The 72,089-nt window shown below is 44.2% G+C and overlaps 1 long non-coding RNA gene across 1 annotated transcript; it reads left to right on the plus strand.

Moving 5' to 3' along the window:
* The first annotated feature begins 26,563 nt into the window (after positions 1–26,563).
* On the plus strand, positions 26,564–49,141 carry LOC115460628. The gene is made up of 3 exons (XR_003940529.1): positions 26,564–26,635; positions 29,633–29,635; positions 49,125–49,141. It is a non-coding gene; the product is annotated as an uncharacterized LOC115460628 (long non-coding RNA).
* The last annotated feature ends 22,948 nt before the right edge of the window (positions 49,142–72,089 follow it).

Here is a 72,089-nt window from a genome sequence, read left to right on the forward strand (position 1 = left end):
TTCAAAATAAAACACTTTTTTTCTACCTTTGTTGTCTAGACATTTTGTTTTTCCATCATCTTGGTCACAGCTTCTCTTTTCTGCTTTCTTGTCTGTCTTCTGCTAATTCTCTTTCCAGTGTTTGCTGTCCATTTTTCTTTTCTCCTTTCTTCTCTCTTGTTCCATTCCCTCATTAGGTCTCTAACAAATTGAATTTTCCCTTTCACACAGCACTTTCCTCCCTTTTTTCTTTTCTGCCTCTGTCCAGTCAAATATTACACTCTTTCTCATCTTCTCCTTCTGTTTAATTTCCAGCTACCTATCAATTTTTTCATCTCCCCTCAGTCCCTAGTTCTCCCATTTCCCATCTCACTCCTTCCCCAGCCTCCTATTTATTTCCACCTACTCCCTATTACCACATTTCTACCTCTGTACTCGCTATTCTCCTCTCATTCATCTTCTTGCCACCCCCTTTTGAACTCTCCTACCTGGTTCTACCATTTCCAAAATTCCCTCTCCCTCTATCCATTCTTGTAGCCCACCCCACTCTCATTGCCTGACATCTCCCTGTCCCACCTCTCTTCCCTCCTGCCCCCCCCCCCCCATGGGTCCATCTCTCTCTTTTGCAGGGGGTCACCGGCATGATAGTAATTCTGATCTGCTGCCTATGGCCTCCTCAATGCTTTCCCTCTGCCATGGTCTGTGCCCCTCTGATACAACTTCTTGGACCTGGCAGAGGAAAAGCGCCAAGGAGGCCGCAGGCAGCATATCAGAATTGCTGCCACACCAGCAACCCCCTGTGAAGAAAAATGCATTTTAAAAGGTGATGGAGATGTCAGATAAGGATGGAGAGAAGGGGAAGACATGCCGGTCTACGGTAGGCCCCCTGAAGCTAAGGGGCCCTGCCCCCCCAACATTGGCCCTGTCCATTCCTGGCTGCTATCCTATGCTACCACTGTAGATTTCAGAAATTTGTGCTATTTTCTTCTGAGTTTCTGTTAGAAGCTAGCTCTTTACTAATTTTTGTTTCCAAATAGATCATTGTTAGAAGCCTACTTCTGGAGAATGAGCTAGTGAAAGTATTTCTTTCACTAGCTCATTCTCCAGGAGTAGGTGCTTTAAATCTTTTATGATTTTTTTTTCAGGTTTTCCACCTCTGGAATTTATGTCACTACAAGAAGGGAGGGCACTATCTACATGGGTTTCCTTTCTTTCTATTGCAGTAACACCAGGTGTTTTATGCGAAGGAGTGATCTTCTCAGAGATGGTTTTAGGAGGTCTGAAGGATAAGTTAGAGGGCTTTGAGGTGTTTGTCCATGGTTTTTTAGGCCAGAACATATACAGTGATACTATATGATTTGTCTGTGTACAATGGAGCTTTTTGTGTGGAAGAGCAGAAGCTGAAACTGTGAAAGGAGGATCTGTCAATCTGATTTCTGTATAGAGACACTTGTAGATGGCCATATTTGCCTTGAGACAGAGTACCAAAGTTAACTCTTTCTGTGCTATAGTCAGTGTGATTAAGAAGATAATGGCTGTAAGAAAAGTCGTGCTGAATCAGACCATGGTCCATCAAACCCAACACCCTGTCTCTGACACTGGCTTGTCCAGGTCACAGGTACCCATCAGATCTTACAAAGTAGATCTGATCCTGAAAGATAATTTCCATTGATAAGTAGTGTCTCTCCTAAATCTATTTGGCTAATGACATTTTTATAGACGTTTCCTCCAGGAACATGTCTAAACCTCTTCTGAAGGATGGAATATTTTAAAGGAGTCGAGAAATTGTTTGAGAGCCTTTATCACTACTTCAGACAGAAGGCTGAAATGTTCTTTTGAATCTGTAGTTAAATGAACAAACTGCATACTGTACATGTATTATCTAAGCACAGAGTCCTCCCTTGGGAATAGGAAATTGTCACTTTGGCAGAACTGGGATACTATCCTACTGTAGAGTGTTACAATGTATAGCAACGCTGAGCTGCTTGATTGAGCTGTTTTTGCTTCTGCTGAATTATGCATCTCTGTTCAGAGATCACCTCCTCTGTACTTTGTCTGAAGTTTACTGAGAAATAAAATGAAAGCAGAGCATATATTATTGTTTCCCTTTGTTAATGACATTAGTTTTTGCTGATGGGATTGAGGTCCATGTATTACAGATTACAGCACCTCACCATGATATGCCATGATGCTTTTGGGACCATCATAAAAAATGTGGAGCTGTTACAGAAATTATGGGCAGGAGCAAATCTCCTTGAGACACCGAAGCTGAATGTCCTCAGAACGAGTTAAAAGATTTTGCAATTCTCAGCAGCAGACATTCTAAATTTTCATATTAGGCATCATTACATTTTTATTCCTAGAGTGCCAGCTTCTCTCTTAGGAAAGAGATGAGACTTTTCAAAACCTTAAAAATTGTAGAATCATATTGTAAGGTTATCCTGGGCTGTGAATTGATACTGAAGATGGTAATGCAGGGTATTATGTTTTAATTATAAGGGGGGTTTTCTTATTGTTTTCCGAGGATTCAAGCAGGGTCTTTCTAATCTATTTTTCTATTATTTTCCTTTCCTCACTTTATATTATATTCTGATGCTGGTCTTCACGTTTGTACAGATATTTTTTGTGGGGATAGGATCAGATTTTTCCACGCGCCCAGCTTAAATCAAGAGTAGAGGTTTGCTTTTTACATATTGTACAGTGCTGGAGATATTCTGCCACAGATAAACACAATGGCGGCAATTCTATAACAAGGCAGTCTGATGCAAAATGGGGAACACCTAGTCTATAATGCCAGCTGGGTGCCAAGATGTCATTAAAGACTACTAGCGTAAACTGTATTGATGTTCCTAAATTAATATCCTAGCTGAATGACAAGCACAAATGGGTGCTCCTAAGTATATTATGCATGGAGAGTAACTTGTGGTGTTCTATAAGGTCTGTGTGTAAGTTGTAGACACGCCCATGCTCTACCCATGCTTTGCCATACGTATGCCCCCTTGCAGTTCTACACTTGTAGAATAGTATGCCGTGCATTAACACATGCAAGTGGTGCTTTTCTGTGCATTTATGTGTGCAAGGCATGTTCTATGTGTAAGTTGTAGACAGGCCCATGCTTCTCCCACACATATATGTCCTGTATAGAATAGTATGTAGTGCACTAACACATGTTAAGTGGCTATTTTCTATGCATTTATGTGTGCAAGATGTGTTCTATTAAGTTACACATGTAAGTTGTAGACACTCCAATACTCTGCCTAGGATTCACCCACATGTATGCCCCCTGTAGAATATTATGCAGTACAATAACACGCATGCATTTATGTGTGCAAGGCATGTTCTATAGGTTGCACGTGTAGGTTGTATACATGGCAGCTTCACCCACATGTATACCCCCTGTAGATTAGTATGCAGTACAATAACACACGTGCATTTATGTGTGCAAGGCGTGTTCTATAGGTTGCACGTGTAAGTTGTACACATGGCAGCTTCACCCACACATATGCCCCCTGTAGAATAGTATGCAGTACAATAACACACGTGCATTTATGTGTGCAAGGCGTGTTCTATAGATTGCACGTGTAAATTGTACACATGGCAGCTTCACCCACACGTATGCCTCCTTGCAGTTACACACCAGTATGCAGTGCACTAACACAAGTTAGTGGCACTTTTCTGTGCATTTATATGTGCAAAGTGTGTTTTATAAGTTGCAAGTATGTTGTAGATATGCCCATGCTTCGCCCACACATATGCCACCATAGAATAGTATGTAGTGCACTAACACATGTAAGTGGTTCTTTTCTGTGCATTTATGTGTGCAAGGCGTGTTCTGTAAGTTGCATGTGTAAGTTTTTGCCCTGGACCCCAACATGTTTAACACTGGCTCCAAACATCACCTCCATATCTCCACAGGTTCTAGTATACACAGTGAGAACTTTTAGCCTAAATATTCACATATTTACCAGCATAAGAACTTTCGAGAATTGCCTTCTAGATGACTTTTAACAACAGACTTGCTTTTGCTTATCTAGATTGTGGTGTGTTCAAAAGGTAGCTATTAGTGACTCCAAAATGGCAGGAGGCAAATATATATCCTTCTCTGAAGCAGCAGGTGGCGCCATCCTCAATAGAGGTAAGAGAAAGAATGCATTACATAAGATGCCTTTCCTCAAGACAAGTACTTGGTAATAGGGGCTGATATGCTATAGATTTACAGGGCCTGAATAAGCAGCCAGGTATGTAAAATGGGAGATACAGAGATTTTTGGAAAACCAGTGCAGCTATTGTTCATCTGTAAATTATAAAAATTGCTAGAACAGAGTTTTAAAAAGTTGAATTATATTTTTGAGCTCCAGTGGCTGACAGATGTTATAGTTTTGCTTGGGGACTTTTTCACAATGTGGATTAATCAATGTTATGAACTGAGTCCATGGGGTTTTAGGGAAGTAATTGGTTTCAGATGACACTTTGCTAGTCAATCTGTGAAACAGTCGAATGTTGACACAGTTGAACAATTCCAGCTGTTTCCACTCGCCCCTTCCTCTCTCCCTGGACATTACGTCATTCTCCTTATTTCTTGTTTGCTCTTTCTCATTGTGACTTTGTTAAATGATTTAGTGCCTTTATCCTTTTTCTCTCACTATTAAGTCAGAAAATATTTTAGCTCAACAAAAAATGCCCTTCCCAGAGCATCTATCATTAAGAGAGATACGCGGACAAGATAATAAAAATTCTTTCTTTAAATGTTATGTGTCTTTGACTTCAACAAATATATCTAGGTCAGTTTTCAAAGGGCCTAGGATCCTAACATTGGGAGATAGCCTGAGGTAGTAATCTTACAACTGTGCACATCTCTATAAAACATGTGCATAGCTTTCTCTGTGGACATTATCAGATTTCCAAAGCAAAAGAAGCATTTCCCTTAATCTCAGACAGTTGCAATCAATCAGGACTTTTTTGTTATTTCACGAAGACCATTTCATGATGCTGGTCCAAGCTTTAATAATTCCACAATTGAATTACTGTAATTCTTTATACTCAAGGGTTTCTATTAAATTGCTTGTTAAAAAAAAATTCCAGTTATTTCAAACCACCACTGCCAAATTAATGTTTAGTTTTTGTAAATATGATAGGGCCTCCCCTTTGCTGATCTGGCTACACTGGTTGCCAGTTCAAGCATGTATAACATTTAAAGTTGTCGGTTTTGTTTTCAAGATTTGAATGGCCCTTCCCATTTTTTGACTCTTGGGGCCCTGTTTACTAAGCCACGCTATAGGCACGCTAGCATTTCCATAGGAATATATGGGTGTCTGTAGCGTTTAGTGCATGCTAATTTTAGTGTACGCTAAAACCGCTAGTGTGACTTAGTAAACAGGGCCCTTAGTCTTTCAGTAGCAAAAGGTATTTGCTACAAGTGTATTTTTAATGGTTCTTTCTCTTTTCAAGCGAGTAGTCTGGAATAGTTTGCCTCTCCTGATTACATTGCAGACCTCTTATGACTCCTTTCAGAGGCATTTAAAGAGTTTTCTAGTATGAGAATCTAACTGAACTTGAGGAAACATAGGGGTCCTTTTACTAAACTGCAGTAAAAGGGTCCTGCGCTAGCAGCGATAGCTGTTTTTGCAATGTGCTAGGGCCCCTTTTACCGCAGTGGGTAAAAGGCCGAAAAAATAGATGGCCATGTGGTAAGTTCGCATTTGCTGTGCAGCCATTTAAGGGGGGGGGGGGAACTTACCACCACTCATTGAGGTGGTAGTAAGGGCTCCCGCGCTAACCCAGCGAAAACCGGAGGTAACCCTCTGCGGAAATATTTTTTGAATATTTCCGCTAGCACCAGAACACGGCATGCACTGGTGATGGAACTACCACTGGCACCTGCATTGGGCCAGTGGTAGTTCTGGATTGCTGCATAGCGGCCCTTTAGTAAAAAGCTTTTTTTTTTTTAATTAATAGCTGTCTTGGACCAGTTGGGATTAAATGAGTTATAAGAGAACAGAATAGAACATACTTTCTTCCTCCCAAGCCTTGCCCCAGAACTCCTGCATTCAGGACTCAATTATATAAATGGTTCTCAAATTTGGGCGCTGATAAAAATTAGTGCTAAATGCTACTCTATAAATGGTGCTCAGAGTTGGGCAGTGTTTAAAGAATAACGTTTGGTGCTGGGATCTGCGCCCAGTTTTGGGTGCGAGGATTTACAACAACTAAAACCTGGTGTAACATCTTGTGCCTAAATTAGGCTCAGATCTCCTTTGTAAGGGGACACAGACCAGAAACACAGTATACTTGGAATCCAAACTGTAAATGTTGCTGTTGTGTGAATGCCAAGGTATCTATTCCTCCCCCACTCCCACCCCCCAGCACTGTCTCTGTAACACCCCAGCCCCTGTCAGCCTAAAGACAAGGATCATGGTTCATGAATCAACTTGAGGTATCCAGCCTGATTGTATACAGCAGTCCGACTTGTCAACTGAGCTGGCTCACAATTGTATTCTAAAAGATGACTGCCATTAACCAGTTACAGTTATCTGTGTGGAAAAAACGATGACAACAAAAGTGTGCATTTAAATGTATAACCACTTAGGGCTCTTTTTACTAAGCGGTGGTAAGCTCAATGCGGGATTACCGCTGATATACAGCAGCCCAGTGGTACTTCCCACCCCTAGCACACCATCATTTCTGGCACTAGGGTGGTGGTAAGTGCTCCCCCCTGCACGGCCATTTCCTGTAGGAAAGCGAGACTTCCCTTTTACCAGCTGTGGTAAAAGGGGGCCTCAGCGCATGAGTAAAACACACACCGACGCCAGCGCTGGCAAGGGGCTCTTAATTTGTAAAACTTGCCAACAATTGCACATGCAAATTTGGAAGTGCACCCAATTTGCATGATCAATTTAATTAAATAACAAGCTAATTAATGCCAATAATTGGCTTTTTAACAAGCAATTATTGGCATTAATTAAAAATGTAATTGAACTTTATGTGTGTAAACTTAGGTGCAGGATCCATGCCTAAAATTTATGTGTGGTTTGAAAAAGAGGGTGTAGAAATGGGAGGGTTATGGGCGTAATGGGAGTGTTCCTAAAATTAATGCACATTGTTATCGAATAACGGGGATATGCGCCTAATTTTGGTGCGTACATTTGCACCTCTTTTCAGAGGGTGCAAATGGCTGTGCCTAAATTTAGCACGACATACAAAAAGAAGCAAATCACCAGGAAAATAAAGTTTCAAAAATGTACAATTTATTCACCACTAAACCCATAAGTAAATAAATAGTTAAAAGCCATGTTTCACCTCTATATCAAGCAAGCTGTAGATTCACTCTGACTCACCACCTACTGCTTTTGCTGCTGCTTTTCAGGAGAGGAGGTATGTGTGTACTAAGCTCTTTCTCTGCTTTTTGCTGAGTGGATATTTTGAATGGCTTATGGTACATTTAAGACTATTAGGGATACTATTGCTTGTATTCTATTTGTTGTCATTACTAATTTTTAATATAAAACAACTAGGAAGTGCATTTGAAGAATCTCAAGCAGTACTTTTACAACAAAATTATTACTATGTTAATTATTATTTTTCTTATATTAACAAAATATTAACATTCAAAGGTAAAATTCCATTCACTCTCACTCATACCAGATCATGTATGCCATGACATTAAAATAACCAAAACCCGGGTTTACTCCTATGCTATGCTATTAAAATTATGAAATGTCACCAAAATATACTTAATATCAATAGGGCCATGCCAATGGTTCCTTATGTAAATCTTAATGTCCCAGAACAAAGTCCTGCTGTAGCTTCCTCCAGTCATGCTGAATGTAGATATGATTCCTCTTTATCTTTATATGGTGACATAAAACAAGATTTTACACATAGGATGAACCCCCTTTTTTATAATTCTTCTCCTGAAGACCATGCTGTTCCCTTAGTGTTCTCATGCAATTTTCAGCGAAACATGGAACCATGTCGGGCGTATTGTTAAATATGCCCGACATGGTTCCATGTTTCACTGAAAACTGCATTATTAGGGGCTGAACTAAAATAAGATATTCCATATAATGATCGTGACATCCCTATAACACTACACATAATTTTATTTTTTATTCATTTAATCAAACTTTACAAGAAACATCTTGCTTAGGAAAGTGTCAATCAAATAGAAATCTTTTACACAGGAAAATAAAGAAAAGAAAGAGCAATTAAATCATTACACTTTCAAAATTCTAAGACACTCAAGTCCATAAATGGAGATCCAAGATTTTAGGAAATCTAGGGGAGAAATATAACAAAGGAAAAAATTAAGGAAATTATTCTCTGCTAAGAAATTGTGCACCTTCTAGTGTTGCCTCTCCAATTTAACTGAAGCTAAAAACGATGATACATGAGCAGGTTCAGTAAACATATACTTCTTGCCTCCCAGCCTTATTATGCACTTGCAGGGGTATCTAAGAAAAAAGGTACCCCCCAAGTGCAAAACTTCGGGCTTGAGGAGCAAAAATTGTTTCCTCCGTCGTCTTGTCTCTTTCGAGACATCAGGAAATAGCATAATTTTAAATCCCATAAAGAGTTTCTCCTTGTTGCGGAAAAAAAGACGGAAGATCCAATTCTTATCAGGAATCAATGCGACTGTCGCCCCCAATGTAGCAGCAGCCGCCAACTGGGAGTCAGATGTCTCAAGCAAAAGAGAAATATCCAACGGTTTTTCATTATCTGGATTAATGTTCCTCTCTGGGGCATAGTATACTTGGGAAAAGGGTGGAATATCCTTTTCCAAAATGTTCAGAACTTCACAAAAATATCGTTTCAGCATTTCCAGAGGGAGAACTGTTTGTATCCTTGGAAAATTGACAAATCTCAGATTATGATTCTTAGTAAAGTTATCAAAAACCTCCCTTTTTGTCTGAGATTTGTCACATCTTTTATAATTGTAGTTTGTATCGTTTCCACTTTCATAATCCTTTGGTCAATTTTTTCATTTAAGACTTTAATCTCTTCTCCCTCTTTTTGTAAATCAGTTTCAACACGTTTTACCCTAGGTAAAAGCTCATTAGTTTGTTTAAGGAAAATTTGTCCCAAATTAGACATCAGATCCCACAATACTTCTAAGGTTACTTCCTTTGGCTTGGCCACTAGCTCCTTAGGCAATTCAAACCTTACTGAAATCTGCTCATTCTCTTCACTCCGTCTCTCAGTCTCTCTCCCCTCATTTTGCTGCGGTTCTATGGGCAGAATGCCCTCCATTCCTTCGTCAGTTAGAAGTGACGCTTCACCCCGACGCTTTTCTGGGCTTGTGCCTTCTTCCAAGGGGGACCCTGTAGGGTCAGAAAGGAAGGAGCTTGCGCCGAGCGGTTGGGGAGGTGGAGTTCGCGCTGCGGGACTCAACGTTGTTTCCAAGCCGGGGGAAGCCAAAGTCTCCCGTTCGCTGGCGTTCCCAATCGGCGGAGTTCCACTATTCTGCACAATTGTTCGCAGCCTCATGAAACGGTCAATAGGACCAGCAAAGGAGACGGGAGCGGGGAATCTCTGCCCGCTACTTTTCCTCTTCACTTCGGCATCACAGGAACGAGGTATGGGACGTCTTAGCAGGTCGCGGCCATCTTGGATCCAGCTGTAATCACACTACACATAAATTTAATAAAATATTTCCACTCTTACCTAACAATCAGCATACATACAAATACTGGACCACAAAACCAAGCTGGTCTTCCAACCAGACCGCTGCTCCAAAATGGCATCTTGCAAACCTGAAACGCTGGGCATGCACAATTAAATGTTAGCGGAACTGTACTGAAGCTGTCAGTGATTGGATCCTTGACCAATCAATTTCTTTATTTAACTCACTGGGATGTACTGTTTTTCATTCAAAAATAATTCTCTGCTCCATGCTTTCCAAAATTACAGAAATATCACCTCCTCTGGTATTATTCAATTGAATTAATGCAACAAACCTTAAATCTCCAATGGCATGGCCTTTATTTTGCCAGTGTTCTACACACGTGTGCTTCTACACAATTCACACTTAGATTACTTAAATGTTGGGCTATGCATTGTTTAATTTTTCTCTTTGTTTCGCCCACATACCATAAATTACAGGGACATTTGACTCCATATATCACTGCCATTGAGTTACAATCTGTATGTTCCTTTAAATAGAAAACCTTATTTGTTGCATTGGGAATATGTATAACTTGAGTCTCCGTTGCATATTGTTAGTATGTACATCCATCACACCATAGGAGCCAACTTTTCAAAATGATTGGGGGTGCTGAATTTTTTTTTTAACAGGTGGCGTATTCCCCCGCCCCTCCCTCCCCCTCGCTGCCCCCCTCCCCCAAGTTCCAGGCCCCCCTCCTCCGAATGCCAGTCCCAACCCTAGCCTGATCTCTTCTCCCAAAACAGTCCTCCGCCGGTCCATCCTTGCCTTCCTGCATGCCGCCCAGAATTTTAAAATTCATTTTACCTCAGGGTCCCCGCGGCAGCAGTGAAAGGCGAGCAGGCTCGGTGCTTCAGCCTTCTCTTCTCTCTCAGCTCTGGTCACGCCCTTGCGGAAACAGAAAATGAGAGCGGAACCAGAGCTGAGAGAGAAGGGAAGGCTGAAGCGCCGAGCCTGCTCGCCTTTCACTGCTGCCGCTGGGACCCCGAGGTAAGATGAGTTTTAAAATTCTGGACGGCACGCAGGAAGGTGAGGACGGACCAGCAGAGAACTGAAGGAGAAGAGGGCGGGCACCGGGCAGGTGGGCTGGCTGGGAAGGGAACTTCCGACTTCCGGCGGGTGCAGAGCTGGTCCTAGGATTTCTGGCACCCTCTTGTAGCCTATTAGTCGGTGCCCCTACCCATCTAGGGGTGGGATCACAGTAGTCACACCCCTTTTACCAGCCATGGCGTCATTGAAAATATTACACCAGTAAAGAAGAAAAATAACTTGTTTCTTTTTTGTTTTCATTATAAATAGTTTCTGTAAGCTGTTACAGCTCCATTATACTCTAAATGACACAAACCAAATTAGCATACGAGAACAGTCTTGCCAACTCTGAAAAACAATGTGTTAGCAAAATCTCAGAATCTAACAAACAGATCCCTATTCAGACACTTGGCCTTGCAGTCACACATGCAGAACAGAGCTAGCCCCTCTTCAAATTCTTCAAAAATTAACCTGAAATCCTAAGAAGCTAGACCCTGCATGCAGCACAATACCAGACAAACAGAAAGAAACACATTGCTATACATTGCAAAATAAGACAGCAGATGTAGCAGATGTAAATTCTCAAAGTGGACATATTACAAACACTAAAATGAAAATAAAATGATTTTTTTCTACCTTTGTCTGATGACTTTGTTTTTCTGATTATGCTGGCCCAGTATCTGATTCTGCTGCTATCTGTCCTCTTAACTCCGTTTCCATGGCTTCATTTCCATTTATTTCTTTACTTTCCTCCTTTCTTCTTCATTTCTTGCTCTATATCCATAAGTAAAAGCTGGGTCCTCCTCTCTCCCTTGTCCTCCTCCATCCATCCATATCCAGCAATTCTCCTCTCTCCCCTGCCCTCCTCTCCACATCAAGCAATTTCTCCTCTCTCCCTGGGCCCTGTCCTCCCATCCATGTCCATCCGTGCTCCTCTGTCCCATGCCCACCTCCATCCAGCCATAGCAAGCAATTTCTACTCTCTCCCTGGGCCCTGTCCTCCAATCCATGTCCATCCATGCTCCTCTGTCCCTTGCCCACCTCCATCCAGCCATATCAAGCAATTTCTCCTCTCTCCCAGGGCCCTGTCCTCCAATCCATGTCCATCAGTGCTCCTCTGTCCCCTGCCCACCTCCATCCAGCCATATCAAGCAATTTCTCCTCTCTCCCTGGGCCCTGTCCTCCCATCCATGCTCCTCTGTCCCCTGCCCACCTCCATCCAACCATATCAAGCAATTTCTCCTCTCTCCCTGGGCCCTGTCCTCCAATCCACGTCCATCCGTGCTCCTCTGTCCCCTGCCCACCTCCATCCATCCATCTCAAGCAATTTCTCCTCTCTCCCTGGGCCCTGTCCTCCCATCCATGTCCATCCGTGCTCCTCTGTCCCCTGCCGACCTCCATCCAGCCATATCAAGCAAGTTCTACTCTCTCCCTGGGCCCTGTCCTCCAATCCATATCCATCCATGCTCCTCTGTCCCCTGCCCACCTCCATCCAGCCATATCAAGCAATTTCTCCTCTCTCCCTGGGCCCTGTCCTCCAATCCATGTCCATCCGTGCTCCTCTGTCCCATGCCCACCTCCATCCATCCATCTCAAGCAATTCTCCTCCCTTCCCTCCCTGTACAGCAATTTCTCCACTCTCCCTGGGCCCTGCCCTCTCCTCCCATCCAGATCCATCCATCAATGCTTTGCTCTCCCCTGCCCTCCCGCTCCCATGTCCATCTGCCCTACCTGCCCCTCTTCTTTAAATATTTTAAATTTACCTCCGTCGCAGCAGCTGAGCCTGCGCAGCGTCAGTGAAAGTGCTGCCCCCTAGCCTTCCCTTCGCTTCGCTGGTTCGTTCGTTCCCTGTCAGTGTCCCGCCTTCTTCTGACATCATTTCCGCGAGGGCGGGACACTGACAGGGAACGAACGAGCGAAGCGAAGGGAAGACTAGCGGGCAGTGCTTTCACTGACGCTGCGTAGGTGGTACGGTGCTGCGACGTCGGAGGGGTAAGCGGCGCCCCCCGCCCCTGCCTGGATGGGTGAAAACATTGGGGGTGCTCGAGCACCCACAGCACCCACGGAGTCGGCGCCTATGCATCACACTTCAGTACTTAAGTGTACTAGCCTGCTTATTTTCGAACGAGAAGGCCGGCCATCTTCCGACACAAATCGGGAGATGGCCGGCTTCAACTGCTTTCCATCGTGGAGCCAGTGAAAGTGCAAAGGGGTGCTTCGGCGGGGTACTGAAGGCGGGACAGGGGCGTGGTTAAGAGATGGCCGGCTTTGGCCAATAATGGAAAAAAGAAGACTGGCTCTGACGAGCACTTCGCCGGCTTCACTTGGTCCATTTAGTTTTAGGACCAAGCCTCAAAAAAGTGCCCCAACTGACTAGATGACCACTGGAGGGAATCGGAGATCACCTCCCCTTACTCCTCCAGTGATCACCAACCCCCTCCCACCCAAAAAAAAATTTTTTTTACATTCTTGTGCCAGCTTCTATGCCAGCCTCAAATGTCATACCCAGCTCCATGACAGCAGTATGCAGGTCCCTGGAGCAGTTTTAGTGGGTGCAGTGCACTTCAGGCAGGTGGACCCAGGCCCATCCCCCCCTACCTGTTACACTTGCGGTGATAAATGTGAGCCCTCCAAATCCCCCCCAAAAACCCACTGTACCCACATGTAGGTGCCCCCTTCACCTATAAGGGCTATGGTAGTGTTGTACAGTTGTGGGGAGTGGGTTTGGGGGGTTTTGGGGGGCTCAGCACACAAGGTAAGGGAGCTATGGATCTGGGAGCAATTTCTGAAGTCCACTGCAGTGCCCCCTAGGGTACCCAGTTGGTGTCCTAGAATGTGAGGGGGACCACTGCACTACAAATGCTGGCTCCTCCCACAACCAAATGTCTTGGATTTGGCCGGGTTTGAGATGGTCGCCATTAGTTTCCATTATTGACAGGACACCAATGGCGGCGATCTCTAATGCCAGCCATCTCTAACGCCGGCCCAAATGTGGAGATTTGGCCGGTCCCGACCGTATTATCAAAACGAAAGATGGCCGGCCATCTTGTTTCGATAATACGGTTGGGTATGCCTCTTTCTGGGGCCGGCCTTGGAGATGGCCGCCCATATAGATGGCCGGCCCCGTTCGATTATGCCCCTCCATGTGACACCCCACAACAAGTCCAAGTGTACTATGTTTGGTATTTAGAAAGATGTTTTTGGTTTCAGTTTTAAACCAGAAGGTGAAATTTTCTGACTATACCACTGGGGCATGTATCTTTTGCTTTAGCTCTCATTTCATGATTAAGTGGGATATAGGCAGTGCTTTTTTGTGCCGGTATGCAATGGTACGGTGTACCGGCACCTTTCTCTCCTCCTGTCCTCCCCTCCCATGATATCCAGCGATTCTCTGCCTCTCCCCTGCCCTCCCATCGATGTGCAGTGATTCTCCATCTCTCCCCTGCCATAACTCTCCCATATCCAGCGATTCTTCGTCCCCCAGCCGTCCTCCTTCATTGCCTACCAGCCAGCGTCGGACTCAGAAGTGAACGGTGCAGGCAGCGATTGGCTGGCAGCGTCGTAGCTTCCCTCTGTGAGTCCTGCCTATGCGGAAACAGGAAGTTGTAGGCGGGACTCGCAGAGGGAAGCTACGACGCTGCCAGCCAATCGCTGCCTGCACCGTTCACTTCTGAGTCCGACGCTGGCTGGCAGGCAGTGAAGGAGGATGGCTGGGGGATGAAGAATTGCTGGATATGGGAGAGGTGAGGGCAGGGGAGAGACAGAGAATCGCTGTACATCGATGGGAGGGCAGGGGAGAGGCGGAGAATCGCTGGAAATCATGGGAGGGGAGGACAGGGAAGAGAGAATTGCTGGACATCGATGGGATGGGAGGGAAGGGCAGGGCAGAGAGAATTGCTGGACATCGATGGGAGGGCAGGGGAGAGAGGAGGGCAGGGAAGAGAGAATTGTTGGACATGGATGGGAGGGCAGGGATGAGATAATTGCTGGACATGGAGGGGAGAGAGGACAATCGCTGGATGGGGAGGACAGGGAAGAGAGAATTGCTGGACATGGAGGGGAGAGAGGAGAATCGCTGGACGGGGAGGGGAGGACAGGGATGAGAGAATTGCTGGACATGGAGGGGAGAGAGGAGAATCTCTGGGCAGGGAGGGGAGGACAGGGAAGAGAGAATTGCTGGACATGGATGAGAGGGGAGAGCAGGGGAGGAGAAATGCTAGAAATGGATGGAGAGGAGAGCAGGAGATAGAGGAGAATTGCTGGACATGGATGGATGGAGGAGTTGGCTAGGAGAGAGGAGAAATGCTGACTTGGATGGAGGAGAGGGGAGAGATAATTATTGCTTTATATGGATACAGAGAAGGGAAGAGAGATGAGAAATGCTGGACATGGATGGAGGGGAGGAGAGAGGAAAAGTGCTGGACATGGATGGAGGGGAGGAAAGAAAAAAGAAGCTGCACATGGATGGAGATGAGGGAAAGGGAAGAGAGGAGAAAAACTGCACATGGTTGGACAAAATAGGCTGGATCCACATTATACCTCCTCCAGTCAGTTCCATGGAGGAGGACCCAGCTTTTACTTATGGATGCAGGGCAAGAAATGAAGAAGAAAGGAGGAAAGTAAAGAAATAAATGGAAAGGAAGCCCTGGAAATGGAGTTAAGAGAACAGATAGAGAGTAGCAGAATCGGAGACTGGGACCAATATGGATAGAAAAACAAAGTTACCAGACAACAAAGGTAGAAAAAAATCATTAAAAAAAAATATCTTTATTGTATCAAAGGTGTATTTACAGATCCCAACAAAATCATTTTATTTTCATTTTAGTGTTTGGAATTTGTCTTATTTTGCACTGCGTATACTGGAGCTGTAACAGCTTACAGAAATGATTTATAATGAAAAAAAATCACATTATTTTTTTCTCCTATACTAGTATAATATTTTCAATGATGTCTGTTTATATGCGCCATGGCTGGTATAAGGGGTGTGGCTAATGTGGGTGTGGCTATAATAGGGGTGGATCCATATGTGGTGACCCCCGCCCACAATGAGTACCGGCACCTTTTTTTCTACAAAAAAAGCACTGGATATAGGTGATGATATAGGTGCGCCCAAGTTTGATGAGGACATCCTCGCAAAACATCCCCATTCAGGGGCGGGGAAACCCGTATTTTCGAAACAAGATGGACGTCCATCTTTCGTTTCGATAATACGGTCAGGGACGCCCAAATCCTGAAATTTGGTCATCCTTAGAGATGGTCATCCCTAGACTTGGCCGTTTCTGATTTTCTGCGATAATCGAAACCAAGGAAGTCCATCTTTGAAATGACCAAATGCAAGCCATTTGGTCGTGGGAGGAGCCAACTTTTGTAGTGCACTGGTCCACCTAACATGCTAGGACACCAACCGGGCACCCTAGGGGGCACTGCAGTGGACTTCCTAAATTTCTCTCGGGTACATAGCTCCCTTACCTTGTGTGCTGAGCCCCCCCAAACTCCCCTTAAAACCCACTACCCACAACTGTACACCACTACTGTAGCTCTTATGGGTGAAGGGGTTTTGTGGTGGGTTTTGGAGGGCTCACTGTTTCCTCCATACAATGAACAGGGGGGATGGGCCTGGGTCTGCCTGCCTGAAGTGCACTGCACCCACTAAAACTGCTCCATGGACCTGCATACTGCTGTGATGGACCTGAGTATGACATCTGAGGCTGGCAATCAATATTTTTTAAAATGTTTTTTTGAGGGTGGGGGTGAGTTAGTCAGCACTGGAGGAGTAAGGGGAGGTCATCCCTGATTCTCTCCAGTGGTCATCTTGTCATTTCGGGCACCTTTTTGTGCCTTGGTCGAAGACAAACACGACCAGGTAAAGTCGTCCAAGTGTTTGTCAGGGACGTCCTTGTTTCTTTCGATTATGGGTCGAGGACGTCCTAGTGTTAGGCACGTCCAAGTCCCACCTTCGTGGAAGGAGGATAACCAGTGGGACACTGTCATACCGGGGTACAAATTATATCGTAGTGATAGGGTGAATCGGATTGGTGGAGGGGTAGCATTGTATATTAACGAGAGCCTTGAATCAAATAGATTGAAAATTCTGCAGGAAGCAAAACACTCCTTGGAATCACTGTGGATTGAAATTCCATGTGCAAAGGGGAAAAGGATAGTGATAGGAGTGTACTACCGTCCGCCTGGCCAGGACGAACAGACGGATGCGGAAATGTTAAAGGAAATCAGGGACGCAAACAAACTGGGCAACACAATAATAATGGGGGATTTCAATTACCCGCATATAGACTGGGGTAATGTAACATCTGTACACGCAAGGGACATAAGATTTCTTGATGAAATCAAGGACAGCTTCATGGAACAGCTAGTTCAGGAGCCGACAAGAGAAGGAAAAATACTAGACTTAGTCCTTAGTGGTGCTCATGATCTAGTGCAGGGGGTAACGATACGAGGGCCGCTTGATAACAGTGATCATAATATGATCGGTTTTGATATTGGCATTGAAGGAAGTGAAACTAGGAAATCAAGTACGCTAGCGTTTAACTATAGAAAGGGTGATTACGACAAAATGAGAAAAATGGTGAAAAAAAGACTGAAAGGAGCAGCTCGCAGAGTAAAAAACTTGCATCAGGCGTGGATGCTGTTTAAAAAACACCATCCTGGAGGTTCAGGACAAATATATTCCACGTATTAGAAAAAAGGGAAAAAAGACTAAACGTCAGCCGGCGTGGCTAAACAGTAAGATAAAGGAAATCATTAGAGCCAAAAAACAATCCTTCAGAAAGTGGAGAAGAGAACCAACTGAAAGTAACAGGATAGATCATAAGGAATGCCAAGCCAAATGCAAAGCGGAGATAAGGAGGGCAAAAAAGGACTTTGAGAAGAAATTAGCGTTGGAAGCAAAAATACATAGTAAAAACTTTTTTAGATACATTAAAAGCAGGAAACCGGCCAAAGAGTCGGTTGGGCCGCTGGACGAAAATGGTGTTAAAGGGGCGATCAAGGAGGACAAAGCCGTAGCGGAGAAATTAAATGAATTCTTTGCTTCGGTCTTCACCGAGGAGGATTTGGGGGGGACACCGGTGCCGGAAAGAATATTTGAAGCGGGGGAGTCGGAGAAACTAAACAAATTCTCTGTAACCTTGGAGGATGTAATGGGTCAGTTCAGCAAGCTGAAGAGTAGTAAATCACCGGGACCTGATGGTATTCATCCCAGAGTATTAATAGAACTAAAAAATGAACTTGCGGAGCTACTGTTAGAAATATGCAATCTGTCCCTAAAATCGAGTGTAATACCGGAAGACTGGAGGGTAGCCAATGTTACTCCGATTTTTAAGAAAGGTTCCAGAGGAGATCCGGAAAATTATAGACCGGTGAGTCTGACGTCGGTGCCGGGCAAGATGGTGGAGGCTATTATTAAGAATAAAATTGCAGAGCATATACAAAAACATGGACTGATGAGACAAAGTCAGCACGGATTTAGTGAAGGGAAGTCTTGCCTCACCAATCTAATGCATTTTTTTGAGGGGGTAAGCAAACATGTGGACAATGGGGAGCCGGTTGATATTGTATATCTGGATTTTCAGAAGGCGTTTGACAAAGTGCCGCACGAAAGACTCCTGAAGAAATTGCAGAGTCATGGAATCGGAGGTAGGGTATTATTATGGATTAAGAACTGGTTGAAAGATAGGAAGCAGAGAGTAGGATTGCGTGGCCAGTATTCTCAGTGGAGGAGGGTAGTTAGTGGGGTCCCGCAGGGGTCTGTGCTGGGTCCGTTGCTTTTTAATGTATTTATAAATGACCTAGAGATGGGAATAACTAGTGAGGTAATTAAATTCGCCGATGACACAAAATTATTCAGGGTCGTCAAGTCGCAGGAGGAATGTGAACGATTACAGGAGGACCTTGCGAGACTGGAGAATGGGCGTGCAAGTGGCAGATGAAGTTCAATGTTGACAAGTGCAAAGTGATGCATGTGGGTAAGAGGAACCCGAATTATAGCTACGTCTTGCAAGGTTCCGCGTTAGGAGTTACGGATCAAGAAAGGGATCTGGGTGTCGTCGTCGATGATACGCTGAAACCTTCTGCTCAGTGTGCTGCTGCGGCTAGGAAAGCGAATAGAATGTTGGGTGTTATTAAGAAGGGTATGGAGTCCAGGTGTGCGGATGTTATAATGCCGTTGTATCGCTCCATGGTGCGACCGCACCTGGAGTATTGTGTTCAGTACTGGTCTCCGTATCTCAAAAAAGATATAGTAGAATTGGAAAAGGTACAGCGAAGGGCGACGAAAATGATAGTGGGGATGGGACGACTTTCCTATGAAGAGAGGCTGAGAAGGCTAGGGTTTTTCAGCTTGGAGAAGAGACGGCTGAGGGGAGATATGATAGAAGTGTATAAAATAATGAGTGGAATGGATCGGGTGGATGTGAAGCGACTGTTCACGCTATCCAAAAATACTAGGACTAGAGGGCATGAGTTGAAGCTACAGTGTGGTAAATTTAAAACGAATCGGAGAAAATTTTTCTTCACCCAACGTGTAATTAGACTCTGGAATTCATTGCCGGAGAACGTGGTACGGGCGGTTAGCTTGACGGAGTTTAAAAAGGGGTTAGATAGATTCCTAAAGGACAAGTCCATAGACCGCTATTAAATGGACTGGAAAAATTCCTCATTTTTAGGTATAACTTGTCTGGAATGTTTTTACGTTTGGGGAGCGTGCCAGGTGCCCTTGACCTGGATTGGCCACTGTCGGTGACAGGATGCTGGGCTAGATGGACCTTTGGTCTTTCCCAGTATGGCACTACTTATGTACTTATGTACTTATCCCCTTGAACTTTGGCCGTCCCTGCAACGGAAAGCAGTCGAGGACATCCACAATCGGCTTTTGATTATACTGATTTGGATGACCCTGTGAGAAGGACGCCCATCTTCCGATTTATGTCAAAAGATGAGCAGTGGCGTTTGTAGGGGGGCGGTGAGTGCGTTCCACCCCGGGTGCATGCCGCTGGGGGGGTGCCGCGCGCGCCTGCCCTCCATTCGTTCCATGCTTCTTCTCTGCCCTGGAACAGGCTACTTCCTGTTCCAGAGCAGAGAAGAAGCATGTAACGAACGAAAGACAGGTGCGCGCGGCACCCCCCAGCGGCGTGCACCCGGCGGGTTCTTTCGTGGGGGGTGTCCTTTCACCGGGGGGGGGGGGTCGCACTGCATCCAGGGGGGTGCTGCACCCGGGGGTCGGGGCGCATCGGCGATCCGCCCCGGGTGTCAGCCCCCCTAGGAACGCCACTGAAGATGGGCATCCTTCTCTTTCGAAAATGAACCCAATAGGGATATAGGTGAACATGTATACCTTGGAGGAAAGGAGAAACAGGGGTGACATGATAAAGATGTTCAAATATTTGAAAGGTATTAATCCGCAAACAAACCTTTTAGGGGAAAGGAAGGTGGTAGAATTAGATGACATGAATTGAGGTTGAAGGGGGACAGACTCTGGAGTACTGTCAGGAAGCATTTTTTCACGGAAAGGGTGGTGGATATGTGGAATACCCTCCTGTGGGAGGTAGTGGAGATGAAAACGGTAATGGAATTCAAACATGCTTGGGATAAACACAAAAGAATCCTGTTTAGAAGGAATGGATCCATGTAATCTTAGCAGAGATTGGGTGGCAACACCGGTAATTAGGAAGCAAAATCAATGCTGGGTAGACTTCTGTGGTCTACGCCCTGATCATAACTGAATAGATATGGATGGGCTGGAGTGTAAATTTTAAGGGTTTCAACGTTAGCTTCAGAACTTTTAGTACAAAAACAGTGCTGGGCAGACTTCCACGGTCTGTGCCTTGAGAATGGCAAGGTCAAGTCAAACTCAGGTATGCGTGTAAAGTATAACATACCATGTAAAATGAGTTTATCTTGTTGAACAGACTGGATGGACGGCACAGGTCTTTATCTGCCGTCATTTACTATGTTACTATATATGGATGGATTACAAGTATATGTGTTTTTATATATGGTCTGTGTTTTGTGACTATATATGACATTTATGCTTATAATTTGCATTAATATGCTTTTATGTGTTTATTAACAGTTCGATCTCAAGCCCCTGATGCAGCTGTTTGTGAGGATGAAACATGGCCACGTCGGGCTTTTAACTATTTATTTATTTATTTATGGTTTTAGTGGTGAATAAATTGGACATTTTTGGAAACACCCTACAACCCTTCCCTACACCCCTTCCCGTGTACTCCGCTCCATGGATAAATCCTTATCTGTTCCCTTCTCCACTACTGCCAACTCCAGACTTCGCGCCTTCTGTCTCGCTGCACCCTACGCCTGGAATAAACTTCCTGAGCCCCTACATCTTGCCCCATCCTTGGCCACCTTTAAATCTAGATTGAAAGCCCACCTCTTTAACATTGCTTTTGACTCGTAACCAGGGGCGTATCTGAACTGCGGCGGTAGGGGGGGCCAGGGCCAGAGAGGGGGGGCACATTATAGCCCCCCCCCCCCCCGCCGCCGCCGCCGCCGCCGCCATTGCCGATCCCCCTCCCCCCAGCCGCTGCCATTGCTAACCCTCCCCCTCCGTTGCTCGCCTACCTTCGCTGGCGGGGGACCCCAACCCCCGCCAGCCGAGGTCCGCGTCCTCCTGCCGCTGCCGGCTGCCTTTGGTCCTTTCATTCTTCCATTGAAGCTGGCGCCGACGAAAAAGTTTCTTTTGAATCTGACGTCGCTGCACGTTGCACGTTGTACGTGCAGGACGTCAGACTCAGAAACAATTTCTGAGTCTGACGTCCTGCACGTACAACGTGCAGCGACGTCAGACTCAAAAGAAACTTTCGTCGGCGCCAGCTTCAATGGAAGAATTAAAGGACCAAAGGCAGCCGGCAGCGGCAGGAGGACGCGGACCTCGGCTGGCGGGGGTTGGGGTCCCCCGCCAGCGAAGGTAGGCGAGCAACGGAGGGGGAGGGTTGGCAGCGGTAGGGGGGTCCAGGGCGAAATCTGCGGGGGCCCAGGCCCCTGAGGCCCCACGCAGATACGCCCCTGCTCGTAACCACTTGTAACCACTCACCTCCACCTACCCTCCTCTCTTCCTTCCCGTTCACATTAATTGATTTGATTTGCTTACTTTATTTTTTTTTTTTTGTCTATTAGATTGTAAGCTCTTTGAGCAGGGACTGTCTTTCTTCTATGTTTGTGCAGCGCTGCGTACGCCTTGTAGCGCTATAGAAATGCTAAATAGTAGTAGTAGTAGTAGTAACATAGTAGATGACGACAGAAAAAGACCCGCACGGTCCATCCAGTCTGCCCAACAAGATAAACTCATGTGTATACCTTACCTTGATTTCTACCTGTCTTTTTCAGGGCACAGACCGTATAAGTCTGGCCAGCACTATCCCCTCCTCCCAACCACCAGCCCCGCATCTCACCACCGGCTCTGGCACAGACCGTATAAGTCTGCCTAGCACTATTCTCCGCCTCCCAACCACCAATCCCGCCTCCCACCACCGGATCTGGCACAGACCGTATAAGTCTGCCCACCACTATCTTCGCCTCCCCACCACCAACCCCTTTTCCCCCCACCGGCTCCACTTTATTTTCCTAGCAATTTGTTTCTTATTGTATGTCATGCTGGATCTTGTAAATCATCTGCCTACCTGTTTTCTTGTGCCTAAATTTAGGCATGATTCCTTGGCGTTATTGCTATTCTATAGACTGTGCCTAAGTGCAGCTTATAGGATAGTGCTGTTTTTGGCGCCATATATAGAATCCAGCCCAATATGTCAAAGACAGTTTTATTTTGCTTACTTGTATCTGAGGAATTTGGGGGCACCTCCATGTAGGTGCCTCGAGGATGTGCAATAGAAGCCTATTTTATCACAGAACCTAGGTTCCATTGTATTGAATGGTGTCATCCGCTATTGATGCAGCTATGAAAGTTGTACACCTGATCATTGGGGAGTTAATTCCCCGCGCTGTTCTGGCACTATTTTTAGGGCATTGTTTCTGAATCCCGTGGGGAAATGATCATCGGGGCCTATGTAAGTTAAGCAGGTATTTGCAGAATATTGCTTAGGCACCCTGCTACCATTGCATAGATATGTGCACACATATATTTGTAAGTGCTAATATTCTAAATATTTACATGTGTAATGTGCATGTAAATGTAAGCACCTATACTATAGAATTACCCTTTGCTTCTAAGAATGAGCTCAAATACCTTAAAGGCATTAATGAAGGGAGAGAGACTAACAGGCTTATTTTCGAAAGAGAAAGACGCCCATCTTTCGACACAAATCGCAAGATGGGCGTCCTTCTCACAGGGTTGCCCAAATCGGTAAAATGGAAAGCCAATTTTGGGTGTCCCCAACTGCTTTCCATCATGGGGATGACCAAAGTTCCCAGAGAAGTGTCGGAGGCGTAGCGAAGGCGGGACTTGGGCATGCCTAACACATGGGCGTCCTCGACCCATAATGGAATAAAAAAGGGCATCCCTGACGAACACTTGGACGACTTTACCTGGTCCTTTTTTTCTTATGACCAAGCCACAAAAAGGTGCTCAAACTGACCAGATGATCACCGGAGGGAATCGGGGATGACCTCCCCTTACTCCCCCAGTGGTCACTAATCCCCTCCCACTCTCAAAAAAAATTTTTTTTTAATATTTTGTGCCAGCCTCTAATATCATACCCAGTGTAAACCCCCTAGTCGTGGAGCAGGTAAATTACAATAATTAAAGAAATAAATATATATCTGAATGTCACAGTTTCAAATAGGGTTCCCAAATAAACTCCACACAACCAAGGGATTTAACAAGAAAAGAAATATTAAAGGTTTATTAAATGATAAAATAGAAACACTTGTTGGTTATGTTCCTAAATGTTGGTACCAATTGTTAAGCTTTGATGGTATTAAATAAAGCTAGTGCAAGGTGTTAAATACTTTGTGGTAAGTTACAAAGGAAATAAAGACAATAACATGTTCAAAATTACAATCACAGTTACCAAGACCCCAACCCTACTTCTGCAATAACATAAAACATCCCAAATAAGTATACAGCTCTAATTATTGTACTCAGATCTGATATATATATTTTTCCATTTGTGTGCACACAATAATGTTACCGATATATCAAATCTTCACTAGCATCGTTGCTTTCTTGCGTTGGGTACCTTGGTCTTCTCCACATCCACATCTCGGTTGGCGAGGTCAGTTCACCGGCTCAGGAACTCCAGGATACCTACTGCTCTGACTCAAAAAACTCAAAAAAGGAAAACCCTGACTTTCTGTGCTCGGTGTATGTGCTAACCTCAATCACTAGTTTCTTTGGCAAGGAACTTGTGGACTAACTAGATTCAAATAAAACAGATAAGCAGGGGAAATTCCTATCTAAACCGCCCAAAACATGACCCCCTTTCTTTTGTTCTGCTATACCACCACCCTCTAATCCCACTGATGGACTGCTAAACTAAATCTCATAAAGGCAGGCAGACTCTTAAATGCACACCCTCCCAGGGTTCAAGGGCAGGCTTAGGCTGGACAGTTTTCTTCCCAGAACAGGCTTCTGTCTGTATTTTCCTGAGGCAGGCACTCAAAGAAAAAGTTCCCTTTTAGTCTGGGCACTCAGTGCAAGGGGGGGGGGGGGTGTCTCTCTCCTTGTGGGGATTCTACCCTCTCCGGATAAGCCTTTTCTTTACAGGACAGTCACACGGCTGGCTTTCTCCTCTCTGGGCAGGCAAACACTCACACGGAAGGATGCGCTGGGGGGACTTCTGGGATTCAGGGACCTCACCAAGCTGCTCTCTCTTCAGCTTTGCACTGCTCCCAACACATTCCAGACCCCCTTCTCCTCCTCCTCTGTTCCTGCCTGCTTTAGTGCCCGCCCCCCCCCCCCCCTTATGGGACTCACCAGCTCCCTCTCTTCATCTGGGGCTCGTCAGTGGATCCTTCTCTTCCAGCTTGCAGCTGTCTCTTCTTGCCAGAGAATGCCCTTCTCTGCCCCAGCTTGTACACTCCTGCCTGGATTCGATTTTCGTTTTGCCCTCAGACCATGCTTGCAGCCTCCATTCTTTATCTGGCTTGCCTTTCTCCTCCCCTCAGAGCTTGCTTTCAGCCATCTCTTGTCTCTTATCTTCTCTTTCTTCTTCTTCCCAGGCTGCCTTGCTTGATTCTTTAAAACTTTTTCTTTGTTCCACCCCTCCTGTCCCCTGGATTGGCTTGAAATTCGCGCCAGTCTAAGGGTCAGACTGCCTCCTGCCACCTCATGGGTCCAAATTCATGCCCTTTAGCAGATCCTGACTCCTATTGGCTGCCTTCCACACTGCCCATCCTCTAATTCCCAGCTTGCCCTGGGGCCTCAGACAGCAAATCAGAAGCTTTGTAACAAACTCCACTGCCCATCCTCCCACAGATTCAACCTCGTGACACTTTAAACACACCACCAGCAGCCATGGACACCTGAATTCTTTGTACAACAGTGCTGGAGCATTTTAAACACTTAACCAAAAAGTGCAGTGCTGTGCTGCCCTGAGACCTCTGTACCTCCCTGTCCTCTGCAAGATGCCCCCTCTCCCAGGACAAGGTAAAGGCTTCTTTTTTTTCTATATTTACACCAGCTCCATGACAGCAATATGCAGGTCCCTGGAGCAGTTTTAGTGGGTGCAGTGCACTTCAGGCAGGCGGACCCAGGCCCATCTCCCCCCTACCTGTTACACTTCTGCTGGTAAATGTGAGCCCTTCAAAACCCACCAGAAACCCACTGTACCCACATTTAGGTGCCCCCTTCACCTATAAGGGCTATGGTAGTGGTGTACAGTTGTGGGGAGTGGGTTTGGGGGGTGTTTGGGGGGCTCAGCACACAAGGTAAGGGAGCTCTGTACCTGGGAGCTTTTTCTGAAGTCCACTGCAGTGCCCCCTAGGGTGCCCGGTTGGTGTCCTGGCATGTCATGGGAACCAGTGCACTACGAATGTTGGCTCCTCCCATGACCAAAGGGCTTACATTTGGTTGTTTCTGAGATGGGCGTCCTTAGTTTCCATTATCGCCGAAAATCAGAAACGACCAAGTCTAAGGACAACCATCTCTAGGGATGACCTAAATGTTAAGATTTGGGCATCCCGACCGTATTATCGAAACGAAAAATGAACGCCCATCTTGTTTCGATCATATAGGTTTCCCCACCCCTTCACAGGGACATCCTGCGAGGACATCCTCAGGAAAACTTGGGTGCCCCTTTCAATTATGCCCTTCCATGGGGCTTATTTTCAAAGCACTTAGACTTACAAAGTTCCATAGGTTACTATATACGGGCTCATTTTCAAAGCACTTAGCCTCCCAAAGTGCTTTGAAAATATGTATGTGCTCATATTCAAAGCACATAGACTTGCAAACTCACATAGTAATCTATTTAAGTCTAAGTGCTTTGAAAATGTACCTCTAAGTGTTTTCTCAGTCATATGAAACGTTAGGGGGGCCAAAGAGGTTGAGCACAAACCAAAGGCCAGAGGGTGGCAGTATGGCTGCATCAAGCTTCCAAAAAGACTTTGATGATCTGCATAGAACAGTGGTTACAACCCTGACAGAAATGAGTGCATGTTGGTCAGAAGTTTTGAACAGCAGCCTTGCTAGTTTTAGAGATAGATTAGATTACAAAGCCTATACATACATCAGTTATAAGAACAAAAACAAAATAAAAAAAAAGACCTGAAATAGTCTGTCAGCAGAGGAGGTGGGAGACAGCACTTTGACAATTTAAACATCCTTGAAGAGCTGTGGTAGGAACAAGACTGGGAGTTCAGGAAAAAAAACATGGGACGTGAGATGAGGTTGATTTAAGTAGGGGACTTTATCCCCCTAATTCTTTACATGGCGCCCAACGTTGGTTGTGCTTTCGAGATGTACGTACAAATACTTTGGATAATGAGCTCCAAACCATTAATAATTGGGTGCTAGCAGCCAATTATTGAGGTTAATTGGTACTTATTAAAATTTACACAAGCATCTGCATGTGTGCTATTCTATAAGTCATGGTATCTAACTCCCATGGCGCATATCTCTAAAGGGGGCATGGCCGTGGATGTGTTAAGGGCATTCCGAAAAGTTGCGCACAGAATTACAGAATATTACCTAACTATGCCTAACCTGGTCACCGGCATGTACACCAGGTTTCAGAAGGCCTAAGTCTGACACCCAAAAGTTAGGTGCGGGATCCACGCTAAATGCTATTGTACATGAGTAACATAACATAGTAACATCCTATATAATAAAATGCACCTCCAACATTCTGAAGCTGACTGCATGGCTGAGGCATTCCTGCTCTCTGTATCCATCTCCTGAATTGACATCACGTACTTCCGGGTTCGTCACAAGCAGAAGTGACCAACCACAGGAGGTTTCTCGGCTTCAGAATGTTGGAGGTGCATTCTATTAAATAGGATTGGTCAGTTCCTTGAAGCATAGCAGAGCTCAGCGTCCTGCACAGTAACGCTCAGACACCAGAGAGAGAGAGAGAGAGGGGGGGGGGGGGTCTGACACCAGAGAGAGGGAGGGAGGGGGCCTGACACCAGAGGGGGGGAGGTATCTCTGTCACACACACTCTCTCTCACACACTCTCTCTCTCTCACAGTCAATGTCTTTCTCTCTACACTCTCACACACTGTCTCTCACACACTCTCTCACACTGTATCACATTCACTCTCTATGTGTCACACAGTCACTCACACACTCTCTTGGTCCCATACACTCAGTCTCACAGAGAGTCTGTGTCTCACACACACTCTCTCTCTCGCACACACTGTATCTCTGTGAAACACACTCTCTCTCTCTCACACTGTGTCTCACATATGCACTTGCACACACTCTCATTCTCACACACACACTCTCTCTCTCACAGACACACTCGCACCCAGACTCACTCTCTCTCTCTCACACACACACTCACACATTCACTCTCTCTCACACACACAGTCACTCTCACATACACTCTCTCAAACATACATACTCCGAGGAAAACCTTGCTAGCGCCCGTTTCATTTGTGTCAGAAACGGGCCTTTTTTACTAGTAGTATATAATAGTAGATAAGGACCTGTGCAGTCCATCCCGTCTCCCAATAAGATAAACTCATAGCAAAAGGCAATGGTTCTCAAACTTTCTCAGGTCATGGCACCCCTAGGCTACACATTTCCTCTCATGTATCCCCCCGCCCCCATTGTCGTTACTGCTGCCATTTCCAATGCTATTGAGTCTTACCTTCCATCTAGCTTCTGCCCACCTTCTCTCCCTCCTCCATCCAGATTCTGCCCACTTCTATCAACCTTTCATCCAGCTTCAGCCCCATCTTTTCTCCCTCCACCATCCAGCTTCTGCCCACCTTCCCTCTCTTAATATACCACTTGTAAAGATGCGGCTTAGTAAATGGGAGGGTTAGTTTTTATGGGGGTTACCATGAGGTAGAAAATAATGAGATGGAAAGCATATAAATGCTTTCAAAACACCTCATCACTATATAAAATCCAGAATGTGGCTTGCGGAGAACACTGCAATCCATGTTAAAGCTAGAAAATGAACCCAGCAGAAAGCAGCAGCCTGATGCTTCCAGGCTGCATCTTAGAGGGACCAGGCGAATTTATCTCAAGGTGCTCTCTCGAGCTTCCAAGCACAAATCCCCTCCTGAGGCCTCGTCTCAATTCATACTTGAGTGAGAATAAAGAGAGTTTTTGCTGGAAGGTTTTATAGTTGATTACATGTTAGTACTTACATATCAATGTTCTGAAATTATCATCATACATGGTAACACCGTTGAGGTGTTAGATGTTGAAAATTGTAATATGGATGCTGCCGCTGAATGTAGACAGACTATACACATCCATTCCTGCATTTATTTTAGGAAAAAACTCTACAATGATAAGACTATCTGAATTTGACACATCTGGCCTGAATGCCTCAATTCCAGTTTGTACATTCTTTGTAAAATCTGCCTTCACAAGTGGTATATTAAATTTAATACATAAATTTAATAATTAAAGGGAGGGCAGGGTGAAGAGAATATCCTTCCAAGTCAGCAGAAAAATTGCATGTGGTATACAAGTCTTTTCGGGGTCTATTCCTTTCACCGAGGTCTATAACATAGCTTGTGTGAATCTGTGCTAGTTTACTTTGATTTTAAAAGCTAGAACTGTAGCACAGGAAATGTACCACTTCAATTATTTGCTCTGCACCATCACTGCAGCACCCAAAATCCACAGTGATCCAATAAGTCACATCTGTAGCACTGAGGTGAAATATTTTTTCAGAGAGTCTAAGGGGCTCTTTTATTAAGCCACGTAAGTGTCTACGCGCACCCAGTGCGTGCAGAAATGGAGTTACCACATGGCTACCATGTGGCTCCTGTGATAATTTCATTTTTGCTGCGCATCTGATATGCAAGTCCAAAAATCATTTTTATTTTCTGCCATGCATATCGGACGCTTGCAAAGTGGCATTTGGCACACTTAGGTTGTTACCGCAAGGTTACCATGTGAGACTTTACCGCTAGGTCAATGACTGATGGTAAGGTCTCAGACCCAAAATAGGTGTGCAGCAATTTCGATTTTGCCGCACGTCCATTTTCAGCAAATAGAAAAAAAGGCCTTTTTTACAGGTGAGCTGAAAAACGATTCTACACACATTCAAAACCCGTTTCTACACTACTGCAGGCCATTTTGCAGCGCACCTCAGTAAAAGGACCCCTAACGTAGCAGATCTACTGCTGCTTTTAAATGTTTTAAGTTGTCATGGTCTTGTATGAATATAGCAAACCTTTATTTTGTGCTTTCCAAAATATTTGCAACTGTTCACAGTCTGAAGACACTGATTAGCCTTACGGATACATTAGAATGATGTTCTGCAAAATGATCCGCTGTATGATCCAGCTGTGCCATTGACCTCAATTAACATATTCCATTTTACAAGCCAAGGTGCCTCAAATTCTCAGGCAGTGCCCTTGTACGTACGTGACAAACACTTTAGCGAAAATGCAATACTGTGGTCTGAAAGATTTCTGATTTACAATGTTGCAGGATTTCTATAATATATAAATGTTTCAGTGCTGTTTTGAGAACAGTCACATTTTTGCAGTTTACTTAGGGATACCATAAATATAGCTTTTTCCCCATGGAAGAATAGGAATGAAAATACTTGGAGGTACATTCTACAAGAGGTATTCTCCTACGAAGATACCCTGGGAAATTCTATACTATACTATTTCAAGCATATGGCCAAACACACATACATTTACTAAGGAATTTTATATATGGCACCTAGCATTATGTGCTATTTCCATGCTGATTTTTTGGGCACAGAAAAGCATTATAACAGAAGCAATGTGCTTAAATGGCCCAAAAATGGCAGATCCATACAGAACTACACTTCCATGCCCTGTTATAGCAACTAAGTGTTTCCACGCAGATCTGAAAAGGGGGCGTAACGATGTGAGGGACATAGACGGATCAAGGGCATTCACTAAAGATGCATAGAATCCGGGGGATCCATGCTTAATTTAGGTACGGGGATTTACTCCAGGTTTCAGTTGGTATAAATCCTTGTGCCCAAAATTTGGCGTGGATCCCGGTACTATGTGTTATTCTATAAACAATGCCCAGCCCCAATGTAGAGCACTGTTAATAGAATAGCACACTTCTGTTTACTTTTGGTTCCTAACTGGCACCTAGTTATAGAATTGCCCCATTGCCTGGGTTGTCTCTTACCCTTTAGATCCCAGGGACTTCTTCCTCGTCCCCCTCCTTCTCTGGTCTGGGTATTTTGTACTCTTTCAGTTTCTGCTGCTGTCTCCCATTTCATCTCACATCCAATGGCTAGTACAGAAGCCTCTGTTGCTGTCACTGCTCTCCAGTCCTTTCTCCTCCAGGTACAGTAGTTGGGCAAGCCAAAGAACTTCCTCTCGCTGTGTTGTACAATGGCCAGGGAAGCAGGATCCAATGCAAAGTATTCAAAAGTGGCTGAGGTTTTATACCAGCCACAGTTTTTTTCCACCATCACTTCACTAATCAAGAGAACCCTCCTCTTGTTCCAGGAGCTGTTGGGGTATTCACAAGAAGTCCAATAATTTAGTAGATCCACTAGAGGTCTCTGTCATCCTTATTGGAATAAAACTTTAGTAGGTCTGTACACATAAATCATGGTTTATATGCATGTAGAGTGGTAGTTGTCAACCTAGTCCTTACACACTCAAGGCAGCTGGGTTTTCAGGATATCCATAATGAAGATGCATGAGACTGTTTTCTGTACATTGGAGGTAGAATATAAGAATTGCTATACTGCTCAAACCAAAAGTTTATCTAGTCCAACATCATGTTTCCAACAGTGGCCCTGGACATCTAGGGGCATATCCAACTGTGTCCTGCAGAGATTTACTCTGGAATGCCAGTTTTCTCTCACCTGTGTCACAGAGTTGAGACCCCTATGCTCAACAGCTGTAATCTATGAAGCTCCTCCTTGTCTTCCATAACTTTGGGCATTTTGGAAATGATTAAGACTTCTAATTGTATATTTTACTTGATAACCACTGATAAAACAACACTTCCCCCAGTCATCTGTCACCCATCCCTGACTTGTCATGCATCCTTCACTCAGTTTTGGTGCTTTTTCTGTGCTCTAGGTGAAACAAATGTACCTATTTGATTCCTTCAGAACAAGAATAGTTCTCATGGAGTGAAAACACTAATAGATGAAATAGAAAAGAGGATTGGTCTCTGCAAACAAACATCAAACACACACACAAAAAAGCAGTGATGGCCAAAGAGAGGCAATGAAGACTTAGAAGTTCGCCATAGTCACAAAGATTTAATAAAGTATCCAAGATAAGAGGTAATTCACATTGACTCAACATGGCTGTGTTTCGGTGTACTCCACTTGCATCAAGGGTATAAGGGTAGAGGTGGAGGAGTGGCCTAGTGGTTAGCATGGTGGATTTTGGTCCTGGGGAACTGGGTTCAATTCCCACTGCAAGCACAGGCAGCTCCTTGTGACTCTGGGTAAGTCACTTAACCCTCCATTGCCCCAGGTACAAATAAGTACCTGTATATAATATGTAAGCCACATTGAACCTGCTATGAGTGGGAAAGCATGGGGTACAAATGTAACAAATAAAAAAAATATATGCTAGATTACAAATGATTTATCTTTTGTAATGTTAGGGATATTCTAATAGTTTGACTGCTGTCTCCAGTAGAGGATCGGGTGCAGTGCAGCACAAAATAAAAGTGAAGACCCTTAATTAGCTGGAAAAAAACCACCTAGGTATGATGTATGAAAAACACACCTTTATATGATAGGGATAATTATGGTGAGTAATTTTCCAACACTTACAGATCGTGCCTATAACCCTTCTACTGTAACAGTAGATCCAGGAAACAAATTATTTGATGTATAGCAAATACTGCTACTTTAAGATGAATCACAGTAGAATACAAAATAAAATGGACATTTTCCTCAAAGAAGTTCCATCAGTTCCCCGTGTCTTTGTTGGTTCTGCTCCATAATTATCTACACCATGAGATGCTGGCGTACAGTGCTTTAAAGTGTTGCAGTAAAATACTATAGCCAGATGAAGTTGTAAAATCAGGGGGCCATGGCACTTCCTTCAATTATTTAAGCAGTTACAAGTTTTACAGGAATTGCATGAGTCAAGCTTCCATCGATTGGGGCCTGGAAAGGCAGTAATATAAACACTGTAATTTCATTTTATATAACAGATTGTTACAACAATGTGATAAACTATAACTCCAAGATGAAATACAAAAGCTGAGCTGAATTTTGTGTTTGAGGCACGATTACTAAAATCTTAAGAAGTCAATTGGACCTCAGGTTTATAAACTATTAAATTTACTGACTAAGAAGTAGAGAAACATGTGGAACATGACTATAGAAGTGATAAGTAGTAGTAGCATGGTTGTGTTTACATAAGTACATAAGTAATGCCATACTGGGAAAAGACCAAGGGTCCATCGAGCCCAGCATCTTGTCCACGACAGCGGCCAATCCAGGCCAAGGGCACCTAGCAAGCTTCCCAAATGTACAAACATTCTATACATGTTATTCCTGGGATTTTGGATTTTTCCAAGTCCGTTTAGTAGCGGTTTATGGACTTGTCCTTTAGGAAACCGTCCAACCCCTTTTTAAACTCTGCTAAGCTAACCGCCTTCACCACATTTTCCGGCAATGAATTCCAGAGTTTAATTACACGTTGGGTGAAGAAAAATTTTCTCCGATTTGTTTTAAATTTACTACACTGTAGTTTAATCGCATGCCCCCTAGTCCTAGTATTTTTGGAAAACGTGAACAGACGCTTCACATCCACCTGTTCCACTCCACTCATTATTTTATATACCTCTATCATGTCTCCCCTCAGCCGTCTCTTCTCCAAGCTGAATAGCTTAAGAGTGCTTAAGAGTGTGCAAATCTGTGTTGGCTCTGTGTGTGTGTTTGTGTGCGTCTGAGCATGTGTGTGTGTGTGTGTGTGTGTGTGTGTGTATTTGTGTCTCTGACATGAGGGGTGGGGTGGGAGAAGGAGTAGTGTGGTTTGAATTGAGCAGATCCCAAACATTCCATTGGTTTAGAAAGATTAATAAAATGAACCAAACAGTGAATTTAACTGTTAAATCACAGGATGTCACTGTCCCAAGACAACAAATATTGTTGTGCTTCTCCAACATGAGGAGTTGCTATATATAGCAAATAGTTGTAAACCATACAGCTCAGTTCCCAAGTGTCACTGTACATGGAATTTAATAAAGCTATATGATTCATTTACCAAGTTTCACTGTAGAATTTACAACAACAACAAAAAATCAAATACACATCTGAATCTCTAATAGCCAGACCTTCAGGAAAAATGATATGGTAGTAGGAGGGACATGGTGGAGACAGTATGTGAGGCATCTTCATGGAATTATATGTGTTTACCTATATTCATGTGCGCCTGTATGTGCACATGTGTGTGTATGTCTACTTGCATGTGTGTTTTTTGTGTGTGTGACAATGGGGCTCATTTTTGAAAGGGAAAATTGCCAAAAAAATGGCACAACAGGCAGATACAGTGCACTCCATTTAAGTGCACGTCGGATAAATGCATGCTCTGTTTAACTGCATGCCATACTTCAGTCCCATTTTTGGTGCCATAAATTTCTATGGAGACAAACTTCGGTTTAGCACACCACTGATAAGTGCAAGATTCACTTATATGCATGGTTTAAGTTTCCTCTGAGGCAGGCCGCAGTAGAAGAGAAGGGGCCAAGACCAGTGGTAGGGCAGCCTAAGGGAATCGTTGTTGATGCCCTTTATAAAACAAGAAAAGAAAAGGTAAATTTGGGGAAGGGAGTTGAGGAAGGAAGGAAGGAAGGAAGGGCAGAGTCAATGCAGCCTCAAAAGAGGCTTCAGTTGGCCTAATGGTAGGGCTACCACTGTACACAGCTAAAATGTAGGTAATGTGAAGGCTTATTTTCAAAGCACATAGACTTACAAAGTTACATAGGCTCCTGTGTAACTTTGTACATCTATGTGCTTTGAAAATGAGGAGCAGAAGGAGTAGAGAAGAGATGAAGGCCAAACCAAACAAACCGGTCTCCAAAGGTTGATTGTAGTAAAGTTTGTATTGATTGAGAAACTAGATAATACAAACAGTTCATGTGACAACACTGTTTGTCACGACTTTAAGTGCTTTATTAGTTTGATCTTTCTTAACATTTGTTGTTACCACGGATATTTTACAGACAGATGCTTGTCTCAAGAAATATTGCCTGCCTCAAGAGACAAGCATCTGTCTATAAAATATCCGTGGTAACAACAAATGTTAAGAAAGATCAAACTAATAAAGCACTTAAAGTTGTGACAAACAGTGTTGTCACATGAACTGTTTGTATTATCTAGTTTCTCAATCAATACAAACTTCACTACAATCAACCTTTGGAGACAGTTTGTTTGGTTTGGCCTACACCTGTTCCCTACTCCTTCTGTTGCTCAGACTTTCCAGAAAGACAATACAATATGCAGTCTAAATAGACATCTTTCATATAATAAAAATGATCACATAACTGCATGATATAGCATATGAGAAAAAGAATGAATAAAACTAATTTACCTGTCACATAACATATGACAAGGAAATCTAATTTCCATATGCTTCATGGAAAAAACCATGTTTTCAGTTCATTCTTATTTTGGGCAAAAGAAGTTGACTGACGAAGGGTAATAGGGAGCTCATTCCAGAGTTTTGGTCCTACGATTCTAAATATAGGTCTTCTATTACTTTCAAATTTAACAAGATGAAAAGAAGGGACTTCAAGAAGACCCTGACTACTGCAATGAAACATCCTAACTGGTTGATAAAGATGCAGACTAGATACAAGCATGGGGAAGTCATTTGATGGAGAGCTTTAAAGGCAAGACAGGCAAGTTTAAACTTTATACGCTGCTTAATAGGCAACCAGTGAAACTTTTTTCAAAACTGGAATGATATGAGTGTATCTAGGTACACCTGCTAGGACTCTAGTCATATTTTGTGCAAATTGCAGTGCTTTGAGATAATTTCTTGAGAGTCCAAGCAAGAGACCATTACAATAGTCAAAGCACGGAAAAATCAATGTCTGTTTCACCATTAAGTCTTACAAGATGCAGATTAGAAAAAAACACGCTGATAAGTTTATACTTGATGCTTCATAAATAATTCAGTATCAGATTACACATTTTTAAAATGATCTTAATTGTCATATCATCAATGTAAAAAAAAAAAGCAGGTATAGCTGAACTAAGATAAATAGATAATAGCAAAATCTGAGTTTTCTGTATATTGAGTTTTAGGTGGTTTCCCTTTAACCACCGATTAATCATGATTGAGCATAAATGCAGATATTCAAACATCTTATTGACAGGGCTTTCTATCCTCTACAAAAATTGAATATCATCTGTGCAAATTCTAAATGAACATCTAAGCTTCTTAGCAACTTGCACAATGGCAGTAAGAAAATATTAAACAACACTGCTAAAAGTGTGTGGACCCTTGGGGAAATCCAGTATTACATGCAAAAATTTCAGATGTACCCTGGTCTACTATCACACTAAATTTTTAATCAGACAAAAATGATGAAAACCATTGTAAGGCAATCGACTGCTGACGATTCACTAAGTTAACGAGATTTACAGTGTCGAAAGCAGCTGAAATGTCCAGGCTCACTAAAAAGAAATAGTTATCATGGTCAAACCTATCTCTGATCATATCAATGAATGATAACAACAAAGACTCAGTATCATGTAATCTATGGAAACCAAATTGATTCATATCCAGAATATCGTTAATCTCTAGAAAGCCCACTAATTGGAAAGTTTGCAGGTAAAAAGTACTCACAGACTTCACACATAAACGCTTTGTTTGAGAGTTGTCTCCTGTGTGCATTTTACCTCACTCAGGGCTCCTTTTATGAAGTGGCACTATCAGTTAGCATGCGCTAAATATGAAGAAGCCTATTCAGTTCCCATGGGCTCCTTTGCATTCAGCGCTGCTTCCTAGGAGTTGTCAATGTTTAAAAAAGCATAGTTGGGTGATGTATTTGAATTCCATTCTAACGTGAATTAATTCATTTTTGTTTTGTAAGCTATGTGAAATATTAAAGTCATAGGTAAAACAGTCTTTGGGTGATGACAGTTAGCTTAGCAGGGTTTAAAAAAGGTTTGGATAATTTCCTAAAAGAAAAGTCCATAAGCCATTATTAAGATGGACTTGGGAAAATCCACTACATATTCTAGGATAAGCAGCATAAAATTTGTTTTGCTGTTCTGGAATCTTGCCATACCTGGACTTATGACCTGGATTGGCCACTGTTGGAAACAGGATACTGGGCTTGATGGACCTTCAGTAATGCTTATGTTCTTATGTGCATGTAACAGGATTTTTTCCCCCTAGTCACATCTTTGGAAAGGACCATCTGTCTACATCTTTCATCTCTCTGAGCCACTTTTTTTTTTGTTACATTTGTACCCCGCGCTTTCCCACTCATGGCAGGCTCAATGCAGCTTACATATACAGGTACTTATTTGTACCTGGGACAATGGAGGGTTAAGTGACTTGCCCAGAGTCACAAGGAGCTGCCCGTGCCTGAAGTGGGAATTGAACTCAGTTCCCCAGTTCCCCAGGACCAGAGTCCACCACCCTAACCACTAGGCCACTCCTCCACTTTTCCTCCACTTTTCTGCTTCAGTCTCCTGAAGTCAGTCACCAACCACCTTGGGTTAGTTCCATTCTTTTCCTCTGTGATTTCTGTTTGTCATGAGAAGAACTACACATCCAGCTACTAGGAAAGCTCTTCTTGATTTCCCTTTTCCTGGCTAAATGAGCTCTGAACTGAGCAGTGGCGTAGCCAGAAGGCAATTTTTGGGTGGGCCAACAGGTTGGATGGGTGGGCACTAGAGTTGCCAACTTTTTTGAAAGAGAAAAAACAGCAACCTGATGCACCCATGCTCTGTCCCTACCCCACTCCCCATAACTTCAATGAGGGTTGCAGGGCAGGCTTCAGTGGCTGCAGGCCAATTGAGAGCTAAGGGAAGTACAATAGACTGCACTATTCAGCCCTCCAACAAATATATGGTATTGAAGCCAAACATATTCTGCATCAAGAGAACCTCCTGGCACTCCACCAACAATGGATACAGAGCACAGCAAGGACAATTCTCCATAAAACTCATCATACAAAGAAATTTTGTTTTCTAGTGTAATCTCAATTACAGACATATTATAAATTAACTTTAAAAAAATCTATAAAACAAAAGTCACTCAGAACCTAGAGCAAATCTACCATGCCAACACTAACTTCCAAAAACAAAGATCCTACCTATGAAAAAGAAGTGCCTTAAATATTATAGTAGGGCCCAAAAATACAAATACATTTATCAGAAAAGCTGAACAAGCCAAATTACTACAGAATGCTACATGGAAACTTCATGCTAACAGAATACCTCAGTCACACACACAAGACACAAATGCCAAATACAGAATAAGTGACCACAAACTCTAGAAATATAAATTAAACAGAAACCCCAAGAAACTAGACCTTGCATGTAGTACAACACTAGAGAAACAAGAAAGAAAGGCATTTGCTCCTGTGCAAAATATAAAGATGGCACATGCCAGGGATGGTGTTAGGGATTGCAACTAGGGCAATTGTGCTTGGTTCCTTGGCCAGAGAAAGCCTGCATGCTGGAAGCTGAAGGCGCAGCCTGGTAATGGACTTTGGGGTCCTTTCCTAGATTTCTGTCCTGGACCCCAGCCATGTTTAACATCAACTTTGGCAAGATGTACATTCCAAATCCAACATATTATATTCACAACATTGACAATAAAATAATATTTTTATACCTTTTTGTTGTCTGGTCATTTTTTCTCAAATCATATTGGTCCCAGTCTCTGGTTTCTGCTTCCCTCTTTCTTCTCTTAACTCACTTGCCAGGGTCTCCTATTTGACATTTCTTCTTTCTGCATGTCCATCATCGATCTCCCATCTCTGTTTTCCTATATTTCCTTGTCCAGTATCTCCCCTGGGTTCATATCCCCTCATCCATCATCATTCCTCTGTGCACCTATGCACCCCATGCCCAGCATATCCCTTCTGTGTTCCTATTCTCCCCCTTGTCTGGTATCTCTCCCCCCCCTCTGTGTCCATATACCCCCCTCTCCAGTGTCCAGCATTTTATCTCTTCCATATCCCCGTTCTCCCCCCCCCCTTGTCAGGCATTACCCCTCTGTGCCCATGTGCCATCCCCACACAGCATCTCACATTTGTGTCCCTGTCCCCATGCTCCCACCTAATGCCCATCATCTCCCTTCTGTATACTTACCTATGTCCCCTTTCTCCCTTCTCCACACCAATGTGTCCCTCTCCTCTCTGATCCCATCCCCCAACCAGCTTCTCTTCCGCTCTTTCCTTCCCCTTATGCATCTGGCTCTTTTTCCATGCACCTCTCCTCTTCCCTCCAACCTCCCCTCTGCAAATCCAAAACCTCTCCCCTTCCCTCTGCAAATCCAAAACCTTCCCTCTGCAAATCCTAAACCTCTCCCCTTCCCTCCAACCTCCCCTCTGCAAATCCCAAACTTCTCCCCTCCCCTCCAACCCTCTGCCCCTGGCAAGTCCAGCACCCTTCTGTTCCCTTCCCAGCCTCCCCTTACTGGCCCAGCACCCCACTGACTTCCTCACCCTCTCCCACCCCTGCCGCAGCGCTTCATTTAATTCTGTCCGCGCTGCTGTAAATGCACAGTCTCCCACCCCCCGCGGCGGCGCTTACAGTTTACTACGGCGCTGACAGCAACTCTACAGATGCGGCACCGACGTCTGACGTCCTGCTCCGGGGACTTCCGCGTCCCGCCTCCGTAAACAGGAAGTTACATCAGCGCGGCAGAGGGAAGGCCCCGGAGCAGGACGTCGGACGTCGGTTCCGCATCTGTAGAGTTGCTGTCAGCACCGTAGCAAACTGTAAGCGCCAGGGTGGGAGACTGTGACAGCAGCGCCCACAGAATTAAATAAAGCACTGCGGCAGGGGTGGGAGTCGGGAGAGGGTAAGGATCTGCTTCTGGGCGGGCCTGAAGCTAAACTGGGTGGGCTTGGGCCCATCCAGGCCCACCCGTAGCTACGCCCCTGGAACTGAGCAAACTTAACAGTGCTGGGTATCGAGGAAAGGATGGTTTATAGGTGGTGTGAGCTGAGGAAGAATTGGAAGGGCAGTTGATAGTAATTTGTTTACAATGCACCTCCTGTTTCAGAGGTAGCTCTGTCTGTTATTTATATGCATAGTATCCTCTGGGCAGTTTTGATGGCGGATTAATAATTTGTGCTAAGTCTTTATCAATCCAGAAGTCAGACTTAACACAAATTATCAATCCGCCATCAAAAAATAAGACAATATCATGAGTGACGAAGAAGGGAGTTCTCCAAAGCTAGCTACATATTTGCTAATTCCAATAAAAAGGTGCCGCCTGCAGCTGTTTCCTGGTCTGCACAGTACTCTGGTCAATATTCAAATGGACAAATATGTTTAGATGCCATGGATTTCTAGTGGCGCTATCCAGAGAGTCAGTAGTGGAGGAGTGGCCTAATGGTTAGTACAGTGGGTGTTGATCCTAGCAACCTGGGTTCAATTCCCACTGCAGCTCCTTGTGACCTTGGGCAAGTCACCTAACCCTCCATTACCCCAGGTACAAAAACTTAGATTGTGAGCTCTCTAAAGAAAGTACCTGCATATAATGTGTACAGTGCTGTCTATGTCTAGTAATGCTATAGAAATGATTGTGCTGCTGAAAATCTATCTAAACATCATGACACAATACAAATAGAACGAACAAGTGCAAAATGTCCAGCTACACCTATTGAGGCAATATTCAAACCATCATCCATATAGGTACAGAGTTTAGCTTAATTCAGGTCAGAAACAAGATACTTAAACCAGATAGTTATATATATGTGTAGGCGTCTTTGACGTTTCCGCAAGCGACTTGCGCTCGAATGCCTAACGCCTGCGATAGCCGAAATTGACCCCTGAAGACGCTAAAGGGAGCGAAACACATTCGTGTTGGGTCGTGGAAAGAAGTATTTCCTTGCCACTGAGATAAAACCAACGGACATGGCAGAGATGAACATTGATGCATATATTTCTCTAGCCTGCCGGTTGAAAAGTGGTATTAAGGACACTGAAGTTAAGGCTTGTTAAAAAATCAAGAGGATATGGTCATCGAGAACTGTATTTGGATTCCAATAAAAGATTTGAAGTAAATAAGATTTGGAAAAGACTTGAACATGTGTCTATAGAGCTGGCAAACTTTAGTGGAATCCATTGGAATGTATTAATGAGAGGAGAGAGTTATCTATATGGACTATCTCTGATGTAAGATACTATTCCTGACGGAAGGAGTTATAAAAGGAGCAAAAGCATGGAATAAGGAGATTGTAGCAGTGTTGATGATGGCTTTGATGATGTAATTTGTGGAATGATTTTAATAGAGTATGTTTTGTAATAGAATATGATTGTGGATGAATGTTGGAATGAATGGGTTGATGTGAGTAGATTTTTAAAATTGTGTATTGAACAATAATGTGAATTATTTAATGTGTTATATGAATAAAGATTGATAATTAATATAACGGTTGTTTTTGGTAATTGCTTATATATATATATAATAGTTGGATATCACTGCTTTTGGGGGAATTCTATATATGGTGCCTAATATTAGATGCTACTTCAGCGCTGAGTATTCGATGTAGAAAAGGATTCTAATGCATTCAAGGTGCCAAAATGGCCATTTATAGAACAGTGCCTAAGTGCTTTGGTGCAGATCTGCAAAGAGGGTGTAAAGATGGGCGGTACATGGGCGGGTCACGGTGTTCCTTTAAGATGCGTGCAGTGTTATACAATAGTGCAGATCTGTTCCCAAGTTGCACACTGGGATTTACACCTGGTTGCTGAATTTTGAGCACCGTCTAATGAATCCAGCCCTATGTGTATAGCCAGTGGCAGCGGCAGCCACAAACACATAGGGGCCCTTTTACTAGGCAGTTGTAGGGCTAACACTTGTGTTGCATGCGCCAAATTGACACTATTGCCGGGGCAGCGCAGGCACCCGGCGATAATTTCAAAGTTGGCATGCACCGTTTCGCATGGTAGAAAATCTTTTTCTATTTTCTACCACCAGGGGGCATTCCCAACAGTAAATGGCAGTGTGGCCACATTGGCCCATGTTGCATGTTTATCATTTCTATAGCGCTACAAGGCATACGCAGCGCTGTCGTGCAAGTAGTGCGTGAGCCCTTACCGCTAGGTCAATGGGTGGCGGTAAGGGCTCAGACAGTAACAGCCGTGCACTACTTTTAATTGTAGTTCATGGCCCCATTCACAAAAGCCCGTTTTCTCAGCCAAGGTAAAAAATGGCCCAGCGCATGCCAATTTCACGCATCCAAACTACCTCAGGCCACCTTTTACCACAGCTTAGTAAAAGGACCCCATATTTAGTGCCACTGCCTGTCTGTGTAGTAGCACTGAATATATACTGCAGCCAGTGTTATTAAAAAATGTAGTCACCATTACTATTGATTTTTGACCTGACTCTGTTTAATAGCTATTTCCCCTACATTCCAATGTGAACCTTGCAAGAGTGGTGTTATTAGTCACTGAGAAGATATTCAAGTCTCGGCATCTTCTGTGCCTCTTTTAGTGGACCTTTTACTAAGCCATGGAGGCACCTACACGTGCCCAACTTGTGCCAATTCAGAACTATCGCCCGGCTACCATGTGGCCCGGACAGTAATTTCCGGCACATGACGCTAACCGGGCGGTAGTCGGCATTGTACGCATGCTGACGATTACCACCCGGTTAACGCATGAGACCTTACCGCTAAGAGAATGGGTAGCAGTAAGGTCTCAGGCCCAAAATGGATGCACGCCAATTGCCGCACGTCGATTTTCATGTACGCTGAAAAATGGACCTGTGCGCGCCCAATACAAGCGTCTACACCAGCACAGGCCACCTTTCAGTGCACCTTAGTAAAAGGACCCATTAGGGTCTCTTTTATCCCGGTGTGGTTATGCTAACAAAACCCATTCACTTTGAATGGGCTCCGTCAGCATTGCCATGTGCGAACCGCTAGCGTGGCTTGATAAAAGAGGCCCTTAGTTACTATCCTGTGCATAGTTCTAATTGGGCTTTTCTGTTCAAAGCTTAAAATACATTTCAACTCATGTCACAGGGTGGTTCTAGTATGTAGTGAAAAAAAGTCCCTTTTTTTTTGTCGAGTAGCAGGCTCAAGTCTTTTTGAGTGGGTTGATGTTAATTCTTCTTCGACTCATCCATCATTCCAGGTGAAAGAGTTCCATTTCATCTTTATTTCATTCGTCCTCATCAGATTCGTGATTTGTGTTCCATTTCGGTCCGATAACAATTAGAATTCTGAAAAATATACAAGGAAGTATGATGGGGCTTTTTTTGCCAGAAAGAAGTCTAGCAGAAGTAATTTCCTATCCGTAGCAGCTTTGACTTTTAGCAGGTCAGAACATTTGTTGTGCAAGTGAGTGATAAATAGTGCATGCTTTTGGTTAAGATCAAACAATTTTGTGTAATTAGAAAAACATTCGATAATGACTTGATTGTCACAGTGCTCAAAACCATTTGTGATACAAGGAGATGTCAATGAATATTACATCTCATGCAAGTTTTCTAAATGAATCAAAACAGCCATGGAAATCAGCAAATGTGTCTTTGAGGGATTCAAAAAGAAAAAGGAAAGGAATAATTGCATTGCTGATTTATTCCCAGTGTTATTGCATTGTACAAGGCTGGCTGCCCTCCTCTTACACACACATCCACCGCATTTTGGAGTAGAAGGCACCACAAAATATGCAATATCCCTTTCTCAATATAAAACTTGTGATACCTTCAAGAAATAGAGCTCAGGCAATAGGCCTTTGTGGCTGTCTCATTTTTTTTTTTTAAGTGGAGTGCAATACCTAGGGATTTGAGAATAATGAAAACCCTTAGATTATTTCACAAGCATGTTAAATTTAGTTTTTTTAAGCAGGTGTTTGAGGGAGAGAAAAAACTGGGAATCTTTTATTGTTGTTTTGTGTTTATATTAATGCAATATGGGGATAATTCTATAACGTAGGAGCCAACATGTACATGCCAAATATGCACTAACCCCTGAATTCTATAAAGGGTGCCCACATTTGCGTGCAAAAAATTGGGTGCGATCCTGAGAGGTGTGCACAACTAAATTGGGTAACGAGTCAAGTAACTAAAAGGTCAGCACGCACTTACCTAAATTTCCACTACCCCAGCTGCAAAGGACTAAAATATAAATCAACATATGCATCCAGCTTCTCTTATATAAGCACGCAACTATGGAATGTGCTTCCAAACGTCATGAAAACAATGCACAACCTACCAAACTTCCAGAAATCGTTAAAAACCAACCTGTTCATAAAGGCATACCAGAATGATCCAACCTAAACACCTGAACCCTGCAACACAATCAAAACTTTTACCAGAACTGGACAAAACTTAACTCTCTCTCCTTGAATACTTAAAAGACTCTTTCACTTATGAAATTAACACTAGACCACTCTGTGTTTCTCCTACTGGAATTGGCAATCGCCATCACGGTACTATGTAAGCCACATTGAGCCTGCAAATAGGGGAAAATGTGAGATACAAATGCAATAATTGGGCGCTGATGATCAATTATGTTAGCCACCAGTTTGAATTTGTACCCGCATCTTGCTATGCACTATTCTATAACACATTGGAGCCTTTTTAATAAAGGGTTGGTGCGCAGCAATGGACTTGCCACGCACCTATCCATAATGACTGCCATGCTACTGCAGGAGCCCAGCGGTAGTGCCCACCCCCAGCTCGTGCCATTTCCGGCACTACAAAAATATTTTCTATTTTTGCAGTGCTGGTGCTTATCCAGCGGTAATCGTTATCGTGGGTTAGTGCAGGAGCCCTTGCCGCCACCTCAGTGGGTTCACTTACCACACTGCCATTTCTTGTTGAGAAAAAAAAGACAGCCTTTTACCCACTGTGATAAAAGTGGGCCTCAGCGTGCATCAAAAACACGCACTAACGGTAGCAGGGGCCCCCTTCCATCACAGCTTTCTCAAATGACCCCTGGGTGCCTAAATCCCAGAGCACATAACTCGAAAGGGGGTGTGGCTATGAGAGGAGCATGAGCGGGTCAGGGGAATTTTGGAAATTTGTGCACAGTGTTATAGAGTGCCATGAATGCATGCCCAAATTGGGCATCAGGAATTACACCTGGTTTTAGCGGTTGTAAGATCAGTGGAAAATCAAAATAGACTTTCCACTGATCTGTTTGCGGGTCATCTGCCTTGCTGTTTTCTTTAGCAGATGTAAGTCCTGGTACAGAAGATTAGGTATCAGAATCAGTGCTTCACACTCTTCTATTATAAGTTGATGTTCCTTCTGTAGTTTAAAATGTCACATAATTTTAAAGGATTAGCAATGTATTTTTATTGTATTTTAATTTGCTTAAATATTCTTTATGCATTAGCATTTTTTGTGTTTATATTTTTGAGTGTCACATGATTGTATACATTTCTTTTGGTTTTGTATGTTCATTGTCAAAAAGCTTTTTATGCATTATTTAAGTCAACAGACAATGTACAGCCATGTCATTTTTTCATGTAGATCCATCAAGACCCCTGATGCAGGCCTTCGGCCGAAACACGGCCGTGTTGGGTCATATTTCAAGGCAACCCCAATAAAGACTTTATTGTTATCCTCTCTGGATCCACCTCACTATTTTCTTTGTACTACCCAAGTTTAGGTATCAGAATCAGTGCTTCATGCTAGTCTATAAAGTTGGGCACCATTTACTGATTCTGATTCTAAATGATTAGAATTACAGCATATTGATGCAAACGTGCAGATATGCTCATACATGCCAAAAATCTTCCTAAGCGCTATTCTGTAAATGCCTATCTTATGTGGAGGGGCATTTTTGAAACAACATCTAAGACAGAATTAGGATGTCATACATAAGTACATAAGTAATGCCATACTGGGAAAAGACCAAGGGTCCATTGAGCCCAGCATCCTGTCCCTGACAGCGGCCAATCCAGGCCAAGGGCAACTGGCAAGCTTCCCAAACGTACAAACATTCTATACATGTTATTCCTGGAATTGTGGATTTTTCCCAAGTCCAATAAGTAGTGGTTTATGGTTTGTCCTTTAGGAAACCGTCTAACCCCTTTTTAAACTCTGTCAAGCTAACCGCCTTCACCACGTTCTCCGGCAACGAATTCCAGAGTTTAATTACGCGTTGGGTGAAGAAACTTTTTCTCCGATTTGTTTTAAATTTACTACACTGTAGTTTCATCGCATGCCCCCTAGTCCTATAACATCCAAAAAAAAGTCCATCTCACAGCCATTTGTGAATAGGAAAAATGTTGGGATTTCCTGTTTGAAAACATGTGAGAAGGACATTGTTGCACCAAAAACGTCCAAAATGAACTGCCATTTTCCCAAATGAAATCCAAAATATGAGTGCCAAAAAAGCAGGCACAAAAACATCTGTTTGGCATCACTTGTACAAAAATGGCCACACAGACATCCCTGCAGAGCAGAAGGGCAGCCTAGTGATCAGTGCAGTGGACTTTAAACAACGGAACTCAGGTACAAATCCCACTTTAATTCAATTATATATTATTCTGAGCCTTCCAGGAACAGATAAAAACCTACTGTATCTAAAGGTACACCACTACAATAGACATCACGTTTGCAGATGTCTTATAAATTCAGGTACAGAAGGTATTTCTTTATTCCAGGAGGGCTCACATATTTGTACAGAAATAGAAGAGATAAAGTGGGAGTTACACCCCAGTCCCATTGTTCACTCGGGCCCTTTTACTAAGCTGCGTAAGCATCTACGCGTGCCCAATGCACGCCAAAATGGAGTTACCGCCCAGCTATCACGTGACTCTTGCAGTAATTTTTATTTTCAGACGGGCGCCAAGTGGCTTTTGACGTGCGTAGATCATTACTGCCCGGTTATCGTGTGATAGTTTACCGCTAGGTCAATGGCTGGAGGTAAGGTCACAGACCCAAAATGGATGCGTGACAATTTTGATTTTCACGCACGTCCATTTTCGGCAAAAATTTTAAAAAGGCCTTTTTTTACAGGTGCGCTGAAAAATGGATCTGCGCGCACCCAAAACTTGCGCCTACATTACCGCAAGCCATTTTTCAATTCACCTTAGTAAAAGGACCTCTCAGTTATCAATGGATTTACAGCTGAATTATCTGAATAAGAATTTATTTTTAAGCTACGTCAATTAAGATTAATAAGATCTACTTTCTTTACAGAACATTTTCATATACTGGTTCAGGCTATAATATTGCCAGAATTAGATTATTTTAGTACTTTATATAGTGGAATAAATTCATGACTAATTAATAGGTTGTAATTACTGGAAAATACCTAATCAAAATTGATATATGGTTATTCAAGTTATGACTATGTGACACCGCTGCTTAGATGGTACCAGTTTCTGCTCGGATAGTTTTTAAGGTTGCCTGTATTGTGTTTAACAAACTGCAGGGGAACTGTTCCTCTCTCTTTCTGCAGTTGATAGCTTATCCAGCATTACGAAGGAGCTCTTGTTTCTATTCTACTTTGTTGTTACATTGTGGAATGCCATACTTGAACAAGTTCATGTGATTTCTAGTGATTTACAATTCCGGAAGGGACTGAAAACTTGTCTTTTTGATAAATATTTGAGTAAAGTGATGTGGTGGCCATGTTAGTCCACTTTTAATGGTAATAAATAGAAATAAAACAAAACAGAGAAAATAAAATTATACCTTTTTATTGGACTAACTTAATGCATTTTTTGATTAGCTTTTGAAGGTAACCCTTCTTCTTCAGATCAGAAATAAGCAAATGTTGCAAACATCTGTGTATGTAAGTGAAATGCAAAGGCATTTCAATGTCAGTCTCACAGGAAGAGGGTGGAGTGGGTTAGGTGAGAAACAGGGGGAGCTGGGTGGATGACAGAAAGCGAGAGATGGATGGTAGATAAGAGGGTGACAAAAGCAGTAGAATTTTATGATTTATAATGGGCTAGAAAACCCAGACCTTTTTTAAGCCCTGTCTGGTGGGTGTCAAAATATTTAATCATTTTGACTTCAGTGGTTGACTTAGGGGTTGGGAATTAAGACCGATGCTGGACAGACCTCTACAGTCTGGGTCTCGTAAAAGGCAAAAATAATCAGGATCGAGGTTGAAGTGGTTTTCAACAGCAACTCCAGTAGCTGAAAAGTAGGACTGGTCCTGGCAGACTTCTATAGTCTGTGCCCCAGAATGGTAGGGAGAGATAGAGATTAATCATGCCTGATTCTACTCTGGCAACCTCTGGATGGACTGTGCAGGTCTTTATCTGCTGGGGAATCTGTCTGCTTCTTGGGATCTGACCAGATACTTGTGACCTGGATTTGGCACTGTTGGATATTGGACTTGGTGGACTTATGGTCTATCTTAGTAGGGGCAATTCTTATGTGAATGAAAAGTAAACATGTACTTCAGTTTGAAAATTACCTGTTCTCTCACATGCACAAAGTTCATGGGTTACTTTACGTGCATACCACTGAATTTTCAAGTATATTAAGTTGTGTCCAATAAAAGATGTATCATCTTATTTTCTTTTCTATGTTTTATTTTGTTTTATTTCTATTGATTACCTTTAAAAGTGGACTAACACGGCTACCACACCTCTCTACTCAAGTATACACATAAATGCAAAGCCTCTCCAGCCCCTCCCTTGGGGATGCCTGTGCTCAATCTGTTAAAGTAACACAAAGAGAGCAATTAAACAACATTATTTGGTTTTGAATAATTAAAAAATCTTAGAGAGTCCTATTTACTAATTAGTTTACCTATAGATACGTGAGCAAAAACGTTTGAAAAATGATGAGATTGTAGCCCAAATAGATCTAGAAGCTATGGATCCATAAGACCACGTAATGACATCTCGATGTTGCACTGCTCTGAAGACCTTTTTCTTCTGCCTCCCCTGAGTAGAACAAAAGAATACATTGACATAGTTTAAGAAAAATACAGTAATTACCAGTATGTTGCAAGTAATCGAGCAGGAGTGCTATCCATGATCTTGCTATATTCTGTTCTACATTGTACCTAGCGCCTAAGTGCTTTCATATCCACTGCAGTTTGGATTTTCATTTCCATTTATGAAATCAGTGCAGCTCATTGGGCAGTCCATCATCGTTAGAACAGTTTATTATTGTCCAAAAAAGCTGTAGATTTAAATATGTCACTTTCTTAATACATGGTTGAAACTCTTCAGGCATGCATGCATGCATGTTTGTACTAAACTGTAGACTGTCTGTGGAAATTGGTTCCAATTCCAAGGGTCATTCATAAGCCCTGTGTTTTTGCACTGATCTGAGATTTATCTAAAGATTCTGTGCATGAGGGAAAGTGTACTAGAAATAATTATTTGATTGGGATCTCTAGGTTGCACTTGCTGTTATAACATTCCTGTATGTAAATTTTAGGGGTGTTCACATCAATCTCTTTTGGGAGTCTTTTCGGAAATTTTCATTTACGTTCAATGTTTTTTCATGTTTTGCTAATGTTTAATTTTTAATGAACGTTCTTTGCAAACAATTTGCAAATAGGGCACACAAAAACAAAATGAAATGAAATAAATGCATAAAAGAAAAGCTCAGTATTCAGCCCATAGAAAATTTAAATGCCAGCTGCCATGGGTTTTTATCCCTGGATCTTCAGCATCAGGCTCTAGCTGGATATCAGCATTGAATATCAGGTATAAAGCACTTATGTGGGTACCAGTGATATTCAGTTTGGTGCACAGATTATCTGGATAAAGTTAGGCCAGAGGGGGTCCTTTTACTAAGCCGCGTAGGTGCCCCACGCGCACCCAATGCATGTCAATTCGGAGTTCCCACCTGGCTACCACATGACTCATGTGGTAATTTCATTTTTTACGTGCTTCCACTACTTGTGCCAGAAAATATTTTTTATTTTCTGGCGTGCACTAAAAATCGGGTGGTAACTCCGACTTAACGCAGGTAGGTGATTACCGCACGGTTAACATGAGAGACCTTACCACTAAGTCAATGGCTGGTGATAAGGTCTCAGACCCAAAATGGAGGCACACCAATTTTTATTTTGCTGCACGTCCATTTTCTGCAAATTTTTTTTTTTTATACATTTCAGATATACAGTACCAAGAACACCTCTTGTACAACTTAGGAGAACAGTAGGTACATCTTTACACAGGAAACCGCTACCCCCAACTTACACTCCCGCCTCCTATATTAGTCCACAACAGAAGCAAAAGACCAAGCCACTATTCTGGGAAAAGAAATTAAACTATAACACATTCCAACACAAAAGAGACTCTGAAGGGAGATGTGGAAGACAACTAAGACTGAGGTGTAGATACAATCTCCGCTCCAGGTGACAGAGAAGGAGCACCCCCACCCCCCCTGGAGTCCAGGAATGCTTTCAACTGCAAAGGTTCAAAAAACACATACTTTACAGCATTCAACTTCACCACACATTTACAGGGATAATTAAGCCAAAAAAGGCCCCCCAATTGAAACACAGTGGGGCGCAGCTTAAGAAAAGCTTGTCGCCTCCTCTGCGTTACCTTGGTCACATCAGGATATATCCGTACTTGAACATTCAAAAACCTTTCTTTCCGAAATTTAAAAAATAACTTCAGAATCCAATCTCTATCTAACTGTGAAACAAATGTCACTATAAGAGTAGCTCGCTCCCGCCACTCCTCTTCGCCCTCCAACTCCCGAATAAAGTCCAAGGTGTCAAACCGCACAGCAGACTCCACAATATCAGCCTGCTCGCCTTGAGCCACTCGCTTAAAAGGTTGCAAATAATAAATATGCGAGATAGGCGAGCATGCCGGTTCAGGCACCTTTAACACCTCAAAGAGATATTTTTTAAAAGTCAGAATCGGTGCAGTCAGCTGTTGTTTAGGAAAATTTATCACTCGCAGAGTGTTTGCCCTCTGCCGATTTTCAAGGGCCTCAATCTTCCTATGCAACCATTTATTTTCTTTAATAATGGTTGTTTGTACCGATTGAACTGACTTAATGGCCAAATCATGGGCCTCAGATCTTTCTCCTACTATTTTTAATTGCTGTCCCAATTGTGAAACAGTCTCAGTTGGAAGCTGTGAGGCCTGCGAAAATAATAACATTTTCTTGGACAATGAAGTTTCCAAAGTAAGTAACGCATCCCATATAGTTTCCAAGGTAAAATTCGGAGGTTTAGGCAAAAGTGAAGACTTACTCAAAACTTCAGCACTCCTCTTGGACCCCAGGGAGAAACCGGCCTCCTCCTCCAGATGTCGTCCCCCTGGAGCACCGCCACCCTGCACGCTGGTAAATCCCCCCTCCGGGGTATGCTGCGCTCTCCTGCCCGAGTCAGGTCCTGTCACAGGGCCGTCCGCCCCCTCCTCGGAGGCCAGGAAGCCCTGTCCGCATGCATCTCGCACCGAGGCAGGCATGGGAGGCGGTTCCCTCACCTCCGGGCTGAGTTCCGTCTCAGGCAGCAGGGACGCTTCACCTCTCTCCGCCCCTCCCGTCAACAAGACTTCCGAACTCCGCTGGCTTCCTCCCACCACGACAAAGCGGTCCATCGTGCCCGAAGCGGGTCCCACGAGCGCCACAGGACCAGGCACCCGCTTGCCCTTCCGCTTCGGCATTCCGCAGGAAACGGAACTCAGGAAAAACACGCACCTCCGAGCAACCTCGCCGCCCTCCCTTCAGGCCGCCATCTTGGTCCGCTTCCCAAGCTAACTCTGCAAAATTTTTTTAAAGGCCTTTTTTTTAGGTGCAGTGAAAAATGGATCTGCGCACGTCCATAACATGCGCCTACACTACCGTAACCAATTTTTCAGTGCACCTTTGTAAAAGGACCACAGAATGTAGAGGGTTATTTAGGCTTTCATGTATCTTCAGTACTACTACATATAAATTGTATGTATAGTTCTTCATGTATATTCAGTGCCACTAGCTTTATGATTCCCTCAATGTCCTGCTCAATATCGTGCTCAAGTTTTTAAAAGATTATGAGGGACAGTTTCGCTTTTGACATCAAAATCTGATTTTGGACGTTTTGCAGAAAACATCCAAAAATCCAGTAGTGAACATGGCCATTTTCAAACCAGAAAAATGTTCAGCTTTTTGTTTCAAAAATGGCCATTTGCTAGATGTTTTTGACATCAATATGTTTATCCTTTTGAACTATTTTTGAAAAAAAAAAAAACATGCCCAAGTGAAAAACGCACAAAATCAAGCCATTGGGATGTAGGAGGAGCCAGTATTCTTAGTAGACTGGCCACATAGACATTCCAATAAAACACAAAAAATCCCAATGATTAATATCCTGGCAAAAATCGACCAACCAAAAAACGAGCCAGAAACTCAGAGCGTGGATACTGAAATAAGGGTAAGAGGTTGACTGCTCATTGAATCCAATCTGATGTATATAATACCATAGCTTGTACTGTATAATGGGGGGGCTCTCAGAATCTACACTCTCCCATAAACGAGATTCTACTCATGTATTCATTAATCTCGAGGGGTGGTTGAGCATCTCAATCATAGAGCCTCTCCGTGGTTTTTTAAGTTTTTTATATGCGCTTCCTTCTCTAAAACCACAACAGTGCTCTTATAAACAAAATTAAATATCTAATGTGCACGTCAAACTCAAACCCCAGTTCCACTCACCCTCACTACAAAATTTGTTAATATTGTCTCTATAATTATCTATATTCAAAAGATGCTTAGCATTCTACGTCACTCATCTTTTGCTTAAAAAACTGTATGTTGGTTTTTTCTTTTCTCCATATGTTGCTTCCTTCAACCGCCGCTACGTCCTAGTGAAATTTAGACACAAAGACTAAGCAGCTTCTCCATCCTCAAGTCATTAAGAGTCCATAGACATAGACATTCCAGCAGAGCAATGGGGCACTGCAGTGGATTTCACATAAAAGGCCCCAATTACTGCTACTACTATAAATCATTTCTATAGCACTACCAGTCGTACGCAGCGCTTCACTCCCTTATATTATATGGTGAGCTCTCTAAACCCCACCAAAAACCTACTGTACCCAACTGTATACCACTACAATAGCCTTTTTGTCTGCAGGTATCACCTATATGTTGGTACAGTAGGCTTTTAGTGGGTTTTGGAGGGCTCACATTTTCCACCACAAGTGTAACAGTTAGAGTGGGATATGGGCCTGGTTCCCTTCTCTACAGGCTACTGCACCAACCACTAGGTTACTCCAGGGACCTGCTTGCTGCTCTAGTAGGACTGGCCATAATATCTGAAGCTATCATAGAGGCTGGTATGCACTGTTTCTTTCACACCTTTGGGGGGTGGGAGAGGGGGCAGTGACCACTGGTGGAGTAAGAGGAGTCATGCCATAATTTCTCCAGTGGTCATTTAGGGTACCTTTTTGTGATGTAGTCATGATTGAAAAGGAGTAGGATGATCTGGCCCTTTCAATAACCAAGGGAAACGTGTATACATTAAAAAGTTGACACAACAGCTATGTTTTGGTGCCTATGCGCCTGCTTCAGGAGTCTTGTGATGTTCCAAAGGTTTAAAAGGAAAACAAATTTTCGGTTATTTTATTGGATGTCACAAAACCAAATAATTTGAGAGTGATGCTTCCAAAGCCTGCAGCAGCAGTCTAAACAAAGACTCCTGAAGCAGGAGCATAGGCGCTGAAGCACAGCTGCTGTGTCGAGTCACTTGATGCTCTTTAATAAAGACTTTTTAGTGTATACACATCTCCCCTTGACTATTGAAAGGGCCAGATCATCCTACTCCTTTTTGCTGCACTACTTTGACGTAGGAATTGAGGGTTCCTCCACCTTCTGTGGCTGCTCCTCGTAGTCATGATTGAAACAGGTCTAGACCAAAATGTCTAACTTTTAGACCCGGATGTTTTTGCTTTTTTTCCATTATGGCATAAACAGGTCCAAGTTTGGGGAACACCCATATCCCTCTCCTGGCATGCTCCCTTGTGATTTATATGCACTGCATAAGAACTGCATAGAATACCATCTTAAACTGGGTTTCAAAAATATCGATAAGGAGGTTTCAGCAAAAAAAAAAAAAAAGTCCATCTGCCGCTTTGTGCCGATTTTCAATGTTTTTCTGTTTTGAAAACGAGTCTCTATGTTTATTAGGCACAACATAACATTTGCAGAAGAATTTAGTTCTGAGGTGGGAACAATGACTAGTAAATATCGCTAGGTGGCATAACTGCTCTGATGCACAATTTCTAATAAATGATTCATGGGCTATGGCTCTAGATCTTAGAATCACTTGAAAGAACCCTGGTATATCATGTTATGGTACTAACTCTACCGTATTGAGTTTGTATAAACACACAGGTTAATATTCAAAAGATTGTTCGGCTAACTTTGGAAGACGGCTAGACAAATCTTCCAGAGTTAAAATTCCCTGCCCCCGAAAGGTATAGGGGCCTTTTTACTAAGCAGTGCTAAAAAGTGGCCTGCATTATCCCCAGCACATGCTGATGTTTTGATTTCAGCAATAATGGCCAGGTGCTAATTTTCTCATTAATGTGTGAGCGCTTAGGGGCTTGTGCTAGTGTAGGCACGTGTTTTGGATGCACGCAGGTCCATTTTTCAGTGTGCCTGCAAAAAAGACCTTTTTTTGGCCGAAAAATGGACGTGCGGCAAAATAAAATTTGGCGCGCATCCATTTTGGGTCTGAGACCTTACCGCCACCCATTGACTTAGCAGTAAAGTCTCACGTGTTAACCGGGTGGTAATCATCAGCGTGTGTACACTGCCGATTACCACCCGATTAGCGCTGTGCAGCAGAAAATAACAAATATTTTTGGATGCATGTAAAAAATTAGAATTACCACCCAGGGCATGCGGTAGCCAGGCAGTAGTTTTAATTTGACTTGCGTAGGAGCCTACGTGCTTTAGTAAAAGGGCCCCTTAGTGACACCTGTTTAGTAGGCAGTAAGGACGCACGTGCTAACCACACACTAATCGGTTAATGCGTTGCAATGTGAAAACTATTTTTTAGTGTGTAGGTAATGCAGTGTGCGCACATGTAAAACTACCATGGGATGCCTGAGCAAAACAATAAAATTATTATGCATGTCAAAAAAACCCTTCAGCTCTTCCAATATAACATATGTGCTTCCACTGAGAGAGTAACATATTCCACACCTAAAGAAAGCACAGTTCCAGCTTTGTCTTTTCTACTGAAGGAGACCCAGATGGAAGCTTCTCTTCCCAAAGAGCTGCCAAAAAGCTAACTTGTGTATTCAGACTGTGAAAATACAAACTGAAAATCACAAGCATGTTTTCTGGATAAACTAATCTGGCTAATTTCCCTGCTCAGTGGCTTTTTGAATATTGTGTACCTTGGACTTGACAACTGTACCAATGCTTAGGATGTCTGGGGTCATGTATCACCTTTTGTCTCTGAGCAATGAGATGCTGTGATTGTATCTTAGCAGGGTAGAGCATAGACATCATAGGAGGAGTGAGCGAAATATGTTATGACTGACAAGTGCAGATGTATCTGTTCGTACTATCTAATTCGTACTTTGGCACTGATAGATTTGGTTTCAGAGAACAGCAACTGCCTTTCAGGAAAGGAAAAGATAGCAGTTTTATAAATGTGATCATACACTGTCAGTACTCACAAGATTAATTTCCTAAAGCATTCTCCCTGTAATTCTATAAAATTAGGCACCCAACTTTATGCTTGGTGTGCAAAGGGAGTATTTTACTAAGCTGCGGTAGCGATTTTAGCTCGTGGTAGAAATCAGCTGGCAGTAAACACTGAGACACCTATAATGGGTGTCCTGGTGTTTACTACTACTATTACTACTACTTAACATTTCTAGAGTGCTACTAGGGTTACGCAGCGCTGTACAGTTTAACAAAGAAGAACAGTCTCTGCTCAAAGGAGCTTACAATCTAAAGGACGAAATGCCAAGTTGGGGCAGTCTAGATTTCCTGAATAGAGGTATGGTGGTTAGGTGCTGAAGGCGACATTGAAGAGGTGGGCTTTGAGCAAGGATTTGAAGATGGGCAGGGAGGGGGCCTGGCGAATGGGCTCAGGGAGTTTATTCCAAGAATGGGGTGAGGCGAGGCAGAAAGGGCGGAGCCTGGAGTTGACGGTTAAGATGGCCGACGGGTAAGGAGCCCCGCGACTGAGCTCCTGAGATCTGGGCTGTGGACCTGCCTGGACCGAGCCGCGCTGCCCCCGACTGGGCTGAGAGGGGACCTCGGGATTGCGGCGGCCTCACCGAATTCGGCCGGTGAACCGGGATTGACTGCGGGGCTGACGCGGCGTGTCCCGACTGCCTCTCTCTGCCTCGTGGTGGCCTGCCTCGTGGTCGCGGCCCATCCCGACTGCCTCTCTGCCGCAGCCCGAGCCCTCCTAGCGACCCGATACGAGAAGGGCCGGGTGGGCAGACCTCCAGCATGTCCAGCACTGCCACCGCATTCCCCGGCTGGAACGGCCCGGACATGGCCTCGCTGGCCACGGATCGTGGCGCCCACGCTGCTCGTCCTGCTGCGGCCTGCCCCCCATCGTATGGCTGAGTCCTCGGGATCAGGGCAGTCGTAGTGGGGCATTGCGGATCCCAGCGGGGCAGACTTCTGCGGTGCTTTCGCTGCTCTGAAGGCAGTGTGTGTAGCTGCCCAGCTATTCCAGCCTGCACGGTCCACTCGCTCCAGCCTCTCCCTCGCTCCAGCTTCTCCCTGCTTGCCCGCTCCAGCCTCTCCCTGCTTGCCTGCTCCAGCCTGTTCCAGCTCGTTCCAGCTCTCCAGATCCCTGCTTGTTCCAGTCCGCCTTATCCAGCTTCCCACCTGCTTGTTCCAGTCTATCGGCTCCTGTGTGTTCCAGTCCTCCTGATCCCAGGCAAGCAGTCCGCTGATCCAGCTTCTCCCTGCTTGCTCCAGTCCGCTGATCCAGCGTCTCCCTGCTTGCTCCAGTCCATCGGCTCCAGCGTGTTCCAGCTTGTTCCAGTCCGCTTGATCCAGTTTTCCCCCTGCTTGTTCCAGTCTATCGGCACCAGTGGGTTCCAGTCCGCCTGATCCAGTTTTCCCCCTGCTTGTTCCAGTCTATCGGCTCCACTGTGTTCCAATCCGCCTGATCCAGCTTCTCCCTGTTTGCTCCAGTCCACTGGCTCCAGCATGTTCCAGCTCGTTCCAGTCCGCCTGATCCAGCTTGTTCCAGTCCGCCGTTCCAGCCTTCCCCCTGCCTGTTCCAGTCCATCGGCTCCAGTGTGTCCCGGTCCGCCTGATCCAGCTTCTCCCTGCTTGCTCCAGTCAATCCGCTCCAGCGTGTTCAAGCTTGTTCCAGTCCTCCTGATCCCAGTTTGTTCCAGTTCGCCTGACCCAGCTTCCCCCGCTTGTTCCAGTCCATCGGCTCCAGCGTGTTCCAGCCCGCTTGTTCCAGTCCACCGGCTCCAGCGTGTTCCAGCCCGTTCCAGTTCTGAGCCCAGCTTGTTCCAGCCCGCCTGATCCTTCCAGTCTATTGGCTCCAGTGTGTTCCAGTTCGCCTGATTCAGCTTCTTCCGGCTTGCCCCAGTCCACCGGATCCAGCGTGTCCAGCTAGTTCCAGCCGCCGATCCAGCCTTCCCCCTGCTGTCCATCGGCTCCAGTGTGTTCCAGCCTGCCTGACCCAGCCTCTCTTTGCTTACTCCAGTTCTTCTGCTCCAGCGTATTCCAGCTCGTTCCAGTCTTCCTGATCCCAGCTCGTTCCAGTCTTCCTGATCCCAGCTTGTCCGTCTGCTCATCCTGACACAGTTCATCTGTTCCTGCTTGTTCCAGCTTGTCCATCTGTTCCTGCTTGTTCCGGCTTGTTCCTGCTTGTTTCAGCTTTTTCCGGCTTGCTCCAATCCATCTGCCTGTTAACACATTGAGTAACCTGCCTGCCTGCTTGCGAGCCTCTCAGCCATTGACTTACCTACCTGCCTGCCAGCTTATCAGCCATTGACTTACCTAATCGCCAACCCAAAACCTAGCTTCAAGCCCTTTCTATCTGCTTAACACCTCAGTCATTACATAGTCACCTATTAACACCTGTTAACTGCTTAACACCTCAGTCACTATATAGTCACCTGTTACACCTCAGTCACCACCTATGGCCCCTGTCCATGTTCTCTTCCTTGCCCTGTCCCTTCCTAATCTTCTTTCCCCCCACTCCCACTGTCTACCATTAGAACTACCCGCTGCCCTCCCACCCTGCCCGCCACCGCAATACCCTATTCACCTCCATCCCTCACCTCACCATCTCTCTTGTCCCCCTCCTCCTTCCTGGCTCTCAACCTTCGGCACTTCCTTCCTGCCATTAACCCATCCCCTTTCCTCCTAAGTACACCCCGTCTTCGTCGCCTTCATCGCCCGACCTCCCCCACGCTCCTCCGCACTCTCTTGCTCCTCCTCCTGCTATTCACGGGAGACATTAACCCTAATCCAGGTCCCCCTCACCTGTCCCCGTCCTATCCTTGCGAACAATCCCGGGATGTCTCCAATCTCGTCTCTATTCCCCTCCTTCCCCCCTCCTCCCTCCTCTTCTCATGCGCCTTGTGGAATGCCCACTCAGTCTGCAACAAACTGTCTCTCACCCACGATCTCTTTATCTCTCGCTCCCTTCAACTGCTCGCCCTAACCGAAACCTGGATCTCCCCGGAAGACTCTGCCTCAGTTGCAGCCCTCTGCCATGGAGGCTATATCTTCTCCCACACGCCCCGCCCAGTTGGCCACGGCGGAGGCGTTGGGCTACTACTCTCACCCTCCTGTAGTTTCCAACCCCTCCACCTACCGCAGTCTCACTGCTTCTCATCCTTTGAAGCCCATTCCATCCGGCTATTTTACCCGCTACCATTCAGAGTGGCAGTCATTTACCGCCCCCCTGATAAATCCTTCCCTTCCTTCCTTACTGACTTTGATGCTTGGCTCTCTGTCTTTCTTGACCCCTCATCTCCGTCCCTCATTCTCGGAGACTTTAACGTACACGCTGATGACATATCCGACCCCCATGCTTCTAAGTTCCTCACCCTAACATCCTCCTTCAATCTCCAGCTGTGCTCCACCACCCCTACTCACCGTGACGGCCATTGTCTTGACCTCGTCCTCTCCTCCTCCGGCTCACCCTCCAATTTCCACGTCTCAGCTCTTCCTCTCTCCGACCATCACCTGATCACATTCACACTTCTTCACCCTCCCCCCTCCACCCCGTCCAACTTTAACCACCACCTCCAGGAACCTCCAGGCTATTGACCCCTCCACCTTATCATCTACTATCTCTAATCTCCTCCCCTCCATCACGTCCTCCGAAACTGTCGACAAAGCGGTCTCCGCTTACAATACCGCTCTCTCCTCTGCTTTGGACACCCTTGCGCCATCCATCTCCCGTCCCACAAAGCGCACCAATCCCCAGCCCTGGCTGACTCCTTGCATCCGTTACCTTCGCTCCTGCACCCGATCCGCTGAGCGCCTCTGGAGGAAATCTCGTACCCTTTCAGATTTCCTCCACTACAAATTCATGCTATCCTCCCTCCACTTCTCCCTATGCCGTGCAAAACAGGACTATTACACCCAATTGACCAATTCTCTCAGCTCCAACCCTCGTCGTCTCTTCATCACCCTTAACTCCCTCCTAATAGTGCCCCCCGCTCCTACTCCCCCTTCTCTCTCTCCTCAATCACTGGCCGACTATTTCCGTGACAAAGTGCAAAAGATCAACCTTGAGTTCACAACCAAGCCACCACCTCCTCTTCACCCTTTAACCCTCTCCCTCAACCAACCTACTCAGGTCTCTTTCTCCTCTTTTCCTGAGATCACCAAGGATGAAACTTCCCGCCTTCTTTCCCCCTCGAAATGCACCACCTGTTCCTCTGATCCCATCCCCACCAACCTACTCAACACCATCTCCCATACTGTCACCCCCTCCATCTGTCGCATCTTCAACCTCTCTCTCTCCACTGCAACTGTCCCTGACACCTTCAAGCACGCCGTTGTCACACCTCTCCTCAAAAAACCTTCACTTGACCCTACCTGCCCCTCCAACTACCGCCCCATCTCTCTTTTACCCTTCCTTTCCAAAATACTTGAGCGCGCCATTCACAGCCGCTGCCTTGATTTTCTCTCCTCTCATGCCATCCTCGATCCACTTCAATCCGGTTTTTGCCCTCTGCACTAGACAGAAATGGCACTCTCTAAAGTTTGCAATGACCTGCTCCTGGCCAAATCCAGAGGTCACTACTCCATCCTCATCCTCCTCGATCTTTCCGCCGCGTTTGACACTGTCAATCATGATTTACTTCTTGCCACGCTGTCCTCTTTTGGGTTCCAAGGCCCTGTCCTCTCCTGGTTCTCCTCTTATCTCTCCCACCGCACCTTCAGGGTACACTCCCATGGATCTTCCTCCACTCCCATCCCACTATCTGTTGGAGTTCCCCAGGGATCTGTCCTTGGACCCCTTCTCTTCTCAATCTACACCTCTTTCCTGGGCTCGCTGATCTCGTCTCATGGTTTTCAGTATCATCTTTATGCTGATGACACCCAGCTATACCTCTCCACACCAGACATCACGCGGAGACCCAGGCCAAGGTATCGGCCTGTTTATCCGACATTACAGCATGGATGTCCAACTGCCACCTGAAGCTGAACATGTCCAAGACCGAGCTCCTCGTCTTTCCTCCTAGACCCACTTCTCCTCTTCCTCCACTCTCTATCTCAGTTGATAACACCCTCATCCTCCCCGTCCCATCTGCCCGCAACCTCGGAGTCATCTTCGACTCCTCCCTCTCCTTCTCTACGCATACCCAACAGACTGCCAAGACCTGTCGCTTCTTCCTCTTCAACATCAGCAAAATTTGTCCTTTCCTCTCTGAGCACACCACCAGAACTCTCGTCCACGCTCTCATTACCTCTCGCCTTGATTACTGCAACTTACTCCTCACTGGCCTCCCACTCAGCCATCTATCCTCCCTTCAATCCGTTCAGAACGCTGCTGCATGTCTTATATTCCGCCAAAACCGATATACTCATATCACCCCTCTCCTCAAATCACTTCATTGGCTTCCTATCAGATATCGCATACAATTCAAGCTCCTCCTCCTTACCTACAAATGCACTCAGTCTGCGGCTCCTCACTACCTCTCCACCCTCATCTCCCCCTATGTTCCCGCCCGTAACCTCCGCTCACAGGACAAAGCCCTTCTCTCAGTACCCTTCTCCACCACTGCCAACTCCAGGCTCCGCTCATTCTGCCTTGCCTCACCCTATGCCTGGAACAATCTTCCTTTACCCATACGCCATGCCCCCTCCCTACTCATCTTCAAATCTCTGCTTAAAACTCACCTCTTCAATGCTGCCTTTGGCGCCTAACCGCTCGAGAAATATAGAATGCCCCAATCTATCCACCCTATCAGATTAACTGTTCACTCGTCCTCTAGATTGTTCACTTGTCTTTAGATTGTTCTCTTGTCTTTTAGATTGTAAGCTCTTTGAGCAGGGACTGTCCTTCTATGTTTAAATTGTACAGCGCTGCGTAACCCTAGTAGCGCTTTAGAAATGTTAGTTAGTAGTAGTAGTAGTAGTGGCGGTGGTGGAGAAGGGTACTGAAAGGAGGGATTTGTCTTGAGAGCAGAGGTTACGGTAGGAACGTAGGGGGAGATGAGGGTAGAGAGGTAGGGAGGGGCTGCAGATCGAGTGCATTTGTAGGTTAGTAGGAGAAGCTTGAACTGTATGCGGTACCACCAGCTGATTTTTACTGCAAGCTAAAAAAAAAACTACCACTGCTTAGTAAAAGACCTCCAAAGTTATGCACCCAATTTATAGAATAAGGATAGTTGCATGTGCAAATAGAATTGGCTTAAATTGGTGTTAATTAGCACCAGCTAGTAGTTGTGCGTGCACCTAACCTTAGCTACTATTCTAAAAGCTTCACGTGCAATTTCTGTCATGCACAATGTCTAGGGGGTGTGGCTGTGGGAGTGGTGTGGGCAGGTCAGGGGCATGCATATGAGTTATGTGCGAAGGTTCTAGAATACTAGGGGTTATGTACCTAACTTCCAACAGTTAGGCACAAGCACTCATACCAGCCTTTGACATGGTGTAAGTGCGCGAAACTGCAAACTTACAGTAGTAATAATTTACTTTCCACCTTATAATTGAAAGAGAAAAACGCCTAGATTTCGACCCAAATCGGGAGATAGATGTTTATCTCACAAAAACGAATAAATCAGTATAATGGAAAGCCGATTTTGGACGTTTTCAACTGCACTCCATCGCGGAAGCGTACAAAGTTGACGGGGGCATGTCGGAGGCGTGGCGAAGGTGGAACTGGGGCGTGGTTATCGGCCGAGGAGAGATGGGCGCCTTTCAACGATAATGGAAAAAAAGTATGCGTTTGTAGCTAGAATTTAGGGCACTTTTCCTGGACCCTGTTTTTTCACGAATAAGGCCCCAAAAAGTGCCCTAAATGACCAGATTACCACCAGAGGGAATCGGGGATGACCTCCCCTCACTCCCCCAGTGGTCACTAACCCCCTCCCACCACAAAACATGATGTTTCACAACTTTTTATTTTCACCCTCAAATGTCATACCCACCTCCCTGGCAGCAGTATGCAGGTCCCTGGAGCAGTTGTTAGGGGGTGCAGTGGACTTCAGGCAGGTGGACCCAGACCCATCCCCCCCTACCTGTTATAATTGTGCTGCTTAATGCTTAGTCGTCCAACCCCCCCAAACCCACTGTACCCACATGTAGGTGCCCCCCTTCACCCCTTAGGGCGATAGTAATGGTGTAGACTTGTGGGCAGTGGGTTTTGAGGGGGATTTGGGGGGCTCAACATACAAGGGAAGGGTGCTATGCACCTGGGAGCTCTTTGACCTTTTTTTTTGTTTTTGTAAAAGTGCCCCCTAAGGTGCCCGGTTGGTGTCCTGGCATGTGAGGGGGACCAGTGCACTACGACTTCTGGCCCCTCCCACGAACAAATGCCTTGGATTTATTCGTTTTTGAGCTGGGCGCTTTCATTTTCCATTATCACTGAAAAACAAAAACGCCCAGCTCACAAATTGTCGAATAAAACATGGACGTCTATTTTTTTCGAAAATACGGTTCGGTCCGCCCCTTCACGGACCCGTTCTCGGAGATAAACGCCCATTGAGATAGACGTTTTCGTTCAATTATGCCCCTCCACATGTACCTTCACTGATGGCTCTTTGCCTATCCATTTCACGCAAGATATCTTTTAGCTACCTAGGGCCCAGGTTCTGGAATGATTTTCCCACATCTCTTAGAGCTGGTATGTCCTTTCAATTATTTAAGACACTGTTGAAGACTTTCCTCTTCTCTACTGCTTTTCCACCTGACCTATAGTTTTCTTTTTCTCTTCCCCACTCACAGTTACAGAAAGGATTTATTAATTTTTAATTATTGTTAACCACTTGGAGGGGCATAATCTCCATGGGCGTCTATCTCCGAGAACGGGTACGTGAAGGGGAGGGACAGACCGTATTTTCAAAAAAAATGGGCGTCCATCTTTTTTTTCGATAATACGGTTTGTGCCGTGCAAATGCATCGGATTTGTGCGGATTTGAGCTGGGCGGTTTCGTTTTTCAGCGATAATGGAAACCGAAGGCGCCCAGCTCAAAAACAAACAAATCCATTGCATTTGGTCATGGGAGGGGCCAGGATTCATAGTGCACTGGTCCCCCTCACATGCCAGGACACCAACCAGGCACCCCAGGGGGCACTTGTAACAATTAAAAAAAAGTAAACTACCTCTGAAGTCCATAGCTCCCTTCCCTTGGGTGCTGAGCCCCCCAAATCCCCCCAAAACCCACTCCCCACAACTATACACCAGTACCATAGCACTTATGGCTGAAGGGGGGCACCTAGATGTGGAACAGTGGGTTTTGGGGGCAGTTTGGAGGGCTCCCATTTACTACCACAAGTGTAACAGGTGGGGGGGATGGGCCTGGGTCCACCTGGGTGACGTCCACTGCACCCATTAACAACTGCTCCAGGGACCTGCATACTGCTGTGATGGAGCTGGGTATGGCATTTGAGGCTGGCATACAGGCTGGAAAAAAAAGTTGTTAAAGTTGGTTTTTTTTTTGGTGGGAGGGGGTTAGTGACCACTGGGGGAGTCAGGGGTGGTCATCCCCGATTCCCTCCAGTGGTCATCTGGTCATTTAGGGCACTTTTTTGGGACTTGTTCATGAAAAAAAGGGTCCAAAAAAAGTGACCCAAATTCACGCTAAAAACGTCTCTTTTTTCGATTATCGGCCGAGGGCGCCCATCTCTCCTCAGCCGATAAACACGCCCCAGTCCCGCCTTCACCACGCCTCCGACACGCCCCCATCAACTTTGCCCGTTTCTGCGACAGATTGCAGTTGAAGACGCCCAAAATCGGCTTTCAATTATACCAATTTGGGCACCCACGGGAGAAAGACGCCCATCTCTCGATTTGGGTCGAAATATGGGCGTCTTTCTCTTTCGAAAATAAGCTGGTTAGTCACCTGTGTAGGCTGAATTTGCATCTATCAAGTATCTGGAAATAAATAAAGAATAGTATTCTACAACAGCACCATTTCTTGAAGTTACCCCTTACTGTATATGTAGCATGTTTTATATGTGGGATAGGATTACATAAGTACATAAGTATTGACATACTGGGACAGACCGAAGTTCCATCAAGCCCAGCATCCTGTTTCCAACAGTGGCCAATCCAGGTCACAAGTACCTGAGAAGATCCCAAAACAGTACAATACATTTTATGCTGCTTATTCTAGAAATCTATACAAATATTGAATTAATGGCTCAGTTTAGTCCTAACACTTAGTAAACATACACAACAATAACCGGACCAAACTGTAGTATTGCAATTTGTATCAAATATGGCTTTAAAGGCTGTAGAGGTAATCTCATATCATTAAAGATCATTGCATGCCAACCTATAAAATGGCTCCTAGGTCAATGCACATTTGTAATCATCGAACACCTCCAGCCAACCGGTAGTGTCTAATATTGTTAGTATATCTATATTTCAGCTACGTATAGCTTTAAACATCCTACCGTTCAAAAAATCAACATTATTGCAAAATGTAAGCAAATAATGCACAGAAAATGTAACTTAACTTAAAAGCTCCAGAATTGATGTATTGTCTTCCATAGCTGGAGCTCATCTGGTTTCATCAAAACTATAGTGAAACCTCACTGGCAACTCACAATACCGGAGTTGCCAGTGAGGTTTCACTATAGTTTTGATGAAACCAGATGAGCTCCAGCTATGGAAGACAATACATCAATTCTGGAGCTTTTAAGTTAAGTTACATTTTCTGTGCATTATTTGCTTACATTTTGCAATAATGTTGATTTTTTGAACGGTAGGATGTTTAAAGCTATACGTAGCTGAAATATAGATATACTAACAATATTAGACACTACCGGTTGGCTGGAGGTGTTCGATGATTACAAATGTGCATTGACCTAGGAGCCATTTTATAGGTTGGCATGCAATGATCTTTAATGATATGAGATTACCTCTACAGCCTTTAAAGCCATATTTGATACAAATTGCAATACTACAGTTTGGTCCGGTTATTGTTGTGTACTGTATGTATTCTAGAAATCAGCAGTGAATTTTTCCTCCAAGTCCGTTTTAATAACGGTCTATGGACTTTTCCTTTAGGAAGCTAGCCAAACCTTTTTTAAACCTTGCTAAGCTAACTGCTTTTGCTACATTCTCTGGCAACGAATTACAGAGTTTAATTACACGTTGAGTGATTCTTCTAAAACTGTGCAGCTTGATATGCTCATGTAAGTATGAAGACTGACAAGATGGAATGGACCTCTACATGCTCTGTGCTGCTTAAGTGTTCCCGGAGTGGAGTTACAATGTATATGTGTGTTTTAAATACAGTAGTGCACATATTTTTATACCTTCTTCAGAGCAGGTGTAAATGTGTGCTTGAGAATTTCTATGCTACCTGGGATAGTTCTGGGTGTCTTTGTTATAAAGGCATATTAGCCTCTATTTTGCCCTTTATTCGTAACTTATATTGTTACCCTTTTATAAAATTATCCCCAAAATGAGGTTTATGGCATGTGCCAAGAAGTACGTTGGACAGGTTGTCCTTTTCCCACATTACAAATGTCTCTGTTTCTATGTTTTGATTAATGCCATGTCACAAAAGAGAGGGTAAACAAAAAAGAAGCAGAAACTGGGCCTTCAGGATTGAGAAAAAATGGAGTCCTTTAATATCACAAATACCCGACACGCTGGACCTTCAGGATTGAGAAAAATGTTAACCTTTATTCCGAAAATGACCCGACATGGGCCGTGTTTCGGTGTACAAACGCCTGCATCAGGGGTCAGAAAAATCCTATAGGTCTGCTTATGGACATATAGGATAAAAATAAAACAATCAGGATGTATTTCCCAAAAGTGTATTGAAAGTCTGTTTAAGCTTAGAAACGCCGACGGCCCGTGCCGGGTCATTTTCGGAATAAAGGTTAACATTTTTCTCAATCCTGAAGTGTTTGCTTTTCTTGTGCTTTTGATTAATGCCATGCAAGCTGATCATGTGAAGGAAGCTATTTGTGACTATTCAGAAATGTGTAGGAGTCCATCTGATTGTTCAGGCATTGTGCTAAAGTGCTTTTTCATCGCTGTTGTCAGAGAACACGCGCTGATTTGCAATGTCACACACTTAAATACACTTCATAAGAAAATACTGCATACTAGGCAAAATATTGGCAAAACATTGGCCTCAGCTTTATTGAATAACACAAGAACAAAAAATTGTAATTAAATTATCCCAGACAATACAATTGATGAAGTATTGTCTTATAGGTTTTTATTATTTTATATTTTATTATGTACGTTTTTATTGTGATCAGCCAGGGATGAAGATCGTGTGGAATATACATAATAAAACAATCTCCCACCACTGACCAGCTAGCCAGTGATGAACTTGCCACATGTAAATCAATCTGAGACCTTCTCATAACATTAGTATAAATGCCCAACCCGTAGTAATGCAGGGTCACACCTCCATTCCTGGTGGTGGCGCACTCGAGAGCCCAAAACATACATCAGATCTGTCCTGAACCTTCATTCCCCACAAAATGTTCACTGCCTAATCCCCTTCAATGCTGGGCCCTTCTACCCTGGCTGCAACTGACAACCAACTCTCCCCCACCCCCACACCTATCTCTGAACACTCCCCCCCCCCCCCCCACACACACATACACACCATGTCTTTATCCCTCCCCCAACCCATGGAACATGATTACCACCCAAAAATAAAGGAGGAAGGGCATGTTGGGACAAAATGTTCCCCACTGTACCGATATTCTAACCACCTCCCACTCTCCCACAAAATAAACTCACCTGAGCAGAGTGAGAATCTCTGCCTACCCTCCCCCTTCATCTAGTTAGGCACAACATCACTCACCACCATCCCACACACTTATCTCTCTCACACACCTGTTAGCTCAGCACACTATCTTTCCTCATACTGAATCCCAGTCCCACAGATGTTCCCCCCCACCCCTCACCCCACATTCCAACCACTTCCTAATTTCCTTCTTACTCAGTTTGGCAAGCTCGGCCATGCTATGTGCCCTCAGGATTAGCCTGAGGGCACTCTTAATTTCATATATTAGACAGATTTATTTCATTGACCCCTGACGCAGGCTCTTGATGCCAAATCATGACCCGTGTCAGGTCTATCAATAAAAGACTCTTGACTATCCCAAGCTTGAGTGGCCCTTGGTGCTTTTTTTGTCCTTTCATTTTTCTGTGTACTTTCTTCTGCTGCTCAACAACATATCCCATGTCATTGCCTGTCATTAAAACCCGAAAATGAGCATTTAAATCCATGAAACTCCATGGGTTTTTTTTTGTTTGTTGATAGTTTATGCATTCATAGTGACACATTATCAAGAAAAGAGTATGCAGTCTTTCAAATGAGTGTGCCCTATCTGGAAAAAGGTTGCACTCTTTTCCTGATAGTGAACCAGTGTGCATGCATGCATGCATGAATTATTGGGCCTGTGACTGTGTGCAACACAAGCAGTAGCATTCTGAGATACCTGAAGGTATCTCAACATGTTTTTGGTAAACACAATAAAAGGGGTCTGAGCTAGGACCTCTGCTTTTTAACATATGTATAAATGACCTAGAGATGGGAGTAACTAGTGAGGTAATTAAATTTGCTGATGACACAAAGTTATTCAAAGTAGTTAAATCATGGGAGGATTGTGAAACTTTACAAGAGGACCTTACAAGACTGGGAGACTGGGCGTCTAAATGACAGATGACGTTTAATGTGAGCAAGTGCAAAGTGATGCATGTGGGAAAGAGGAACCCGAATTATAGCTACGTATGTCATGCAAGGTTCCACGTTAGGAGTCACCGACCAAGAAAGGGCTCTGGGGGTCATCGTTGATGGTACGTTGTAACCTTCTGCTCAGTGTGCTGCAGCAGCTAAGAAAGCAAATAGAATGTTAGATATTATTAGGAAAGGAATGGAAAACAAAAATAAGGATGTCATAATGCCTTTGTATCGCTCCATGGTGCAACTGCACCTCGAATATTGTGTTCAATTCTGGTCGTCACATCTCAAAAAAGATATAGTGGAATTAGAAAAGGTGCAAAGAAGGGCGACGAAAATGATAAAGGGGATGGGACAACTTCCCTATGAGGAAAGGCTAAAGCGGCTGGGGCTCTTCAGCTTGGAGAAAAGACAACTGAGGGAAAATATGATAGAGATCTATAAAATAATGAGTGGAGTGGAATGGGTAGACGTGAAGCCTCTGTTTACGCTTTCCAAAAATACTAGGACTAGGGGGCATGCGATGAAGCTACAAAGTAGTACATTTAAAACAAATCGTAGAAAAGTTTTCTTCACTCAAAGTGTAATTCAACTCTGGAATTTGTTGCCAGAAAATGTGATAAAGGTGGTTAGCTTAGCAGAGTTTATAAAAGGTTTGAACGGCTTCCTAAAGGAAAAGTCCATAGACCATTATTCAGTTGGACTTGGGGAAAACCCACTATTTCTGGGATAAGCAGCATAAAATGTTTTGTACTTTTTTGGGGATCTTGCCAGGTATTTGTGACCTGGATTGGCCACTGTTGGAAACAGGATGCTGGGCTTGATGAACCTTTGGTCTGTCCCAGTATGGCAATACTTATGTACTTGTGGATGTTACAGTAATTGAAAAAAAGGAGTTACAAGATATCGAACTATACTTCTAAAATTAAAAGAATTCAATTAGTCTTTCAAGCAATGAACAATTCTTATCTATAAAAGATGTTTTGTAAAATTTGTTTCACATAAGCTTTCATAGTCAGTGACGAATCTAAATGAACTGTAAGGTAGTGAATCTCTTGTACTATAGGCATAACTGCATCATCAGCAATCAAGGAAGTAGGAAAATCCTGGAGGATGGCTAGTTAATAATAAAACTTGTTTTAGTCATGCTCAATTTCAAGCGATTTGCTTTCATCCATAATCCAATCGATCTTAAACATAAATGTAAATAATCAAAGCTTTCATTGACTGATTTCTCAATGCTAAGACAAAATTGAATATCATCTGCATAAAGTTTGTATTGCAAACATAAACAATCCAGTAATTTACACATGGGAAACCTATACAAGTTAAATAACATTGCTGAGAGAGCAGAGCCCTGAGGTACACCATGAGACAATTTAAAGATGGAAAATTGTTTACTATAAAAACTTGATATACCACCAAGCCAATCAAGATCGCGGCAGTTTCTATTACAATAAAATCGTGAAATCAAATGGAAAAGAATGCCATTAAAATTGACAGAAAAGTCCTAACCACATACTCTCAAGACCAAATCATACAAAAAACTGTTGTCTTCATACAAAACAGCAACCTAATAAGCTCTGCAATCCTCCTGACCTGTGACTTTAAACACGTCTGAAGTAAAAAGTTTTTAACATGATCTTAAACTTCGTTAAATTAATCTCTACTTGTATTTCTCTAGGAATAAGATTGACTGTAAAAAGTAAGAAGAAAACCAAGAAAGTACACCTCTCTTATTCCTAAGGATCTGAGGCATCTGAGTAAAATCAAATGATTGATCAAATCAAAAGCAGCAGATATATCAAGTGTGAAAAGTATGAATGATGTGCCCTTGTCAAAACACTTCACAGCCCGATGCTGGCTGAATATCAGGGGGATTGTTCTTGAGTTGGTCCACTTAGGCATGTAAATGGCAATTATTGGCACCACTAATGCACATAAGTGTTTCTATTCCAGACCTTACGTGGGTCATTTCCCCTCAAGAAATTGGGATCTCCCGTCAAGAATTTGGAATCTCCCGCTGAGTGGCATCCTATCCAGCGACAGCAGGAAGCGCCTTCATAAAGCACCATCTCCTGCTACTGCTGGTCCCACGCCCCATGGCAGCAGGAGATGATGTTTTATGAAGGGGTTTCCTGCTGCCAGCTGGATGGGGAGACCACCGCCACTGGCCATGAATCAGCTATGCTGGGGCGGAGAAATGGGTGGAGTTGGGTGGAGCAGTGGGCAGGGTGGAGCGGAGCTGGCGGTGGAGCTGGGCTGGGTGGACCCTAAATCTCCTGTGTTCTAGGCTGTGCAATTTAGTTTGCTGTTCTTACAAAAAGCGCAGGCTAAGTTAGAAGAAGAAAAACAATCTTTATTTCTCACTAGCAATAGCACAAGAAATATTATTGGCTCTTGGCATTAGTAGTTTTACAGAACAGAGACTAACAATAGGAAGGATAGTTTTATTCTTTATACAAGGGTTACAGAACAGAGAGAAAGCAGAGAAAGAAAGAAAGAAAGAAAGAAAGAAAGAAAGAAAGAAAGAAAGAAAGATTCATAGTTATAGAGAATTCATTTCTATCAAGGGGGGAAGAGTACCCCCCCCCCCTGGAAATAGACTGTGATAAGGACATGAAACTCTCCTGCCATCCTGACTATTTCAGAGTCTCTTTAGTTGAGCAGTTACCGATATACCCTTCCCATCACAAAGGACCACCTCATATATCACCCAATCAGTAATCCTGCAAGTACAAAGGAGACCTGTGATAGGGCCTTAGTGTCCTTGCCACACCTCTGCTCAGTAACAAACAGGTGGGATGTCATGACAACTGGGGGGTCTGGTCAGTTTGTTTGTCACAAGACAGTTGGTTGGGATGTCATGGCAATGGTCTTGTCAGTTTGTGGTCAGCCAGAAATTCCTGTCTTGTAACTATCAGTGGAAACTCACAGAAACACACAGAAATAAGCAGACCCAAAAGAAAAGGCCAGAAAATTCCAGAACACCTGCTTAGTGGATCAATCCCCCATGGTAGCTCTGCTATTCTATGAACTGTGCATGCACTTGGAGCCTAATAGTAGCCACCAAGTTATAGGGTGAGGGGGATATGTATCCCACAACCCTTCTGACTTTCCCCAACTTTCCCCTACATTATCCTTCCATCCACCCTTCCCCTTCAGTTTCTCTCCTACACCTCCATCTTCCTGCCTCTCCATCATGCCTCCATTTCCCTATGTCTATTTTTCCTCCACTGCTCTACTACTACTTAACATTTCTAGAGCGCTACTAGGGTTACGCAGCGCTGTACAAATTAACAATAAGGACGGTCCCTGCTCGGAAGAGCTTACAATCTAAAGGACGAAATGTCAAGTTGGGGTAGATAAGTTTTCTGAGAAGAGGTGTAGTGATTAGATGCCGAAGGCGACATTGAAGAGGTGGGCTTTGAGCATTGATTTGAAGATGGGTAGGGAGGGGGCACGGCGTATGGGCTCAGGGAGTTTGTTACAGGCATGGGGTGAGGCGAGACAGAAGGGACGGAGCCTGGAGTTGGAGGTGGTGGAGAAGGGTACTGAAAGGAGGGATTTGTCTTGAGAGCGGAGGTTACTGGTAGGGACATAAGGGGAGATGAGAGTAGAGAGGTACGGAGGGGCCGCAGATCGAGTGCATTTGTAGGTGAGTAAGAGAAGCTTGAACTGTATGCGGTATCTGATTGGGAGCCAGTGAAGTGACTTGAGGAGAGGGGTGATATGAGTATATCGGTTAAGGCGGAAGATAAGACGTGCGGCAGAGTTATGGATGGACTGAAGGGGGAGTAGATGGCTACGTGGGAGGCTGGTCAGGAGTAGGTTGCAGTAGTCAAGGCGAGAGGTAATGAGAGAGTGGATGAGAGTTCGGGTGGTGTGCTCGGAGAGGAAGGGGCGAATTTTGCTGATGTTATAGAGGAAGAAGCGACAGGTCTTGGCTATCTGCTGGATGTGCGCAGAAAAGGAGCGGGAGGAGTCGAAGATAACACCGAGGTTGCGGGCAGATGAGACGGGGACGATGAGGGTGTTCTCAACTGAGATAGAGAGTGAAGGGAGAGGGGAAGTGGGTTTGGGTGGGAAGACAATAAGTTCAGTCTTAGACATATTCAGTTTCAGGTGGTGGTTGGACATCCAGGCAGCAATGTCGGATAAGCAGGCCGAGACTTTGGCCTGGGTATCCGCAGTGATTTCTGATGTGGAGAGATAAAGCTGGGTGTCGTCGGCATAAAGATGATAGTGGAAACCATGAGAAGAAATCAGGGAGCCTAAGGAAAAGGTGTAGATTGAAAAAAGAAGGGGCCCAAGGACAGATCCCTGAGGAACTCCAACAGAGAGCGGGATAGGGGAGGAGGACGAACCATGAGAGTATACTCTGAAGGTACGATGGGAGAGATAAGATGAGAACCAGGAGAGGACAGAGCCCCAGAACCCAA

This window comes from Microcaecilia unicolor, chromosome 1, assembly GCF_901765095.1.
Source record: "Microcaecilia unicolor chromosome 1, aMicUni1.1, whole genome shotgun sequence".
In the NCBI taxonomy this organism is placed as follows: Eukaryota; Metazoa; Chordata; class Amphibia; order Gymnophiona; family Siphonopidae; genus Microcaecilia; species Microcaecilia unicolor.